This window comes from Neoarius graeffei, chromosome 11 (genome assembly GCF_027579695.1).
Source record: "Neoarius graeffei isolate fNeoGra1 chromosome 11, fNeoGra1.pri, whole genome shotgun sequence".
Taxonomy (NCBI): Eukaryota; Metazoa; Chordata; class Actinopteri; order Siluriformes; family Ariidae; genus Neoarius; species Neoarius graeffei.
This window is the reverse complement of record NC_083579.1, coordinates 34,087,034-34,159,122: the sequence shown is the minus strand read 5'-3', so window position 1 is coordinate 34,159,122 and position 72,089 is coordinate 34,087,034. Positions and strand designations below refer to the sequence as shown.

Genomic DNA, 72,089 nt, shown 5'->3' with positions numbered 1-72,089 from the left:
CGACAAAAAAGACATGCGGTTAGGTTAACATGGGGCAGCCTTAGGCTGAGGTGCCCTTCCGCGAGGCACCTAATCCCCAACTGCTCCCCAGGCACTGTTAGCATGGCTGCCCACTGCTCTGGGTATGTGTGTGTGCTCATTGCTCACATGTGTGTGTATGTGTGTGTTCACTGCTTCAGATGGGTTAAATGCAGACAGGAATTTCACAAGAGTACGTGTGATGAATAAAGTTGTTAAAAAAAGGACAGCTATGAAAATTAATTATGCACACGCATGCTATATACATGTAATCGCAAATCTGTAAAGTATACAAAGTGAAGAGCAGCAAGGTGGTACAGCAGGAAACATTTTCTCCACACAGCTCCAGGTTTCGATTCTGAACTTGGATTAGGGTCACTGTCTGTCCTAATGTCCATGTTGGTTTCTTCCAGGTTCTCCAGGTTTCTCTTCCATCCCAAAACAGCCAATCGGTAAATTAGTGACTATAAACTGCCCCCGAGATGCCCAGAGTTCCTGGAATAGACCCCAGACATAATTATGCATTATGCATATCAGCTGTACTGTGTTCACTGAATAGACCTCATTTCCTCATGCTATGATCACACACTGTGAGAACGTCAAGTGAGAACCAAACCTGTGTTTGACACTTTTACAATTTGTAACTCATCACTCATCAAATGTTTTTTGGCAACTTTAGAACCAGGATCATGGCACCCATCTACATCGACCTGCCGACAGAAAGCCTCCCGACACTGGCGCTCCTCTCTCTGATCTTCCTCTTTGTCCTTGCCATCACATTCCTCGCTCTCTGTACGAGCTGTAAGAGGTGAGGGCTGTCGTGGAACATGTCTCAGCTATGTGTCTCATTGTCCTTCACGCTCAGGGGCTTTTTATTAATCTGCTCCTTCACTACGGCAACATTCCAGGACAACATGTTCAAGTTTGTCAGCTCGAAGCATCTGTCAGGAATTAGGTGTGACCCAATCATACCAGAGTCTGCAGACAAGAGGCGCATGCCACAGACATTGCACATGCAGTCACTAATACTGTGGTGACAACAAAAAAAAAGAAAATAAACACAAAAATATGAGCGGTACTAAATGAGAGTTATAAAATGGAGTGATACAGAGATGATTTTGAGCTTAAATTAAATTTTAAGCTTTACAACAGCTGAAATAAAAGAGCCAGACTGTGCCAGCGTTAACTTTCATTTAAAGAACAAAAGAAAGAAAAAAGAAAGAAACCTACACTGTTAGAAACAGGGGTACAGTAGGAGTTCATTTCTGTCCCCCATGATATAATCTACACTAATGTATCCCCTACGGTTCATTATTAGACCTCAAGGTACCTATGTGTACCTTTTTAAAGCCAAAATGTATCTTAAAAGTACCAAAAGTACCTTAGAGGTACTTTTCTGAGAGTGTACCAAATGGAAATTCAACTTTTATTATATAAAATATTCAGGTATTATACATTTTTTTCACACTTTTCTGAATTACTAGTAACTTTAAAATGAATCGTCTAAGCCAGGGGTTTCCAAAGTGTGGGAGAGTCAGCCCCCCCTCAGAGAGCAAATAAACAACAGCGCCCCCCTTACAATTTTTGTTGTTGCTATACTTAATGTTCCATTCGTATTTAAAAAAATGGTTGTTATACACATTTTTTTCTTTTACACATTTTAAACATCTGTGCTTTTTGAAAACATCTTTTTTACACATTTAAAACATCTGTGCTTTTTTAAAACATCTTTTTTTATACATTTTAAACATCTGTGCTTTTTAAAAAAACATCTTGTTTTACACATTTTAAACATCTGTGCTTTTTTAAAACATTTTTTACACATTTTAAACATCTGTGCTTTTTTAAAACTTTTTTTTTTTACACATTTTAAACATCTGTGCTTTTTTAAAACATTTTTTACACATTTTAAACATCTGTGCTTTTTAAAAAAAAAAAACATCTTGTTTTACACATTTTAAACATCTGTGCTTTTTTAAAACTTTTTTTTACACATTTTAAACATCTGTGCTTTTTTAAAACATTTTTTACACATTTTAAACATCTGTGCTTTTTTTTAAAAAAAAACATCTTGTTTTACACATTTTAAACATCTGTGCTTTTTTAAAACATTTTTTTTTTACAAATTTTAAACATCTGTGCTTTTTTAAAAACATCTTGTTTTACACATTTTAAACATCTGTGCTTTTTTAAAACATTTTTTGCACATTTTAAACATCTGTGCTTTTTTAAAACATTTTTTGCACATTTTAAACATCTGTGCTTTTTAAAACATTTTTTACACATTTTAAACATCTGTGCTTTTTTTAAAAACATCTTGTTTTACACATTTTAAACATCTGTGCTTTTTGAAAACATCTTTTACATCTGTGCTTTTTTAAAACACCTTTTTTACACATTTTAAACATCTGTGCTTTTTTAAAACATTTTTTTACACATTTTAAACATCTGTGCTTTTTTAAAACATTTTTACACATTTTAAACATCTGTGCTTTTTTAAAACATCTTTTTACACATTTTAAACATCTGTTCTTTTTTTAAAACATCTTGTTTTACACATTTTAAACATCTGTGCTTCTTTAAAATATTGTTTACACATTTTAAACATCTGTGCTTTTTTAAAAACATCTTGTTTTACACATTTTAAACATCCGTGCTTTTTTAAAACATTTTTTACACATTTTAAACATCTGCTTTTTAAAAAACATCTTGTTTTACACATTTTAAACATCTGTGCTTTTTAACACATCTTTTTTTTACACATTATAAACATCTGTGCTTTTTAAAACATCTTTTTTTCACACATTTTAAACATCTGTGCTTTTTTTTAAAACATCTTGTTTTACACATTTTAAACATCTCATAGCATCGTTAGCTAGCACCTCTTGGCAGACAACACACTGTGGCAGTGGAGCATCTTCAGATCCAGTCCATGAAAATCCAAACTTTAGATAATCGTGGTCATACTTCCTTCTTTTTTTGCTTGGCCCAGACTCTGTCTCCTCACTCACTGTAGCTTTAGGTACTAAAAATCGATCCATTTTGTCTCTGGTAAAGGCTAGCTGAAGTTTGCTAAATGTCCATAATAGTAACTTATTCTGGTTTATTTTTCCTCACGTTGCGCCCCCCTGAAGAACTCTGGCACCCCCTAGGGGAGGCGCGCCCCACACTTTGAAAAGCCCTGGACTAAGCAATAAATGAGCAGAATTATTGACACCCTTTAAGAGAATTATTGTCCAAAATAAACAGTACACACGACTTACATTTTCAACCATTTGCAGAAATACCTTTCCCTTACACATTCCTCATTTATAATAATAATAATAATAATAATAATAATAATAATAATAATAATAATAATAATAATTATTATTATTATTATTATTGGCACCATCAATAGACTACTGAAAAAAAATGTCTAAAAAAATTTCGAAAATTTTTTTTTTAATTGCTCTGAATATCCAGGAACTCTCCTGATCTCTTTCTCCTTTTTTTGTCTCCGTTGACCATTTCACATTTCCCTGGGGTATGTACGAAGTTGCACATGTGTAAGATAGTCATATGTCGCTTTGTAGAAAACCAAAGAGCTTTTTGACATAAAGGAGACACTTGATTGTTGAGATGCATGATTTAGTCATGTTTATTACTTTATTAATTAGGGGTGTGAAGAAAATAAATACTTTTTAAATCAGAATATTGGGCCAAAGGTCTGTGATACAGCTGCACTGATTTACAAGCAAGATCTCTCTCTCTCTCTCTCTCTCTCTCTGTGTGTGAGAGAGAGAGAGAGAGAGAGAGAGAGAGAGAGAGAGCAATAGGCAACCCTCAAAATTGTTTACAAGCGTTCAAGGTGGAGGGCCTTAAAGAATGACACATCATACTTTTTATCAGTTTATAGTTACATTTAATGTCATGGATTGTCCTTGAAACAAGTTAGTTCCTGTTCTCACTTAAGTTATAGCCGTTATAAACAGTAGCTTTCCTCACCAGCCTCTCTCTCTCTCTGAAAGTTAATAAGATTTTATTTTAAAAATGAGCATAGAAGCATAAACTCCTCAGTCCTGAAGATATCAGAAAACTTTAACTGAAAAGAAATTTAAATCCTGAATCGGGCCTGAATCAAAACAGATCAGATCAAGAGGGAATCGATATGTAGTGAATTGTTAGTAGTTCATTGTTTTTGTATTATATCATGCACTACATATTGAGATGTACAGTGTCTTGCAAAAGTATTCATCCCCCTTGGTGTTTGCCCTGTTTTGTCGCATTACAAGCTGGAATTAAAATGGATTTTTGGAGGGTTAGCACCATTTGATTTACACAACATACCTACGACTTTAAAGGTGATTTTTTTTCTTTTTTAATTGTGACACAAACAATAATTAAGATGAAAAAACAGAAATCTAGAGTGTGCATAAGTATTCTCCCCCTTTCGTATGAAACCCCTAAATAAGAGCTGTCCAACCAATTCACTTCATAAGTCACATAATTAGTTGATTAAAATCCACCTGTGTGCAATCAAAGTGTCACATGATGTCTGTATAAATCAACCTGTTCTGGAAGGACCCGGACTCTCCAACACTACTAAGCAAGCAACATGAAAACCAAGGAGCCTCCAAACAGGTCAGAGACAAAGTTGTGTAGAAGTATAGATCAGGGAGGGTTGGGTTATAAAAAATATCCCAAGCTTTGAATATCCCACGGAGCACCATTAAATCCATTATAGCAAAATGGAAAGAATATGGCACCGCTACAAACCTGACAAGAGAAGGCAGCCCACCAAAACTCACAGACCAGGCAAGGAGGGCATTAATCAGAGATGCAACAAAGACACCAACGATAATGCTAAAGGAGCTGCAAAGATCCACAGCGGAGATGGGAGTATCTGTCCATAGGACCACTTTAGGCTGTACAATCCGCAGAGTGAGGCTTTATGGAAGAGTGGCCAGAAAAAAGCCATTGCTTAAAGAAAAAAAAAACACGTTTGGAGTTTGCCCAACAGCATGTTTCAGACTCCCCAAACACATGGAAGATTCTCTGGTCAAATGAGACTAAAATTGAACTTTTTGGCCATCATGAGAAATGCCATGTGTAGTTCAAACCCAATACTTCCCAACACCCTGTGAACACCATTCCTACAGTGAAGCATGGTGGTGGCAGCATCATGCTGTGGGGATATTGTTCATCTGCAGGGACAGGAAAGCTGGTCAGGACTGAAGGAAAGATGGATGGCACTAAATACAGGGCAATTCTGGAGGAAAACCTGTTTGAGTCGGCCAGAGGTTTGAGATTGGGACGAAGGTTCACATTCCAGCAGGATAATGACCCTCAACATACTGCTAAAGCTACTGGAGTGGTTTAAAGGGAAACATTTAAATGTCTTGGAATGGCCTAATCAAAGCCCAGACCTCAATCCAATTGAGAATATGTGGCATAACTTGAAGCTTTCTGTACACCAACGCAACCCATCTAACTTGAAGGAGTTGGAGCAGTTTTGCCTTGAGGAATGGGCAAAAATCTCAGTGGCTAGATGTGCTAAGCTAACAGAGACATACCCCAAGAGACTTGCAGCTGTAATTGCAGCAAAAGGTGGCTCTACAAAGTATTGACTGTGGGGGATAAATACCTATGCACACTCCAGATTTCTGTTTTTTTTTATTTGTGTCACAATAAAAAAATAAAAAACAAATTGCACCTTTAAAGTTGTAGGCATGTTGTGTAAATCAAATGGTACCCACGCCCTAAAAATCCATTTTAATTCCAGCTTGTCATGCGACAAAACAGGACAAACACCAAGGGGGATGAATACTTTTGCAAGACACTGTATATCATATTTTCTGAAAAGGGGGGAGATTAGGTATAAGATTAGAATAAACCAAATATAAGATTATTAAATCTATTTCTGGACATTTTTATTCATTTTCAGCTTGAACTAGCATTGTTCTATTGGTAGATCATTTTGTTAGAATTAAGCACTTATGTCCAGAAAGAAGCAAACTTAGCTGCCAATAAAATAAAATAAAAATAATAATAATAATAACAATAATAATAATAATAATAATAATAATAATAATAATAATAATAATAATATAAAGCTTGATATGAGTAAAAAAAAAGTCTAGAAATGGGTTTAATAAGCTTAGAGTTAGGTTATTGTATTCCTGTAATAGGAAATGAGATAAATGTGACTATATTCAAAATATCTTGCTATCATTATTACAGGACCATAAAAGATTAACTGTAATTCAGAATTCCCACAGAGCTGCACTCACACATTTTCCTACGAAAGGTGCCAATAATTGTGGCGTTGACTGTAAATAAGGGGACTTTTAAAAAGGCTAAAGTTTGAGGTTTTGGTGTCAGTCTGCAGGGGAGCAGTAGAAGATCTCAGGATTTCAAAAAGTGTTTGGGTTTAAAATAAAAATGATCATTTTAGCCACTAGAGGGCAGCCAAAAATGTGGACACCAGTTTGAGAAAGGTGTCATACAGTGGCATGATGATGACAGCATATTGCCGTAAATGTTGTTAATGTATTTTTATTAAATTTATGCTAATAAATGCTTTTGTGGTGTTTAACAGGCACTCGTTTGATGTGGATAACAGCAGTACGGTGAACAAGAACGCCACCCTGGTTCGAGTTGTAAGCAAAGCCGTTATTTCATTTTATCCATTGTATCCAGATTTGCTTTGTCAGGTTTTAAAGTGTTTGTCAATGTGTGAACAGGTAAAGCCGGGAGATGTTGACGACACCGTTCCTAAAAGAAGTAAGCATCACAACAAGAGCGCTCTACATTCCTGTCTGTAACTTTCTCAGCATTCATATGACCAACTGACCAAATGTCCTTTACTCTTATCTCAGCAGCTATCACTGTGTTGCCCGAGGACTTACAGCTCGACCCAAATCAAAAGTTCAAACCGTGGAGGAGTCACACGCTAGGCACGCCTCTGTCCTTCTCTACACATTTGTACGATAAGAATAAGCAGCGTCATTGATGGCGCCCCTCTGATTGAACTTTACTGACAGACCTTGAACACATTATGTTCTGTTCCTACATGATAAAACGTGCGGTCCGCCAAAAGAAAAACACTATTTTGAGCCACATCTATCATATCTGTGTGAAAACCATACTGAAAAAATTGCTTTATGCTAAACTCACTCCTCAGTTATTGCACTCTGACAGAAAAGGTATGATAACAAGACAGTTGTTAGAGAACGACTTAGGAGAGCCAACACTGGAGTGATAAAGTAAAGCATAGTTCTGGATTTCATAAAGGTTTTGTCATTTACTTGCGCCCTCAAGAGGAAAATGAGGCCTGATGGTGCATTTACTTTGAGCTAACAGCATTGCTAGGCATGTTTACTTTCAGCTGGAAGTACAGTATTAGCTGCCTATTAGCTGTCTGCATTTACTCAGAGCTATCAAACTAAAGTTACCTGTTTGCTAGTTATGCTAGTAAAGCTAGCAAGGGTTAGCATCGCTCCATTCATAAATTTTTTTTTTTTTAAAAGCACAGGTGTAAGAAATGAGATGGTTCTTAGGAAAAAGTCTTCGGTCAGTCGGTCGGTCGGGTTCAATCCCCGAACTGATAACCTGCATCGTTAGTTTTTCTTTGGCTAATCAGACACAAGGTACACCACCACTCTTGCCAGAGCGGTTAGGTGCCTTACTCAAGGGCACTTAAGCCAGTCCTGCTAGTCCAGGGAATCGAACCAGCAACCTTTTGGTCCCAAAGCTGTTTCTCTAACCATTACACTATGGCTTCCCCTAAAAAGTCTTAAGTTTTATATAACACTGGAGTCATACATTAAAAAGTATTTGAGGTTACTTAAGATTTTCAGAAAGGCTTTGTGATGTTCTTAGCAGCGTTAGCCAGTTGCTAGTGGTGTTAACTTTGCTCTAGAAGCATTAGCCAATCTTGCTAACTTTATTTAGCTACTTTTGCTAGTGTTCTTAACTAAAGCTAGCTTCATTCAGAAGCAAATGCTATTCTTTAATAATAATAATAATAATAATAATAATAATAATAGCCCTGTGATGACCTGGCGACTTGTCCAGGGTGTACCCCGCCTTTCGCCCGTAGTCAGCTGGGATAGGCTCCAGCTTGCCTGCGACCCTGTAGAAGGATAAAGCGGCTAGAGATAATGAGATGAGATGAGATAATAATAATAATAATAATAATAATAATACAGACGTAAGAAATGAGACGGCTACTAGAGAAATCCTAACCAAAGCTGCTGTTCTCCAACATTGGAGTAATACACTAAATAGTATTTCAAATTGCGTACAGTTTTCATTCAGGTTTTGTGATGTTCTTAGCAGCGTTAGCCAGTTGCTAGTGTTGTTAACTTTGATCTAGAAGCGTTCGCTAATCTTGCTAACTTTATTTCACTACTTTTCCTAGTGTTGTTAACTCAAGCTAGCTTCATTCATAAGCAAAGCATATTCTTTAATAATAATAATAATAAAATAATAATAATAATAATAATAATAATAATACAGATGTAAGAAATGAGACGGCTACTAGAGAAATCCTAACCAAAGCTGCTGTTCTCCAACATTGGAGTAATACACTAAATAGTATTTCAAATTGCGTACAGTTTTCATTCAGGTTTTGTGATTTTCATACACCATCAGGCAGAAAATGGGGCCCTACTGTGTTTATTTGAACCTAGCAGTTGGTGTTCCCTCGCTGTTTGTGCTGCTAAGGTTACGGTATCAATGCTAGCCATTTGCTAGTGTGGCTAGTCTTGTTTGCTTTGAGCTAGCAGTGTAACAGTTGCTAGTGTCGCTAGTTCTGTTAATTTAGCAGTGCATCTTATTTGCATGCGGACATTTTTCAGAATAGAGTCCAAAGAGAAAATTAAAAGTGCTGCAAGATTTCAAATTCTGAGTACTCTAAGAAAGTACTCCCATCTCTGAAAGGATGACTTATACATATTTAGAACGTCGTTTACAAATCTCATCTCATTATCTCTAGCCGCTTTATCCTTCTACAGGGTCACAGGCAAGCTGGAGCCTATCCCAGCTGACTACGGGCGAAAGGCGGGGTACACCCTGGACAAGTCGCCAGGTCATCACAGGGCTGACACATAGACACAGACAACCATTCACACCTACGGTCAATTTAGAGTCACCAGTTAACCTAACCTGCATGTCTTTGGACTGTGGGGGAAACCGGAGCACCCGGAGGAAACCCACGCGGACACAGGGAGAACATGCAAACTTCACACAGAAAGGCCCTCGCCGGCCATGGGGCTCGAACCCAGGACTTTCTTGCTGTGAGGCGACAGCGCTAACCACTACACCACTGTGCCGCCCTCGTTTACAAATAGCCGACTAAAAAATTATGAAAAGCATCATACAAAAACGATGCTTGATAGAAATAATAATGTACACAATTCAACCTTCTCTGTTTAGCGTACGCATGACTGGAGTTTTCATAAGTAATGTCTTCTAAGGATGTCATGTCGTTCAAAAATTTTTTACATTTAAAAACAGATCATTATTATATGTTTGTAACACCATGATGTACTTTTGTCCTGCAGAACGCAACCCAGAGATGACGGTGAACGGTGACATGGTGAATCTGTAGGGTGTTTGATGATGAGTATGTATGATAAACGCTTGTTTCCTGTAGTTTACTCACGACGTAAACTAGCAATAAATAAAGCTTCTGTTTTTGATCCATCAGTGCTCTTATCTCCAACAGGAACGGCACCATTATGCACAGGATTTAACCACATCTGTCATGGAATTAAGTCTCAAACTGTGTCTACGCACACTGAAATTGCTTATCCTGAAAAACTGATAAAACCTCTCAAAAAAGCCACTGCCCACACCTTTCTGTTGCCATGCTATGGACTTAGCACATCTACGAAACTGCTGGAGGGAAGAAAATTCCTGAAGTCTTCATGAGTGGAGCTTGAAATGGATCCATATTTTACATCATGACCCACTGTGCAATGGGCCAAATCTTCTGGCTAGCACAGGAATCGAATGATTGATCTTGGTGGTACTGATATTAACATCACAAGCATGAGTAAGAATTTCCAGGGTTCTAGCACACCACAGAGGAATCTGCTCTACGTTTGCCAGAAAGAACTGAAACATTCAAGCTTACTCGAACCATCCCTCCATAAAGGGTCCTCAAGCATTCTAGCTTTCTAAAGGGGTTCGACATGAAACCTCTTTTGTCTGAAGGGGAAACCATATATTAAGGGTTCCTTGAATGAGACAAACCCTTTAGGATGCTCACTGAAAGGGTTTTAGACTGGGATAGGAACTTTCAGTATGAGATTTAGCTCCACAGTGAGTTTCATGCAAATGCACAGATCCACATCTATAGTTCATTTCTAAAACAATAATATGTTTAAAGTAATATCAAAATCAGCTATCTGTATGAGGTGTAGGTCACTTTATCTTGCTAACATATGAGGTGTTACATATTATAAAAATGTGTGTGTGGATTTCTAAGTTTACCGGTGTTGGGGAATCTGCAATTTCTGAAATGAAGTTGACATGAACTTCTGAGAATTTCAGCACACTAAAAGCACAGTATTTCTAAAGTTATCCCATATCTCATAATATTTTTAGTATAAATATGGAGGTGATTATAGAAAATTGCATATGCTGATTGGTCGAGAAATTCAGGCTATTTCTCGATAATCACCTCGAGCAACTTGGCAGAATGGCGGCCGATCACTTCGTCACCGTAAGTGAGGAAGAATTACAAATTATGAAAGAAAATGCTGTTCTTAAAAGCACTAAAGATGCTACAAAGTTTGGTCTGAAACTATTCAAAGGTAAGGTGGAATTGTGATTTATTTTACCTATTTCAAAAAGTATTTTATGTGAGTCGGCATAGATAAGTGACACAAGTCTGTGCTGTGCCGTTATTACATTTGCATGCCGCTTTTGAAGTTTGAAATGAATTATTTTTGAATACGATTTTTTTATTTATTTGAAATAATCACCTGTGTGTTTATACTAAAATAATTATCTGCCTCAGGCTCAGTGAATATTAGTGACTAACTGTTAAATGCTGTATTACTAACCTAAATATAAGCAATTAATAACCAACAATGATTAACCTAACAGGTAAAAATTAAATAGTAGTTTTGGTAAAGCTACTTGGTAAGTTATTTCCCGTTATCAAAAGAAACTAGGATCAGTTTAATAGTTTGTACGAAACCAAAACTGACCTATATAAAAGGTGAGCACATTCCAGCTCACACTACAGATTGTTTGTATAACCGGTTCACACTAGGCCTCATTCATCAATCATGTTGTGAGTAATTTTTTTCTTAGGCCAAACCGAACTAAAAATTCCCACCAGATGTACAAAAGTTTCCCTGATTTTCTTCATACTCACATGCACATGTTAATCAATGGCAAAAAGCTGTAAATTACCAAGTGCTGATTTATATTTAGCCACACACCAAACACCATAAAGGCAAAGCTCACAGAGAGCTGAAAACGACAAAATGGCAACTAAACGCCGAATATTCCAGTAATGCAGCTCAGCCACTGCAGCGCATCTCTCTCGACACATACTCATTATTCCTCCTTTTATAGGGTACCATTTTATTTTGTCCTAATTAAATGGCAAGTCTAATTTATGTTAATTTATGGATTCTTTTGCACCACTTTCAGTTCAGGTCATGACAATTACAATAACTCGTTAATTATACGATTTGAAGCTAACCAATCGAGGTTGAGATTTCTGAGTCTCCTTATTTACATAAACTCAGAAGCTAAACTAACTGGATTTTCATGAATGCTGTATTTCATGTGAATACTCTGTAAAAAAAATTGAGCGTAAGCTTGTTTGTATTCAACATGATAAATGAGGCCCATTGTGAGCCACCATCAGTTAATCAGTAATCACTTACAGTCATGCTTCATGGAATAGGGTGTGAGCCGCTGGATAACCAAGCACGTCGTGTGTATTCGTGTGACTGACGATATGCAAATAGTTAACTCTTTATAATCTAATTTCTTTTAAACTATTTTTCGATCTATGTGTATGCAACACACGATGTTGTGAAAATAAATGAGAGAAAACATTTATATCTGTCATGTTGCTCCTTTTCATTCTTTTCCTCACTCAGAGGAGGAACTCTGGTCTCTGTTGTGCCTCAAGCTAAAACTGTAAACTAGACGTCCAACACAATCAGGACAAGCAGGCTTCTCTACCTAGCTATCAATCATGTTTCCTGTTACTTCAGAAAACTCTCACTTACACTCGCCTTAAGGTGTTATAGGCTGACCATACCTTGTAATAACAGCTGTCTCTTAGGTAAATTATCCTTTAAGATGTTTTGCTTGACATGTTACAGAAGAAAATAAATTAAATCAAGCTTTTCTTTCACTAACAGCTGTTTTGAAATAAGCTGGACAGATCCATTGAGGTTTTTTTGACACAAAAAAGACATCCATCCATCTATCATCCATCCCTGACTTATCCATCAGGGTCGTGGGGGGACCTGGAGTCAGTCCCAGCTAACTTCAGATGAGATGTGGGGTACACCCTGGGCAGGTTGCCAGTCTATTGCAGGACTAAAAAAGACATATAAAACCATCCATCCATTATCTTTACCCGCTTAGCCTGTGCAAGGTCGCAGGCAAGCTGGAGCCTATCCCAGCTGACTACGGGTGAAAGGCGGGGTACACCCTGGACAAGTCACCAGGTCATCGCAGGGCTGACACATAGAAACACACAACCATTCACACTCACGGTCAATTTAGAGCCACCAGTTAGCCTAACCTGCATGTCTTTGGGCTGTAAGGGAAACCGGAGGAAACCCACGCGGACACGGGGAGAACATGCAAACTCCACACAGAAAGGTCCCCGCCAGCCACGGGGCTCGAACCCAGAACCTTCTTGTTGTGAGGCAACAGTGCTAACCACTACACCACCTTGCCGCCCCATATAAAACCAGTTTAATAATAATAATTATTATTAAATAAGCTGGTATTAGAATAACATAAATTTGAAACATTATAAGCATTTGGAGAGTATAAATAAATCTCAAGCTTTGAATCAGGAAAAGGAGATTATTATTATTATTATTATTATTATTATTATTATTGAATATGAACTTTTTCTGATCAACACACAGAGTTTATTATAAACAACTATCTAAAACCCAGTTAACTGAGTGTGTGCGTGGTCTTTTTTTTTGGAGCTGAATTGTCAGCTAGGTAATGCATACTGTCAGGTGCGCGAGAGAGGCAGATGTAAACGCAAAATTGTTTATTATAATACAGTGCGATCTATATACATAAAGTTCAGAAAACACACACAACAACAAACAATCTAAATCGGCAGGCAAGGTCATAAATGTGAAAACAGGCAAAGGGTCAATCGAAGCGCAAACAGGATATTTTGGAGGCAAAACGAGAACGAGAACTAGAATCGGGAACAAGAGTCGAGGAACCAGGAAGATCACAAAAACGGGAAACAAGGCTCTGCAATGCACACTGAACGCGGTGTAATACTTCGCATCGTCTTTGCCCAACACTTAGTTCACTGATTGAGGACAGGTGCGCCCTTGTTCATGGCGCGCAAGCTGGAGCTCGTTCGGCGCGCGTGCAGCCCGAGGCGTGCCTTCAGGTGCACACGCCAAGGCGCGCAGGACTGACATATACAGTAAGTAATATTTACAGTAAATGTACTAACAACTTACAGTACTGCAGTCTCATCTTTCCTTTTCTCAGGTGATAAGACCTCATTTATTTGTGATAATTTATTGCATTACTATGAATGTAATTCAGAATGAACAGATAATGTTTCTAATAGATAGATACAAATACAGATGTGAATAGGAGGTTCATTGCCATCGCGGGTTTTTTTTTGAAAGGTTGCCAGAAAGTTTCACATGGTCTCATTGAGGCTACAGTTGTGCATCAGGACAGAAAGGGATTCCATGGACTGCAACAAAAAAAGTCACATAAACTGGAGGATTTCATGAACTTTCTTGCAGTCATGAGCGAGCAGTCAAACATGAAGCTAACAAACAAAGGCCACATTCATGAACAAAAGCATGTGGTGTGTGCTGCATGATGCATTTACAGTATAACATCCTCAGTAGCTGTGGATAATATTAAACTGGATTATATTTTGGGAAATAGAACCAAGTAATATCACAGAATATGAAAACAGTCCTACTGAGAACTGGAGTGATGTAGCTGAGTTTGAGGAACTTTCAGAGCCAGAATTCACACACCATGCTGACATTGCTTACACTTCTATATTTTTTAATGCCCCAATATTTCCTGAAGTATGGTGGTAGGCTTCATATTTAATCATGAGCTGTTACATGGGCGATTTTACCGTGTATGTTCTGATTAAGTCTTGCTAGATACCTATATTCTTCCCAGTTTCTTTGCAATTTTGGTAACTTTTCTGACATTAGTTAATTGAACTAAAATTGCGTTATTTCCTCATTGCAACATCACTGATCTTTGTGGGCTTCTAAGTAATATGAAAGATGCAAAAACTGTTGTTCATGAACTTCTTTATTTGGGGAATCTTAAGCCTTTATTTGTCACGTGTACAGTGCACAAAGTTTTGCTCAAGGGCACTTCAGCCATGGATATAGAGCACGGGCGATTGCTCTAAGACAACGAGGGAGGCTCAGCCTCCTCTAAAAATGACGAACATCGTGTAGGATGAATTGTGCTAGGCTTATGTTATAGCTGACCTTATAACATTGCTATTTCACATCCAGAATCATAGAACTATATGTGCTCAACCCACTACAGTGCAAAATCATTCCGTTATAACTTTCCCCAGTTTGCCTAATGTGCGCGTGAGTTTTTCCCCCTCGTGACAGCGCGATGCAGCCCAGCCTCAGTGGATTGGGAGCTATGTGCTTGTCAATCTCAAAATGCAAGATGGTTATTGGACAAATACTGTGAAAATGCCCGCCCACGGAGTCTCACGGACTCCCAGCCTCAGTGGACTTCAACGGCATTTGGGAGCTCTGTGATTTTCAATCTCAAAATGCAAGACAGTTATTGGACAAATACTGCGAAAATGCCCGCCCACGGACTCCGAGCCTCACATGGGAGGGACATGGCAGTTTCCGCGAGGAGACTGGTGATTGGTGAAAGCGGCCGGATATTTTCGTTGATTGACAGCTCATTTCAACTATAGACAGGCAGCGGTACAGTGTTGCCAGATTGTGGGCGGTTTTAAGTGCATTTTGGCGGGTTTTGAACATATTTTGGCCTGGATAACATCAGCAGTATCTGGCAACATCAGTTCAGTCCCATGCTGATTCACAAGTGCTGTGGTGTATTGTAAGAGATCGGCTTACATTTCGATTTCATTCATTACATACGGTTTCTACCAGCTTTTTTAGTTTGTATATATTTTCATTGTAAATAAAGTGTAAATATAGTGTTGTCAAGTTTGCTATCTTAGTTCCAGAAATTTCGTTTATTTGAGTGACTGAACTTGAAGGCGGCACGGTGGTGTAGTGGTTAGCGCTGTCGCCTCACAGCAAGAAGGTCCTGGGTTCGAGCCCCAGGGCCGGCGAGGGCCTTTCTGTGTGGAGTTTGCATGTTCTCCCCGTGTCCGCGTGGGTTTCCTCCGGGTGCTCCGGTTTCCCCCACAGTCCAAAGACATGCAGGTTAGGTTAACTGGTGACTCTAAATTGACCGTGAGTGTGAATGGTTGTCTGTGTCTATGTGTCAGCCCTGTGATGACCTGGTGACTTGTCCAGGGTGTACCCCGCCTTTCGCCCGTAGTCAGCTGGGATAGGCTCCAGCTTGCCTGCGACCCTGTAGAAGGATAAAGCGGCTAGAGGAGATGAGATGAGACTGAACTTGAACTTGAGGGGGCTAGTCAGCTAGCAAGAAAGCTGCGCACGGATGCCAAGCATTGCTGATTTAATTTTGGCGAAGCCATTTGCCAGTCTTCCTTTCGAGGATAAAATTAAAGAGCAGGGTAGACCAACGCCTCAAATTGACTTGGTGAAAAAGGTAGGGAATAATACTCGTTCCTTTCAGCTCTCCTGGTACGAGAAAGTGAATTGGCTAACAGCAAGTGACCCACATCAACAACAGTAAATAGGCTACTTTAGTAATATGTCATGGATGGACCAAAAATCTCATCTCATCTCATCTCATCTCATCTCATCTCATCTCATCTCATCTCATTATCTCTAGCCGCTTTATCCTGTTCTACAGGGTCGCAGGCAAGCTGGAGCCTATCCCAGCTGACTACGGGCGAAAGGCGGGGTACACCCTGGACAAGTCGCCAGGTCATCACAGGACTGACACATAGACACAGACAACCATTCACACTCACATTCACACCTACGCTCAATTTAGAGTCACCAGTTAACCTAACCTGCATGTCTTTGGACTGTGGGGGAAACCGGAGCACCCGGAGGAAACCCACGCGGACACGGGGAGAACATGCAAACTCCACACAGAAAGGCCCTCGCCGGCCCCGGGGCTCGAACCCAGGACCTTCTTGGACCAAAAATATAGAATCTATTTAAAATGTTTATGCTGAGTATATTATATTGGGATATATGTTTTTCTGGATATGAATTAAACACAGCTACAATTTGGAAAACATTTTTAAACAAAAACACAGCCGAGGTCAATTTTTAAACAACATGCCACAATTTTAAAATATAAAATGTTAAAATATACCCCTCCCCCCCAACACCACCATCATGTATATTGGACAGTAGGCTAATGGGCCAAAAGAACCTGTTATTTCAGTTTGTGACGCTGCCAACAATCAGCCAGATCAGAGGCAAGAGTATGGGCAAAATTTATGTGTTTTTTCTTTTAAAATCTGGAAATATCGTAACCGACCAGCCTCCCCTGTTTGAAAGACTACCAGCCGCCACTGATATAGAGGGAGGGTAAAGTTCACTCCCCCCCCACACACACTTCTTCCTACTGGTCCAGGGAATCAAACCAGCAACCTGTGGGTCCCAAAACTGCTTCTCTAACCTTTAGTCCAGGGCTTTTCAAAGTGTGGGGTGCGCCTCCCCTAGGGGGCGCCAGAGTTCTTCAGGGGGGGCGCAATGTGAGGAAAAATAAACCAGAATAAGTTACTATTGCGGACATTTAGCGAACTTCAGCTAGTCTTTGCCAGAGACAAAATGGATCGATTTTTAGTACCTGAAGCTACAGTGAGTGAGGAGACAGAGTCTGGGCCAAGCAAAAAAAGAAGGAAGTATGACCACGATTATCTAAAGTTTGGATTTTCATGGACTGGATCTGAAGATGCTCCACTGCCACAGTGTGTTGTCTGCCAAGAGGTGCTAGCTAACGATGCTATGAGATGTTTAAAATGTGTAAAACAAGATGTTTAAAAAAAAAGTACAGATGTTTAAAATGTGTAAAAAAAAGATGTTTTAAAAAGCACAGATGTTTAAAATGTGTAAAAAAAAGATGTGTTAAAAAGCACAGATGTTTAAAATGTGTAAAACAAGATGTTTAAAATGTGTAAAACAAGATGTTTTAAAAAGCACAGATGTTTTAAATGTGTAAAAAAAAGATGTTTTAAAAAGCACAGATGTTTAAACTGTGTAAAACAAGATGTTTTTAAAAAAAAGCACAGATGTTTAAAATGTATAAAAAAAAGATGTTTTAAAAAAGCACAGATTTTTAAAATGTGTAAAAAAAAGATGTTTTAAAAAGCACAGATGTTTTAAATGTGTAAAAAAAGATGTTTTAAAAAGCACAGATGTTTAAAATGTGTAAAACAAGATGTTTTTAAAAAAGCACAGATGTTTAAAATGTATAAAAAAGATGTTTTAAAAAAGCACAGATGTTTAAAATGTGTAAAAAAAAGATGTTTTAAAAAGCACAGATGTTTAAAATGTGTAAAAAAGATGTTTTAAAAAGCACAGATGTTTAAAATGTGTAAAACAAGATGTTTTAAAAAAGCACAGATGTTTAAAATGTATAAAAAAAGATGTTTTAAAAAAGCACAGATGTTTAAAATGTGTAAAAAAGACGTTTTAAAAAGCACAGATGTTTAAAATGTGTAAAAAAAGACGTTTTAAAAAGCACAGATGTTTAAAATGTGTAAAAAAAAGATGTTTTAATAAAGCTCATATGTTTTAAATGTGTAAAAAAAAGATGTTTTCAAAAAGCACAGATGTTTAAAATGTGTAAAAGAAAAAAATAAAAATGTGTACAACAACCATTATTTAAAATACGAATGGAACATTAAGTATAGCAACAACAAAAATTGTAGGGGGGGGGGGGGGGGGGGGGGCGCTGTTGTTTATTTGCTCTCTTGGGGGGGGATGACTCTCCCACACTTTGAAAACCCCTGCTTTAGTCCATGGCTTCTCATTTGATTAGGCCATCCGTATTTGATTACTGATTATATGATTTTCTTTTACTTGGTCTCCCAGACGCAGCGCTCAGCAGACTGCATTTTATTCAAAACTTAACTGCATGATGTCTCACACACACAAAATAAATAACACAATCACATTTAGACTTCTGATTTTTTCCTGTAAACCAATACCAGGCTCTGATGAACACTTTCACAGTCACATTTCTACATTTGGAAGACCTTCAGCTCAGATGTCAGACTCTCTTCAGTGTCACATGTACTCACACTTACAAATGTAATGTTAATTTCCGTTAAAGGGATACTCCAGAGTTTCTCAACCTCATCGTGATCTGCTGCATCTGTAGTATATATATATGATTACTATTCACAAGACATTTGAAAATGGACAGAAATCCAGTGTATTCCAAACTCATGTATAACGGAAGTGTAAAGGCAGCTGTTTTAAAATGATTCAACATTTACACTGTAATAGCAAAGATGATTGCATAAGATAGATGTGAGAGAAAGTCCAGAGGCTCAGGAAGTCATTCTGACACACATACAGGATATACGCAGTGATATCATGCTAAATGACGTCATCATATGTCAGTCTTTTTTTTTCCCCCCATGAAAATGGGGCGGCACAGTGGTGTAGTGGTTAGCACTGTCACCTCACAGCAAGAAGGTCCGGGTTCTTTCTGTGTGGAGTTTGCATGTTCTCCCCGTGTCCGCGTGGGTTTCCTCCGGGTGCTCCGGTTTCCCCCACAGTCCAAAGACATGCAGGTTAGGTTAACTGGTGACTCTAAATTGACCGTAGGTGTGAGTGTGAATGGTTGTCTGTGTCTATGTGACAGCCCTGTGATGACCTGGCGACTTGTCCAGGGTGTACCCCGCCTTTCGCCTGTAGTCAGCTGGGATAGGCTCCAGCTCGCCTGCGACCCTGTAGAACAGGATAAAGCGGCTAGAGATTATGAGATGAGATTTTTTTTAAAGGAGGACAGCAGGATGGTGTAGTGGTTAGCACTGTCGCCTCACAGCAAGAAGGTCCGGGTTCAAGCCCCATGGCCGGCGAGGGCCTTTCTGTGTGGAGTTTGCATGTTCTCCCCGTGTCTGTGTGGGTTTCCTCTGGGTGCTCCGGTTTCCCCCACAGTCCAAAAACATGCAGGTTAGGTTAACTGGTGACTCTAAATTGAGCGTAGGTGTGAATGTGAGTGTGAATGGTTGTCTGTGTCTATGTGTCAGCCCTGTGATGACCTGGCAACTTGTCCAGGGTGTACCCCGCCTTTCGCCCGTAGTCAGCTGGGATAGGCTCCAGCTTGCCTGCGACCCTGCACAGGATAAGTGGCTACAGATAATGGATGGCTGGATGGACTTTTTAAAGGATGCTAGAGTTATACTTCTTTTCTAAGAGTATAGAAATACAACAACAACAGCACCAACAACAGCAGGCACGGTGGTGCAGTGGTTATCATTGTTGTCTCATAGCAAGAAGGTTCTGGGTCTGAACCTCACAGCTGACAGGAGCTTTTCTATGTGGAGTTTGCATGTTCTGTGTGGGTTTCCTCCGGATACTCTGGTTTCCTCCCACAATTCAAAGACAGGCAGGTTAGGTACAATGGGGCCACTGCAATTGGCATAAGTTTTAGTGGTTTCCCAGCCATAATATATATATATATATATATATATATATATATATATATATATATATATATATATATATATATATATATATTGCTATGGCTAAATTATTATGCATATTACACTCTTTGAAATGAAAAGTTCATATCCGACCTTTTTAAGAGAGGAAACCTTCTGTTGTATATTTCCAGAAGGACAAATGGAATAAAAAAACAGCCCACAAAGGTGGTGGTGTATATAGAAGGTTGAGGGTGGTTTTGTTTGTTTTACCTGTAACTGCTTATCCCATGCGGGGTCACGCTGGAGCCTATCCCAGCTGACCATGGGCAAGAGGCAGGGTACACCCTGGACACATCACCAGCTCATCACAGGGCTGACACACACATAGAGACACAAACAACCATTCACACTCACAGTCAATTTAGAGCCACCAATATGCACTAACCTGCATATCTTTGGACTGTAGGAGGAAACCCACACAGACACTGGGAGAACATGCAAACTCCACACAGAAAGACCCTCGTCAGCCACTGGGTTCGAACCCAGAACCTTCTTGCTGTGAGGCAACAGTGCTAACCACAACACCACCATGGCGGTAAAAAAAAAAAAGTGCCATATGATTTTATCTGAGTTTGAGTGTTGTTTGGTATGGAGCTCTGTTTCTGTCATTCTTTTCATACAGGTTTGGTATAATCTATATTCTTTAAATGTATTTGTATCCAGCTATCTAACTCATACACATTTAGTGTCTCATAAACTAAATAAATGATTCAATTATATATACATTTCCTTCTCGTAAAACTTCATGAGAGTAAGACATCAGGTTCATTAATACAAGTACATGTATTATAAAACTTTGTGAGGACATCATGTCCCATCTGCTTTCCTTCAAAAGTGTGGCATGAACTGACTTTTATTCATCTGTATTGGTACGGGGTTGTGTTGTCTGTGACATTTGCTCCTGTTTAGTCTTTTCCTACTCTAACTCAATCATTTCACCTCAGGAAGAACTGTGAATTTGCTGACTGACTGAATTAGGAGTGTTTGGGGGCATGAAAAACACTCACATGAGGATTCTCCAGGACCAGAGTTGGGAACCTGTGAAATTGAATAATGAAAAAAAAGTTTTGTAATTATTTGACTCTAAACACTTATTATGCAAGAAAATCGAATACGTGTCTGACTTAAGTTCTGCTATTAAAGATTTGGTGTAGCTGTAGCTTTCTTTCTGTGTAGTAATGGGCAGTATGTGAAGAACTTCATTCTTTTAGAATGAATCTTTGAAGTGAACCGGATCTATAAGTGTGGCAAAAGTGGTGCTGATGAAAAGACGAGTCACAAGAAATTGGCAGGCATTTAAGTTCTGTAAAATCCACTCACCCAAATTAAAATAAATAAAAACAGAAAAATAAAAACAAACAAAAAAGACAACAACTTTGATTCAATGGGTGAAGGAATCGAATCACTCTGTTGTACTAAACTAAATGAATCAGTGAGTGAAGGAATCGAATCACTTTGGTGTACCGAACTAAATGAATCAGTGAGTGAAGGAATCGAATCACTCTGTTGCTAAACTAAACGAATCATTGAGTGAAGGAATCGAATCACTCTGTTGCACTAAACTAAATGAATCAGTGAGTGAAGGAATCGAATCACTTTGGTGTACCGAACTAAATGAATCAGTGAGTGAAGGAATCGAATCACTCTGTTGTACCGAACTAAATGAATCAGTGAGTGAAGGAATTGAATCACTCTGTTGTACTAAACTAAATGAATCAGTGAGTGAAGATATCAAATCACTTTGTTGTACCGAACTAAATGAATCAGTGAGTGAAGGAATCAAATCACTTTGTTGTACTAAACTAAATGAATCAGTGAGTGAAGGAATCGAATCACTCTGTTGTACTAAACTAAAGGAATCAGTGAGTGAAGGAATCGAATCACTTTGGTGTACCGAACTAAATGAATCAGTGAGTGAAGGAATCGAATCACTTTGTTGTACCGAACTAAATGAATCGAGTGAAGGAATTGAATCACTCTGTTGTACCAAACTAAATGAATCAGTGAGTGAAGAAATCAAATCACTTTGTTGTACCGAACTAAATAAATCAGTGAGTGAAGGAATTGAATCACTTTGTTGTACCGAACTAAATGAATCATTCAGTGCGTTTACATGCACATCCAAATCGTGCTACTGTCAGTAATTGAGCTAAGGGTCCCAGCAGGGGTGCCAGAGAAATCCAATCCTACATGCACACAAGGAAATCGAGCTATTGTGTGAGGTACATTGTGCACCCGAGCCACAGGTGGCGCTACACGCCCCATTGTGTTGGTACACTTCCGGTTGTCGTCATGAAGAAGAGTGATTTCCACTTTACATTCACACCACATGTCATTGCCACCTGTTGGCTACAAACTGTCCTGCGCAGACCACTGTTTTGTAAGACAACTTATTTTGCACAATTGTATATTTTTCTAAAGTCCATTTTTTGCTTACAATTTAACTTATGTCTTAATAAACACACAAAAAGTTCAATTGTTTTTGTTTTTTGTCTCCTTGTTCCTCCTGACCTCTTCTGCTGCTCGCTACTAACCTGGGCCCGCCCATCCTAAGCGTGACGCAACACGAGGGCCTGTTGCGAGCTTAGTCTGGCCAGGCAAGCTATCTCCAGCTCTTCCAAGCTCCTGAAAAATCGGGAGCCAATCAACTTTGAGCATCTCCAACGGCCCTGGGTAGAGGCGTGTTCAAGGCAGTGACGTAGTAGAACTGCGACCGGAAGCCATAGATTGTTTACAGAATCTATGCCGGAAGCGCTTCATTCACTAGAAACATCACGAACATGGAGCAAGTTCTCATTGAAAATGGAGCAAAGAGCAGCCCTGGAGGTATTTATTGAAAGGAAGGATGTTTTCGCCTTGCTCCCGACCGGCTTCGGTAAGAGTTTAATCTACCAGTTAGCCCCGTCGTGTCACATACGTCAGAGGAAAGAGTGATGTGATTGGTTTAAGCTTCGTCACAGCCTTTTCTGGCTTTGACCAGTAGCAAACTGAGGCATTTCAGGGAGGCGGGTCAACCACGCACTTTGGGAAACGGTTGGGCTTAATATCTTTGCCAGACCAAATGCTCGCAGAGTTTGAAGTCGTGTTAGCCAGACTAGCTCGCTACTACTACTGTTGTCATGCCGACCGAGGCTGTTGTGTTTCCCGCTTGTGGTCTCGTCACTCGTCACTTCCGGAAGGGAAGTAAGTAGCTTGACTACGTAGCTCGAAAGGGTTTACATGCACTAAGTAGCTCGGCTACAATCGCATAATCTAGGTCGCGTAGCTCGATTACGAGAAATCCAGTTCGTTTCGATTTCAGCCGAGCTAAGGTGTATCCATGGCATTTAGAACTTCGATTTCAGTCGAGCTACGGCAGAAATTCGATTTTGTCTATGTACATGTAAACGCACTGAGTGAGTGAAGGAATCGAATCACTTTGTTGTACCGAACTAAATAAATCAGTGAGTGAAGGAATCGAATCACTCTGTTGTACTAAATGAATCAGTGAGTGAAGGAATCGAATCACTCTGTTGTACTAAACTAAATGAATCAGTGAGTGAAGGAATCGAATCACTTTGTTGTACTAAACTAAATGAATCAGTGAGTGAAGGAATCGAATCACTTTGGTGTACTAAACTAAATGAATCAGTGAGTGAAGGAATCGAATCACTCTGTTGTACTAAACTAAATGAATCAGTGAGTGAAGGAATCGAATCACTTTGGTGTACTAACCTAAATGAATCAGTGAGTGAAGGAAACGAATCACTCTGTTGTACTAAACTAAATGAATCAGTGAGTGAAGGAATCGAATCACTTTGGTGTACCGAACTAAATGAATCAGTGAGTGAAGGAATCGCATCACTCTGTTGTACTAAACTAAATGAATCATTGAGTGAAGGAAACGAATCACTCTGTTGTACTAAACTAAATGAATCAGTGAGTGAAGGAATCGAATCACTTTGGTGTACCGAACTAAATGAATCAGTGAGTGAAGGAATCAAATCACTTTGGTGTACCGAACTAAATGAATCAGTGAGCGAAGGAATCGAATCACTCTGTTGTACTAAACTAAATGAATCAGTGAGTGAAGGAATCGAATCACTTTGGTGTACCGAACTAAATTAATCATTGAGTGAAGGAATCGAATCACTCTGTTGTACTAAACTAAAGGAATCAGTGAGTGAAGGAATCGAATCACTTTGGTGTACCGAACTAAATGAATCAGTGAGTGAAGGAATCGAATCACTTTGGTGTACCGAACTAAATGAATCAGTGAGTGAAGGAATCGAATCACTCTGTTGTACTAAACTAAATGAATCAGTGAGTGAAGGAATCGAATCACTTTGGTGTACCGAACTAAATGAATCAGTGAATGAAGGAATCGAATCACTTTGGTGTACCGAACTAAATGAATCAGTGAGTGAAGGAATCGAATCACTCTGTTGTACTAAACTAAATGAATCAGTGAGTGAAGGAATCGAATTACTTTGGTGTACCGAACTAAATGAATCAGTGAGTGAAGGAATCGAATCACTCTGTTGTACTAAACTAAATGAATCAGTGAGTGAAGGAATCGAATCACTTTGGTGTACCGAACTAAATGAATCAGTGAGTGAAGGAATCGAATCACTTTGGTGTACCGAACTAAATGAATCATTGAGTGAAGGAATCGAATCACTCTGTTGTACTAAACTAAATGAATCAGTGAGTGAAGGAATCGAATCACTTTGGTGTACCGAACTAAACGAATCGACTCACTAATAAGAAGCGATTTGTACACCGCTATGGTAATTTCATCATCTTACTGTAATTATATTCGAGTTGATATGACGTAGCACAGATTATTAGCAGGCTAATGCTGGGTGAACCGCGCGCGCGCGTGCATGCATGTAGTCGGGGGGAGGGGGCGTGCGACGTGCAGCGCGAGCTCGGGGATCCACGTGCTTTTCTGCACGTACACGGTGCTGCATCCGCAGCGACTCAGCAGCGCGCACGTAAAAGTCGTAAACGGTGTGTGTAAGCAAGGACATGCCGCCAGGGTTAACAAAAAACATGGTCCAAGGAAAATACATGTAAACACACACACACATTTTATATATATATATATATATATATATATATATATATATATATATGCGTACATAACTACAGGCTGCACTGCAGTACACAAACATATATCTATGTATTTTTAAGAGTTGCTTTTTATGCAGCTCAACACACAGTCTCTCTCTCTCTCTCTCTCTCAGAAAAAGAGTGCAAGGGTGGAGTTGCTGGATTTCTGTTTACAGATTAAAGATTTATGGTGTGTGTGTGTGTGTAATTAGAAACCGATCTGAGCTGTGTTATGGAGCAGTTATGTAATCACTTCCCTGTTCCCTCTGCACACACACACACACTGCACATCTCACTACAACTCCTCTAAACATCTGAATATCTAAACAAAGTGAAATTTTCATGCACTTGGATGATTTAAATGCAAACAGCATTGTGCTATTGGCATTACATTTTTTAAAAATATTATCAGTTTGTTGATTAAACTTGTGGCACTAATAAAGCTGTGAGTGAAAATGAAACTTATTCTGCCATTATGCTCAGGAGTTGAGTAGTTTTTAATTGAAATTTCCTCTTTATTATAATTCTTATTACAAACAAGCCATGCTGCAAAACCCCCTTCCTTGCCACTGTGGCTGATGCCTCCTGCAAGCAGGGTTGCCTGGTTGAATGGATTTGTTTTTCTGTGTTGAAATTGCGCCTAATGTACAACAAATCTCCTCCAAACTGCAGCTCTGATACATAAATGAAGAGTAATGAATAAAAAATAAATGCACAAAAACACTCGAAGCAAGTATAGCCATTACTGTTTCTTGATTTATTTATTTCAGGGCAAAATAGTAGGTTTAGTATGGAATAATCTGGCAACCCTGGCCACCAGTCTGGCGTAAACAAGTCGGGATTTTAGGGCGTGTAGCTTACGAATGGCCTTTCAGCCAATCACAGCTCACAGCCTGCCCACATGGCTGACTTGTTTACTACAAGAGCTGGAGAGAGGAGCAGATAAACCCAGGAACTGACTCAAACCGGCATCTCCACCATCATGGGTATAAAACTCACACACACCCTCTTCTGTACTACTGAGGGTCACATAACTATTCACACACAAGCCAAAAGTTTAAAATTTGCATGAGATTCTTCTTTAAATGCAAAACTTAACTTATTGTTTTTAAGTGATAAGTGAACCAGTGGTGTTCATGTTGTACTTTAACACACAATATGTAAACCATAAAACATATAAAATCATGCTGTTATAGGAAATGAATCAACAACAGTTCACGGTAATAAAGAAGAGTTACTGTTATCAAACAGAAATAACTATGAACTAAAGAATGATATTTCAAACTAATTATCCATCTGTAGTTACATTTAATGTTTATAGCAGCTATAAAGCATAAAAACAAATCCCTCATCAAGAAATTATTTAAATAAAAAAACATGACACATAAGGGGTTTCTTTTTCTCTGAATAAACTTATTTAAATTAAAGGTTTCATTTTTCTAACCCTTTTTACTAACATTTGAGGGGTGCCAATAATTCTGGAGATTTTTTGCCAAATTCGATAAATAAAAACTTTATGCAAAACGTCCCACGAAATGATTTCTGTTTAGTGGACACGTGAGAAATTGCACACGTGCACAGTAAAATATTCAAATTTGACAATATTTACATGAACTGTCGATCAATGAAAACACATTTTATTGGAAAATTAAGCTTTAAACTTTGTGAAAGAAGTGGAAAAAGTGTTCAAAGTTCATCAATCGATTAAGAAGCGTTGTAGATGTTATCATTACAGTTAAGGAAGTTGAAGATTGGTGCTTGTGACAGGAGCTTGTTCTGTTTTTCTCTACTCACAGTATATGAGTTGATAGCCTAGTAATAGAGTAGCCAATCAGAGCGTGCGATTGCTCATATCCAGTGAATGTGGATGGAATATTTAAATAATATTGGCGGGCTTTTTTTCGTGGTCTATCAGATATATTCCATTCAGCTAGCATAAGATTGAACGAGTCGAAGATGAGTTAGCTGAATGGAATATATCTGAAAGACCACGAAAAAAAAGCCAGCCAGCCAGTATTATTATTATTGCTATTATTATTATTATTATTATTATTATTATAATACATACACACTATCTTCATATTAGCATTCTCAAAGGCCAACACTAGCTTACACACGACTCGGTGCTGTTAGCGTGGCAGTCCAGTTACCTTCCAGCCGGTGTAGCAGTAGCATTAGCAATGCCAACAATAGCTTGCCCGTGACTCGGTGCTTTTAGCACGGCAGTCCCATTACCTTCCAGCTGGCGTAGCAGTAGTATTAGCGAAGGTCAACAATAGCTTACCCACAACTCTGTGCTGTGAGCGCGGCAGTCCAGTTACCTTCCAGCTGACATAGCAGTAGTGTTAGCGAAGGCCAGTGATAGCTTACCTGCGACTCAGTGCTGTTAGTGTGGCAGTCCAGTTACCTTCCTGCCGGTGTAGTGTTAGCGAAGGCCAATGCTAGTGCAGTCAAGCCGAATATTATTATTATTTTCTCTGTGTAATTTACTTAGTGGCGGCACGGTGGTGTAGTGGTTAGCGCTGTCGCCTCACAGCAAGAAGGTCCTGGGTTCGAGCCCTGGGGCCGGCGAGGGCCTTTCTGTGTGGAGTTTGCATGTTCTCCCCGTGTCCGCGTGGGTTTCCTCCGGGTGCTCCGGTTTCCCCCACAGTCCAAAGACATGCAGGTTAGGTTAACTGGTGACTCTAAATTGACTGTAGGTGTGAATGTGAGTGTGAATGGTTGTCTGTGTCTATGTGTCAGCCCTGTGATGACCTGGCGACTTGTCCAGGGTGTACCCCGCCTTTCGCCCGTAGTCAGCTGGGATAGGCTCCAGCTTGCCTGCGACCCTGTAGAAGGATAAAGCGGCTAGAGATAATGAATGAATGAATGAATGAATTTACTTAGTTACACAGAAAGGCCCTCGTTGGCCGCTGGACTCAAACCCAAGACTCTGTGCTGTTAGCACGGCAGTCCCATTACCTTCCAGCTGGCAGGTACTGTGAGGCAACACAACAGTGCTAACTACTACACCACCTTGCCGCCCCCAGTTCAGCTGTGATAAAGCAAATGATTGGCTTTTTAGGGCGGGGGAGGGAGGAGGTGGGGTGAGATAGAGATTTGTACACACAATAGATGTTTAATGAACTACATGTTACTGTTTGACTACATGCACAATGTTTACAGCTTATTGTTATTTTTTCAAAAGTGTACATTCATAATTTTGCGATGTACACACACACGGGACGGGATTCGACCTAGAAACGCAGCCATTAAAGCAGAAACGATGGATGGACAGCCGAACTGGGGAACATACTCAGCCAATCACATTCCTGCACTGAAGCAGGTGCACAGTTGATGTTCACAACAGTTCAAAGTCCTTCCCATGCCATGTGGTGCATTAGGGCGGTGCCGATCTCTGTTTCCGTAGCCCTCGGCCTTTCGCCTATTACATAGCTAGGGTTACAGTGCTAGTCCTCTGGTAACTGTGAGAGTTTGACTCCCCACTCACATCTGTATTGCAGCATGCCTTGCCAGACGGCAGTAGGTACCATTTTTATGATGGTATGACCTGACCGTGAGTAGAACTCGTGATCTCCCGATCGAGAAGCGGACACGCTAACCACTAGGCCAACTTGCGGTTCACGACAGTTCATCCATCCATCCATTATCTGTAGCTGCTTATCCTGTCCTACAGGGTCGCAGGCAAGCTGGAGCCTATCCCAGCTGACTATGGGCGAGAGGCGGGGTACATCCTGGACAAGTTGCCAGGTCATCGCAGGGCTGCACATAGACACATTCGTCTGCCTCTGAAAAAACTCGGCATTTGGATTTCCCGGCAAACATTGATTTTTGTGACGTCGCATGCGGGACACCTCCCTCTGAATCCTACGCCAGCGCTGGTTTGTTTATGAGAAAACGACCTGGTGGTTTTCTGCAAATTTCTTCAACGTTATCGCGTAATTATTAAAATGGTTAACAGATGTATCGTAGGAGGGTGTAGCAACACCAATCTTGATGGGATTAGTACTCATCGTTTCCCAAAAGACCGGACAATGAGAGAGAAATGGGAGCACTTCATGCGAGGCACCTGGAAAAATTGTCAACATGCAACAGACCACAGCATCATATGCGGGGCTCACTTCATAAAGCCTGACAACTTTGAGAACTATTTGCAGTGGGAAATGGGCTTCAAGAAGCAACTTGATCTGAAAAAAGATGCAGTTCCATCTGTTAGAATGCCCAAAACAACACCGTCTCCATTTGTGTCAGCGTCACCAAAGGAGCCAGCCGTGTTCGTCTCCCCTGACAGAAGGCGAAGTGCCGCATCCACTGAGGCCCTCGAAGCCGAGGACCAAGCAGAGCCGAGAAAAAGACCAAGAAAATCGGCAGTTCACAAGTTGACTGTTGCCAGGGTAAGAAATAAGAGAGACTATACTCTAAATTAGGTGTTCCTGTGTTTGTCTCTCAGCCTGCTGGCGGATCCGCATGTGGCGTCACAAATCTGGATCAATCTGGCTCCAGACTCCCTTGGGATTTTTCCAGACGTGTTTTGTTATTTTATTTTTTTCTGCTGTAGACAGATGGCCTTGTGTAAAACTACCCTTCTGGATGAGTGTATAAAGGGACATACTTTCATCTCATCTCATTATCTCTAGCCGCTTTATCCTGTTCTACAGGGTCGCAGGCAAGCTGGAGCCTATCCCAGCTGACTACGGGTGAAAGGCGGGGTACACCCTGGACAAGTCGCCAGGTCATCACAGGGCTGACACATAGACACAGACAACCATTCACACTCACATTCACACCTACGGTCAATTTAGAGTCACCAGTTAACCTAACCTGCATGTCTTTGGACTGTGGGGGAAACCGGAGCACCTGCAGGAAACCCACGCGGACACGAGGAGAACATGCAAACTCCGCACAAAAAGGCCCTCGCCGGCTACGGGGCTCGAACCCGGATGTTCTTGCTGTGAGGCGACAGCGCTAACCGCTACACCACCGTGCCGCCCTCAATGTAATTCTCCTATTTTATATTAAACTTTGGTCAAATATCTGTCACATTTTGCATTTTGCGCAATTTTTTTTTCCCTTGCGCAATACCAGAAGAATTCAGTTGAAATCAAGCCATTTGAGGCGAATTGGTCCGCCTCTGAAAAAACTCGGCGTTTAGATTTCCCGGCAAACATTGATTTTCGTGACATCATCTGCGGGACGCCTCCCTCTGAACCCTACGCCAGCGCTGTTTTGTTTATGAGAAAACGACCTGGCGGTTTTCTGCAAATTTCTTCGACGTTATCGCGTAATTATTAAAATGGTGAACAGATGTATCGTAGGAGGGTGTAGCAACACCAATCTTGATGGGATTAGTACTCATCGTTTCCCAAAAGACCGGACAATGAGGGAGAAATGGGAGCGCTTGGTCTACACAGGCTGTGCACTGAAACCGTGCAAAGCTCGCGCAGCCTGCTGGCGCTTCCGCAGGTGACGTCACGAATCTGGCTTGGGATTTTTCCAGACGCGTTTTGTTATTTTATTTTTTTCTGCTGTAGACAGATGGCCTTGTGCAAAATTACCCTTCTGGATGAGTGTGTAAAGGGACATACTTTCATATTAAAAAAAAAAACAAAAAACGAAATTGGTCCAGAGTATGCACTTTGAGGCAGAAACGAATTAGTGCCACGCCCACTAGTACACTCCTGACAGACAGCACGCGCTCCTTCAGTAATCCGGTGCGGGTTTTGTCACGTGCTCAGAGCGAGTGCGCGTTTGGAAAGGCTTGCGAGTCGGAGCCGGTCAGAGCGAGTTCAGAGAGGAGAAGGGAAAGGGGAGTGTGAGCTGGAGGAGACGACAAACAGGTACACAATCTTCATTCAGATTATTCGGATATGGATCAGCATATATGTGAATGCATGCGCATGCGCGCATATAGTGGAGCGCGCGACGTTTTCGGGTTTGTTAGGAGCGCGTGCGTGTTTGTTTGTTTGTTTGTTTGTTTGTTTTTGTGTTCTGTGAATGAGTGAAAGTAGTGTGTGTGTGTGTGTGTGTGTGTGGGGTGGGTTCGGCTTCAGAGGCATGCTTTTAAGGAGAAGCAAACGCGTGCTTTGTGCATTTATATATCAATACTTTAAACAGATGTTCTGTAATTAAAAAAAAAAAAAAAAGGAGGAAAAAACACCACATCATCCCTGCGCGCATATAGAAGAACATGGTTTACTGCAGTAACCAGAGGCAGGAAAGAAGCACTGCATGTCAATAAGCTGGGCATAAGAAGCTCAATGAATCCCTCTATAACAGCTGCATTGGTGTGACGTCATCCATACATTGATGACGTCGGTGGGATCTGTGAAATGAGCTCGGAGTGATGGTGCTTTGTTTGCCTCGTTCTCATCTTTCAGGCTTTAGAACCTTTTATTAGAACCCGTGCAGTGCAGTCGAGGAGGCATTTCCTGTGGGTGATGGATGTAATACAGCTGGAAATGAAATGCTACACACACACACACACACACACACTGCTGATCTTCTTAACTGTTTGTGCAAAGTGTATGAACCTTGTGCATTCTTGTGACAAAGGCTCATGTGTTTTCGTCTTAACCCACCATGCTGTTACTGAAAACATGTGCAATGATTACACTGACTAAAATCAGACACTCAGAAGTTCATCGAGTAGTGAGAGGATTTGACCATGGTGCAACAGGAGGAATGCTGAAAGTACACTTGGAAAGCGCTGAAAGTTCTATGAAGATCACTTTCACTTGTGAGTAAGCCTTTACTGGAATCGTGGAAATTTAAAACCAGCTTCACATCACGCTTTCCCAGTGTCTTTCGTTCTAATGGCTTTTAGGGCCGAACATTCCCGCCATATTCCACCCATAATGGGCGTAAGTGCAAGCAGAACCACAGGAGGGAAGGTATACGGGTGTCATCCTGTTGCTGCAGCCCACTCTGATCCTCTCTCGTGCTACTTCTAATGATTCGAGAGACATCTCAAATCAGCGAACAACCTTTTCACACCATCCCTCGGTCTGACTGTAACTCATGGTGCTACGTGAGTAGGCTCATGTGAGTCCTGAACTGGCAATCATGAGATCATTGTCAGGTTTTGACTGGTTTCTGTTTGATGGATTGATGAGTCATAGTGTGAGACCCGGTCTTTCAGGATTTTGCATCATTTCATGTCATGGTGTTGGAATAACTTGGCCAGTAAGTGGCCACACGCCTGATTGCCAGGTTGCTGCGGCAGGCTGTAATCAGCGGGGGTTTGAGTGTACAGTTAGACTTTAATTATCACATTGTGTGCCGTTTTATATTGTAGTATTTTTAACACCCTTCTTACATAAGCACTTCTGGTCATCTGTCATAGCTCTTAGTAATGATGTTTGCTTACAGTGGTGTAAATGAAACTCAAGGGGTAGTGTGTAAGCACTTGGACTTTTTTCATTAGTATAACTTTTTTTTTTTACTAGCTTAAAACTATGATCAAGTAAAGTCCCGTTCAAGTAGAAAAGCATCTATCTTGAATAACGTTTGTTTATTAGTTGACCTGTTGTGTCATTTAAAAACTTTATATCTTCATTAGGGGGAAAAACAAGAAATGGGTTAAATTCTCTAAATACAGGCAAATACATGAAGAATAAAATGCACTGTGTCATGCCGTGATAGGAAAATAATCAATGACGAGATGGTGTGATGAAAAAAATAATTAGTTGAAATTGATTATTTTTCCTCTAACAGCACATCTTGGAGTGTTTTCTTCCTCTTGTACCACAGCAAATTGTCAATGATTATAATGTATTTTTTATTAAAGAGTGACAAGTCATATATAGTTGCATTTAATGTTGTTAAATGGTCATTAACACCCACAACTTGTAACGTAGCACCAATAACCTGTTTGTCGTTATATTTGCACTACTTCACCACTACTACCTCTGCCATCTCTCATCGATGCAATTATGTGCAATAATATAGGCCTTAAACTATTTTTATGCATATAAATATAAATATTATTTATGTATATATGTGTGTGTGTGTTATATACATACACACACACACAGAGTCTACCTGTAATGTGCAATTTTTCCGAGCCTATCAATAAGGCAATTTTTTTTTCTATACTTTTTCACGGTAGATAATGCAAATAGCCCTCTTTATTTAATCCTTCGTTTGTCTAATTTTTATTTCAGTTTTATTTGTTATCTGTTTGACTTTTTCTTGCTACTGTAACACATGAATTTCCCCGATGTGGGATGAATAAAGTGAATCTAATCTAATTAAATTAGTCAGTTCCTGTTAGTGGGGCGGCACGGTGGTGTAGTGGTTAGCGCTGTCGCCTCACAGCAAGAAGGTCCGGGTTCGAGCCCCGTGGCCGGCGAGGGCCTTTCTGTGCGGAGTTTGCATGTTCTCCCCGTGTCCGCGTGGGTTTCCTCCGGGTGCTCCGGTTTCCCCCACAGTCCAAAGACATGCAGGTTAGGTTAACTGGTGACTCTAAATTGAGCGTAGGTGTGAATGTGAGTGTGAATGGTTGTCTGTGTCTATGTGTCAGCCCTGTGATGACCTGGCGACTTGTCCAGGGTGTACCCCGCCTTTCGCCCGTAGTCAGCTGGGATAGGCTCCAGCTTGCCTGCGACCCTGTAGGACAGGATAAAGCGGCTAGAGATAATGAGATGAGATGAGTTCCTGTTAGTGTTGTAGTCAAGACCAAATCATGACATGACATTAATGGCATTTAGCAGACGCTCTTATCCAGGGCGATGTACAATGTACCCAGAACAGCCTGGGGAACAGTTGGGGGTTAGGTGCTGTGCTCAAGGGAACTTCAGCCATTCCTGCTGGTCCAGGGAATCAAACTGGCAACCTTTTTGTCACAAAGCTGCTTCTCATCATGGCCAAGACCAAAGTGGATTGAGACCAAGACACTGAGGGGTTGAGATCAAGTCAAGACCGAGACCAAGGCGGGGCAAGACCAGAACCAGATCAGTGTGTGTGAAGTGGGGCGGGGAAAGGGAGGGGTGACAGCTGTTAACAGGAAGTAAATTTTCAAATTAGCAACAAGTCACATTATTAGACGTATTTGAAGCAGGAAATTTTACATCCAATCACAGGAACAATGTTAACAAATAAGTCAGACAATTCACAGGCAATTTAGTGAAATCCCTGCGGTTGTGGTCTTGACCGGTCTTGAAATAAAACTCTGAGACCGATACAAGACCGGGCAAAAATGCAGTCGATTCCGAGACGAGATTGAGACCTTCAAAAAGTGGTCTTGAGCCTGGTCTCGAGTACCACAACACTAATTCCTATCATCATGGAATGAACGTTAATCTAATCTCAAACCCAAACTTTTTATATTTGTTGCTTTTGATACAGATTGAGTTATGTGTGAGACCAACCACAGGAAGTGTTTCTCTTTTGTTTCCTCTTTTCAGCTTTTCTGTTGGTGCAGCTGATCTCCCGCAGGAGCAACGATGCTACCAAGGACCAGGTTAGGGAAGCGCTCTCCTCTAGGAGCCTTGCTGTGCAACTCGTCACCAGAGGGTCCTCTGGACATAGGAGGACACGGAGACGCTGATGGAGCTCCTGTGATATTCGGGATCGGAGCAGGAGCCCATAGTGTCCACAGGGTCAAACTGTACCCGGGACAGCGGGTAAGCAGGAGTGAGGAGTTATAAAGTCTGGGAGTATGACGTTTCATTGATTTTGCTTTCGGTTTGATCGCGGTCTGGTTTTGTGTGTCTCAGGTGTATGTGCATTGTGGTGGACAAGAGCATGCTGGTGTTGTGGAACAGCACAACCACGTGGACAATGAGGTGTCCATATTCCTACAGAAACTCAATCAGCACGTGCACCGGAAACTGGAGGACGTGTGGTTGAGCCCGTCAGGCAGCGTCGCTCACTCTGTGTCATCATCCATTGATGTGCCAAAAAGGTCTGTTATCATGAAGGATTTCTGTTTACTTGAATCTTCTCAGCTTGGTTCTGATCTTCTCTGATCTTCTGTTTAGGAGCGTAGAGAGTGCTGACATGGATGAAATCATGGCTGCTATGGTGCTAACCAGTCTGTCCTGCAGCCCGATGATCCAAAGCCCCATTCATGGAGAACCAACTCCAGGTTAGCTGACCTCCAGATTCTTGGTGTGACTTACTTCACTATGACAAAAAAAAATTTCTTTTTTTTTTTTTTAAATTCATGCTTAACTTGGTTCACAGCCTCAAAAGGGACAGATAGCACTGGCAGCGAAATGTCTGATGGTGGTTACTGGAGCTGTGACCATGGAAACAGCAGTCCTGCACCGTCTCCACCGGACACAGGGGCGGACCGCACCCCTCCTGTTGACGATGGCCTGGACATGGAGATGGATCAAATGTTGTTTGATGAACCTGCACCGAGGAAACGCAAGGTAAATGCTTCCTTCTTGTTTTGCAAGATTTAATATACAGCAGGGGAAAGCTTTTTTTTTGTGAAGCTAAATTGTATTCCTACCTGCTTTATATCATTTAGAACTCGGTGAAGGTGGCGTACAGGTGCCTGTGGCCAAACTGTGGCAAAATCCTCACCACTATTGTAGGCATGAAGCGCCACATTCGCACTCTTCACCTGGGGTAAGTAATAGAGTGAGACAATTTTGCAGATGTTTCCACAACAGGAACCTTTTTAGAAACCTTTCGGAACTCACAAGGAACCAGGACTCGTTTTTGTTCCTGGTCCATGGTTTCGGTTTAGTTCCTGCTCCAGTAGGTACTAGGAACCTGAGCTGATTGGTCAATGGCACACATTACAGTATGGCCAACACTGCAAGAAAACAATCCTTCAAGGGTGCCTTGGATTGTTAAGGGTTCTTAGCTTGGTAAAGAGGTTCTGCATGAAAGCTCATTCGTGTTTGTTGTGTTACTGTACTTTTCTGTTATGATCACATCCTGGAATTGTGGAATTCTTGTTCAAAAATGTCCCCTTTAGTTCCTGAGAAAGTTTGAGAATTTCAGTAGAACCATGTATTTCTTGACAGAATAGTTCAAGGGAGTCTTTTGTTTCTCAAGAAACCCTAGAAACACAGTAGAAACATGTCTTGAGTGACCAGACAACTCTGGGGAATTTTTGGTTCCTCAGAAACCTCAGTAGAACCTCAGTAGAAATATATTGTAAGTGATGGAATAGTTCTGGAAATCTTTGGTTCCTCAAGAAAGCCCAGAACCTGAGTAGAAACACATAAATGAGACAGTATTTCTGGAGGTCTACTTCCTCAGAATGCTCGAGAACTTGAGTAGAAACATGTCTTTGCCGACAAGTTAATTGTTCCAGAAACGTATTTAAACCTTAAAATGGTTTAAATAGAATGTAGCAGAGGGCGGCACGGTGGTGTAGTGGTTAGCGCTGTCGCCTCACAGCAAGAAGGTCCGGGTTCGAGGCCTGTGGCCGGCGAGGGCCTTTCTGTGCGGAGTTTGCATGTTCTCCCCGTGTCCGCGTGGGTTTCCTCCGGGTGCTCCGGTTTCCCCCACAGTCCAAAGACATGCAGGTTAGGTTAACTGGTGACTCTAAATTGACCGTAGGTGTGAATGTGAGTGTGAATGGTTGTCTGTGTCTATGTGTCAGCCCTGTGATGACCTGGCGACTTGTCCAGGGTGTACCCCGCCTTTCACCCGTAGTCAGCTGGGATAGGCTCCAGCTTGCCTGCGACCCTGTAGAACAGGATAAAGCGGCTAGAGATAATGAGATGAGATGAGAATGTAGCAGAACTTTGGCAAAATTGTTTTATTTAATAGGGTGGTTCCAAAACTGTAAAGTTTCTTCAGAAGTTTGTTAGAAATGCGTCATCTACTGAAGTCTCTTGTTCAGAGGCATTTGAAATTCGGAGCTTCCTCTCACGGTGCACTATACTTGTTTTCACTAGCAGACAGAGTGAACAGGAGCGCTGTCAAAGAGAAGAAGACTTCTACTACACGGAGATCTACCAGGATGTGGAGCAATCATCAGCTCCGGCTGGGTGCGGCTCACCTTCCAGTCCAAGCCATCGGAGATCTCCTCCCCTGACTCCAGAGCCTCTCCAGCCCAGTCCGCTCAGCCAGTCGGCCCCCAGTAGCTTCTGGCAGGTCCACTCCGAACACTCATACCAGGTAGATCATATGACACGAGCACCTCGTCCTGAGGGCTTTGTGATGGATTAGGGACAAACACGGGTGTGGCTCATATGTCTCCTAATCCAGTCCTAGGGTCTTTCTGTGACACATGATGCTAACTATGGTAAATGTGAACCATGATACTACCACGATATTGAGGTACTTATGTTTAATGTTACTGTGATACTGGTATCGTCGTGGTGGTTAAAACTTTTCACATAAAATCCATTCTGATTTTGTTCAAAGGATTTAAAAAAAAAAAGAAGAAGCCATTTAAAGGTTCTTCAAGGATTCTACCTGGAATCTTTCTTATAAAGAAACGCTCTGTTGTAATTTTATCAAACTGACTGTGGTTAAACCCGGGGTTTCGCAAGCTTTGGTTTGGCTTTTTGGTTTTGTTTCAGAAACCCAACTAATTTACGTAAGCAGTGTTTCAGCGGAAAGCTGTCAAAGCTCTAACCCTGAATTAGCAGCTGTCATATGACCTGGTGCTCTCGGGTAATGGGCAAGAATCGGCTATGATTAACCTGTAAGGAAGTTGTGTAAAAAAAAAAAAGTGTAAACCGCAGTATTATACAGTTACAGAATGAAATGACAGAATTACGTAAGGAACAGAACACTCAGTGTCATGCTGTTATAGGAAAATAATCGACCGCTCAACGATAACGGCATGTTCCAAGCTAAACCCTTTGTAACTTTATAGTTGTAATTACGTTTCGTTACATTACATTAACGGTATTTAGCAGACGCTCTTATCCAGAGCCACGTACAACATACCCAGAGCAGCCTGGGGAGCAGTTGGTGGTTAGGTGCCTTGCTCAAGGGCACTTCAGCCATTCCTGCTGGTCCAGGGAATCAAACTGGCAACCTTTTGATCCCAGAGCTTCTTCTCTAACCATTAGGCCATGGCTTACGTTTACATTTAATGTCTGTAAAATAATTAAGTTCCTGTTCTCCGTTACATTATAGGAGCTATAAATAGTCGTTCCCTCACCAGCCTTTATTTTTTTTCTCTGTCCTGAAGTTAAGACGAAACAAGTGCAAGCATCTCTGTCCTGAATGTCGGAAAGCTTAGGGACTGTTATTACTGGAGACTCCGTCCATAAACACATTACTGCTTACAGAAAATATCATCATATCGATGATTGATTGATTGCACGTGATTGTTCATACGTTTATGTGGCGCATGTGACATACAAGTCTCTATGTATAAGCTGTTGCTATAGAAACGATAACATATATTAATATAACTTCATATTAATTTCATAAGGATTCTTGGTGTGAGTCTTTTTGTAAGAATCGTAAGTCACAGAGCCTCTCTGGTGCGTGTGTGTTGCTCCAGGCTCTGCCTCCTGTTGGTTTGACTCTGTGTAAAGCCGTGTGTGTGCCTGCCCCGCCTCGCTGGACGCCTCCTGTGACAGCACACCAGAGTAAACAGGTCAGCCTCTTCTCCGCCAGGTTAACCTTTCAGTGAGATGTGTTGAGAAATTCTGCCAGGGGGGTAGAAGTACGTGCTCAGCTCAAGAACTGCGGTTTGCGGTTTTGCTATGTGTTATGACTCAGTATGACTCAGTATGACTTTTGCAGACTGCTGTGCTGACATGTGCCGGAGTGCACGCTGCTGTTTTAGGCAGTAAAGCAGGCCATAGTGTAAAATCTTAAGTCGAAGGAAAGGTTAAAACGGACTGTGTGTTTTTTCCTAAGTAAAATGTTTGTTTTTGCCTTTGGTCTGCTGCCACATTGTTATTGCTATGAAACACTGCCACCTAGTGGACAAATTATAAAATTGCAGCCATTGGATTGATTTTGATTATTTACAGTGGTGCTTGAAATTTGTGAACCCTTTAGAATTTTCTATATTTCTGCATAAATATGACCTAAAAACATCATCAGATTTTCACACAAGTCCTAAAAGTTGATAAAGAGAACCCGGTTAAACAAATGAGACAAAAATATTATACTTGGTCATTTATTTATTGAGGAAAATGATCCAATATTACATATCTGTGAGTGGCAAAAGTATGTGAACCTTTAGGATTAGCAGTTAATTTGAAGGTGAAATTAGAGTCAGGTGTTTTCAATCAATGGGATGACAATCAGGTGTGAGTGGGCACCCTGTTTTATTTAAAGAACAGGGATCTATCAAAGTCTGATCTTCACAACACGTTTGTGGAAGTGTATCATGGCCCGAGCAAATGAGATTTCTGAGGACCTCAGAAAAAGTGTTGTTGATGCTCATCAGGCTGGAAAAGGTTACAAAACCATCTCTAAAGAGTTTGGACTCCACCAATCCACAGTCAGACAGATTGTGTATAAATGGAGGAAATTCAAGACCATCGTTACCCTCCTCAGGAGTGGTTGACCAACAAAGATCGCTCCAAGAGCAAGGCGTGAAATAGTCGGCGAGGTCACAAAGGACTCCAGGGTAACTTCTAAGCAACTGATGGCCTCTCTCACATTGGCTAATGTTCATGAGTCCACCATCAGGAGAACACTGAACAACAATGGAGTGCATGGCAAGGTTGCAAGGAGAAAGCCACTGCTCTCCAAAAAGAACATTGCTGCTCATCTGCAGTTTGCTAAAGATCACGTGGACAAGCCAGAAGGCTATTGGAAAAATGTTTTGTGGATGGATGAGACCAAAATAGAACTTTTTGGTTTAAATGAGAAGCGTTATGTTTGGAGAAAGGAAAACACTGCATTCCAGCATAAGAACCTTATCCCATCTGTGAAACATGGTGGTGGTAGTATCATGGTTTGGGCCTGTTTTGCTGCATCTGGGCCAGGACGGCTTGCCATCATTGACGGAACAACGAATTCTGAATTATACCAGCGAATTCTAAAGGAAAATGTCAGGCCATCCTTAAAAAAAAAAATCCGTTTCCTGTCCACTGGGTGAGCAAAAAAATTTTCAGTCGGGTGGGAGGGATTTATTTATTTATTTATTTATTTTATTTTTTTTATATGGATGGATAAGAAATCACAATGCTGTGTTTGCTTTTTCTTTCAGTACTTTTTTATTACAAAAGCAGACACGTTTAATAAAATGACAGTTTAATCAACTGAAACTTGTACAAAAACTTTAAGCTAGCATTTTAAATGCTGACTGCAACATTTGCAAAACTTTTACAAAGGTACTTAAAAGTCCGTGTGTCGGACATTTTTGTAGTTCTAAATCGAGCGTTAGGCCTAGTTCGGATGAAATTACACTATTAAAATGATCACTGAATGATTTGTTTTTCTGAATCTTTACTATTTTGTTGTTCGCTAGAATACCATTTTGCGATTTCACACTTAAGCAAATGTTTGAAAACTCCGGATCTCCTTCCTTCATGGTGGCTGCCTTTTTTTTGTGCCGCACGGCGCATGCGCAGAGCTGATTCAGTTCAGAGTGCGTGCGCACTCGGCGGAGGCAGTAGTGTGTCGGAGGGAACAGAAGCAGAGATAACGCTTATTTTGTCTCCGGTAAACCAGTCTTCTCTCGTTCAATTACGTGCTGGCATCAAAAGACACCGTTGGTTGTAAATGAAGCCAAACTGAGTGGTTGGAGTGTATTTTCATACACAAATGGAGAAATGTTCGCTGAGTGTGTAATTGTGTAGCCCCACTGCAGACCGTTGTCGTTGTTAATTCATAGCATGCTCAGCTGCGTGAATGTGTCATGCACCGAAAATAAGAGATTTACAAGCCAGGAACGCCTCATGATGCAATACGCAAGAAAAGAAAGAAGATTTACTGCCATTTTATTTTGTATTTGAGTAAAGTGAATAAATGGTCTGTGGAAAATGCATTTAATCCTGGGAACTGCGTGCACAGAGTTTATTTTGTGCTCCTTATTTGTCATGGTTGGCTAGTATGAGCCTTAGTGGAAAGCCCTGGGAATGCATAAATGTCAAGTTCGATTTTAGATTTACGAACCCGAAAAAAAATGTAGAAAAACCGGCGTTAAAAAAAAAAAATTCAGCCGCACAAACGGCACTCACCCGGCCGGTGGACCGGAAACAGAACATTTTTTAATAATGGCCTCAGGACATTTGTCCATGAACTGAATCTCAAGAGAAGGTGGATCATGCAGCAAGACAACGACCCGAAGCACACAAGTCGTTCTACCAAAGAATGCTTAAAGAAGAATAAAGTTAACAACAGTTTCTGTAAAGTATTATGGCTTTCTTCTTTACCTTTCAAACATTGAGTGCCTCAAAGTAACAAGATTGAATGGGTCTGATTTTGTTAAATTATTTGTTTACCACCAAACCTCAAGTCATGAAAATGCTCAGAGTATCATAATATCTTTTTGGCCTGATATTTTTATATGGTGCATATAACTCTTGGTGTGAATACTGTACTGTAAAGCCGTGGTATAATGATGACGATATGTACTGAGTTTGTGTTTCTGTTCATCTCCAGGCCGCTCCGTTCCGTCGTCGGTCAGTCAGCGTAGGAGAACAGTGGCTCCAGAACCACAGCGCCCCCTCCAGGCCTCCACACCATGCCAGCGTTTCGCCTCCAAGAAGCCACTGCGCCACACGGTGCGTCTGGTTCATCCTCACCCTTTTGTTACCTCCGCCAAGGAGGTTATGTTTTCGGTAGCATTTGTTTGTTTGTTGGTTTGTCTGTTAGCAACATTACGGAAAAAGTAATGAACGGATTGCTCTGAAATTTTTTCCAGAGGTGTGACTGGGCACAAGTAACAATCCATTAAATTTTGGTGGTGATCCGGATCACCTTCTGGATCCCAGATTTTTTTAAAGGATTCTTGGCGGAGGTCTGCGCTCTCCGAGTGCTTTTCTCGTTTTTGTTTGATGTCAGCATCGAGTTGAGACCATTAGAATTAAATTGTTTTCAATACTGTATTGATATATTATTCGATTTATAGGCATTTCAGCAGAGTTTTATTCTGGTGTCATTTTAAAAACTTATCTCACACACTGGATAATAAGGCTCTAGATTTTGTGACGTTAGATATTCCGTAAAGCTCTAATCACATTTTATTATCATGATGCCCCTGGCGAAAAAAAATGTACTTTATTGTATTTAAAGTATATTCATATTTTCAATAGTATATCGAAAATGTACTTGCACAAATTGTACTTTTTGTAAATATATAAAAAGTATACTAACATCATGCTTTCATGCTAACAGTTTTAACACACTTTAAAATAATTATACTGTATTACACTTTATAGAAATATATTATACTAAAATATACTTTAAGTGAAAGTTATGTGTAATTTCTAAAGTGTACTAATTTTTAAGGTACTTAGAATTAGGGTTGCAAAATTCCAGGAATTTTCAAAGTTGGAAACTTTCCATGGGAATTAACAGGAATTATTGGGAATAAACTGGGAATTATCAAAAGTTGAAGGTTGGGAACATAAATATAGTTGGTAGAAAAAAATATTGTAGCATAATCTTGGCTAAAACTATCAGATTTGATGTGAGTACAGTTGAGTATAATTTGCTATTCCTCAATCACAGGGACATAGCACACTACTTCCTGTAGAGCTATTGAGGCCACACCCCCTACATGCATTGTGCATTCCTCCATCACATGCACAATGATTTCTAGAATTCTGAACTACTAAAGCAACTTTTTTGAGCCCACAACACAGATACAGACTATTGAAGCACTTGAGCCAAAGGACTACATACAGTCAAGTACGTTTTGATGATGATGATGATGATGATGATGATGATGATATGAGGTAGATGATATTTGATCTACGGTGTTAAAGTTTAACTATCAAAATCTATTGCTTACTGGTAAACCAGATATGCTAAATGTAAGCTAGCTAGCACCATTTAATTAAAGAAGTTAGCTTATCATGGTGCTAGCTACTGCAAAATGTGATGCTGTTTCTTCTGGCTCCTGCTAGACGGTTTTATGTAACGACACAAGATTTCATCAATTTTAAATGTTTTGAAGACCCTTCCATTAGTTCAGCTTGCTATCTACATATTTGCATTTTTTGTCATCTTATTTAACAGAAAAATGCCACATACGCCATCCAGTGTGTGGAAGCAAAATTCCCAAAATTCCCTAACTAAAGTTTCCATGGAAAGTTTCTGGAAATTTGCCGGAAATATACCGGAAATTTTCTGCCCCTTTGCAACCCTACTTATAATACAAAGTACTAATTAAGCATATATTAGTACATATAAAGTCATATACTTAAAGTATACAAAATATAATTTAAGTTGTTCCACTTTAGCACATAAAAGTACACTAAATACACTTCAAGTTGCACTTTTCTACAATTTAATTACAATTAAAATATATTTAGTACAAAATTAGTTGTTCCAAAATAGCATGCCTCAAGTTAACTAATCATAAACACACTTGAAGTATACTGATGATTAGTGTGGCTTCAAGTACACAAGTATGCTAAATTTTAGTACACTTAGCACATTTATTTTTCACCAGGGGCACTTAAGACATTTATAATAAGGAAGGAAGCAAGAAACTTAGAATGTCTGGAAAAGTTTAAAAGGCTTGTGAAAAGGTGGTGTTTTGTTTTAAATAGTTTTTATGTTTTATCACTGCAAACTTTGCTGCAAATTTGTTCTGAAATTAATTTGAAAGTAATAATAATAACAATGAGACTGGCATTGATGGCGTAGCTCACACCAGCCCCGTCTAGTCCAGAAGGGGCGATCTAAAGTGGGCCACCTTGCGCAGTTCTACTCTCGACCAGTCCAGCTTAAATATTTTAGAGTAGAACTGTGCAAGGTGGCCCACTTTGGATCGTTCCTTCTGGATTAGACGGGGCCGGAGTGGGTAGAAGTTATATGCACCCTAGGTCCCCCTACCTTCATGCCAGAAAGAATCAAAATCGGTGAAGAATTGCCGGAGAAGAAGCGATTTGTGTGGAAACTGCCCGTTAGGGCTTAATTACTCCATATCTCCGTTATTAATTGCAATTATGCAAATTTGGGAAGAAGCTATATGTACCCCAGGCAGACCTACCTTCCTGCCAAAAAGAATAAAAATCAGTGAAGAATTGAGAGAGAGAAGAAGCAGTTTTCCTGAAGTGTGGATGACGATGGACAACACATGATGGCATAAGCTCATCGCCTTTCGGCTGGATGAGCTAATAATAATGTATTAAGATAACGTAAAACTGTTATGTAAAAATTTATTAATAATAAATCGCAGGAAGATGAAATTAAATAAGCGTGAGATAAAATGACAAATGCCAAGACAAAGTGCTTTTAATTAAACGTAAAATGAGAAATTATTTCCTTTTTTTTTTTGCTTTGGAGACATTAATTCACCAATATTCACTAAGGCTGATTAATTTTTTGTATAAATACACAGATTATTATTTCAAAAAAGTTTAAAAATCGTATAAAAAAATGTATTTCCAACTTCAAAAGCGGCATGCAAATGTAATAATGGCACGGTGCAGACTTCTGTCACTTATCTGCGCCGAGTCACGTAAAATACTTTGTTTTGAAATGGATAAAATAAATCACAATTCCACCTTACCTTTGAATAGTTTCAGACCAAACTTCGTGGCATCCTTAGTGCTTTTAGTAATAGCATTTTCGTTCATAATTTGTAATTCTTCCTCACTTACGGTGATGAAGTGATTGGCTGTCATTTTGCCGAGTCGCTCGAGGTGATTATCAAGAAACAGCCTGAACTTTTTCGACCAATCAGCGCATGCGATTTCCTATAATCACCTGTGTATTTATACTAACGAGTTATCAGGTGCTTCACAAAGTAACGAGGTCTTGTAACAATATATGTAAGAACCAGGGCTGAATATAAATGTGAAAACCAAGATTAAGAAATACAATATCTGTAAGATACACAAAAAAAACTTGAGAACAGATGCAGTAATGCTGATACAAACACACATAATGATGAGAATAGTAATAATAATAATATTTGTAGTAATGCTTATAAGAACATCAACATAATCTCCATTGTCATTTGGTTTGAGTGTCAGCTTTTTGCATTGTCTGTAATGTTGTTGTATTACTGAGTCGTTAAAGTTCTCTTGTTCATTTTGACGACAGGAGGGTTCGAGGCGAGGCTAAAAAGTGCCGGAAGGTGTACGGTATCGAGCACCGGGATCAGTGGTGTACAGCCTGCCGCTGGAAAAAAGCCTGCCAGAGATTTTTGGACTGAAAGCTGGTGCTGAGCTGAACAACATACAAACCAGAGACTGAGGGGGAAAAGAACAGGTGGATCAGTTACGGTGGAGGGAAACCAGACAAACAAACCTTTTTTTTTTTTTTTTAAATTTCTGTTCATTTTGTCTGAGACGCTTGACTGTTTGGGGCATCGTCTCTCATCGGTGCTGATTTAACTCTGGGTTGACGTACACCACACCCAGTCTCTCTCCAGAAGTCTTCCTGAGCTCGTCGAGGTCGTTTCGGGCTCCACTCTGTGCCGATTTCTTTCTTCAATACACAACCGCCGTGTTTTTTGTGAAGGCGCTGATCTCTGATTAATCAAGGATCTTGGCACTCCATATGGTGCTGATTGTTTACCGTGAGATTCGCAGTCATTCCAGAAAACCCAATCCTCTTTCTGTTTTAATGTTTTTTATTTTTTATTTTTCTGCACTTCAAAAGACGCCTCATCTCTACAGAAAGACGCTGTTTTTTTTTTCTTTTTTCAGGGGAGGAAGTGAACGGCAGCTTGACGGTGAAAGTCATTTGTATGGACGTGCTTTAAAAGCATACACGCCTTTATGTTTATGTATGCCATGTATACCAGCTAACGTGCTGTTTTGTGTTTTATAACGACAAACAGATAGTGTTTTGTATTGAGAAGTGTAATAACTGTAACATCAGTTTCTACATCTCATGTCTTGCGTGCGAAAGACATTTTCGTTTCAGTTGCAGAAGATGAATTTGTCTAACATGAAACTGGCAGAGAAATTTGATCACAGATTTGATTTCAGAAAATGTGACCAGTCTTTGTATTGGGAATCGGTGATGATTATTTTTGGAACATTTAATTCTTATTGTACACTTAATATATATATATATTTTTTTGTTCCAAATGAAATCCTTTTCTGTTTTCCTGTTTTTAATTGTACTTCTGATCACGCCCTTATCATCACTCAGCTGCACTACTTATGACTTATTTTATATAAGAACTTATTATTAAAACCCAAACAAAAGGAAAACTCTTTCAAAATGAGGATTAATTTGTGTCGCACTTCTGCAGAACAAAAATAAACCCATGAACAAAAAAAAAAAAAAAAAAGAGTTTCGTGGAAACTTAATGTTTTTGGGTCCAAGCATTTATTATATTTTGAATTGCTGTTATGTTGGTGCAATTCAAAAAAAATTTTGCAATGTTAATGAGACCTTCAGATAACGAAACTGAAATTGGAAAAGTACATTCAAGGAGGTTCATCATCAGGAAAATTTGTCACTAAAGTGTGAACTAATCTTCATACGAATCCAACAGTTACAACATGTACAGTATTTTGCATGAAATGACTCTGGAGTTTTACATTTTGACATTTTCTGAAATTTGTTATTTTCATGTTTTAATACACTTTCTATGTAAGCCAGCGTGTCTTTTACTTCTTTTGTTCTCACACGCAGAAAAGCACGTGTATATACACACGTATAATAAATATAATATATTACGATGATGGATTCTTAAAAAAAAAAAAAAAGTCTAAGGTCTGTGATGTTGCTTGTAAACATGTACGAGAGCTCATTTCTTGGATGTGTCCTAATAACGTGGAACTTATTTCCTGTAGATACGTACGTCAAGTTTTTCTTTTTTTTTCTTCTTTCTTTTCCTTTTTTTTGTTTCTTTGTGCCCATCACTCAGACGGAACTCAAAAAGGTGTCAAATATAAATATTGAATAATTTGTACTTTGTAAATCCTAGAATTAAAGACCTGATTGTATTTCGAGGAGGTGGGGTTATTTAAAAAAAGCTGTATAACAAAATGATCACAAATTCACTCAAGGATATGAAGTTTAGCAGGGGAAAATGTGTGTACTTTTTTATTTTTTATTTTTTTAATTTTGTTTGATGATAAACATGCTCCGGTGAGATTTTGCACATTTGTGTTTTACCTTTAATGCTTTAAATATTTTGCAATAATCTCTCTTGATGTACATGACAAAAATAAGTAGAATACAGTTAGTATTTAAAAGATGTGTTGGGACCTGAGGAGAGCCTGGAGGAAAGGAGCCTGGGAAAGAAAAAGCAAGTTATGCATGGTTGCCATCAGAGACAAACCTGTAGCAGACCTGTGACACAAAAGGTTTTTCAGTCACATTGGCAGTGTAATTCACAGCATGTAGTCAGGGAAAAGATCTTAGTTTAAATGAAAGGCCGGTGTCTAAGGCCCTGTCCACACGGCAACGGATTCAGGTGAATCTGATAAAATTGTTTATCGTTTCGGCCTGGCATCCACACGGCACCGGCGTTTTGGGTGCCCCAAAACGAAATCTTTTGAGAACGGGTTCCAGAGTGAAAAAATCTGGCAACAGCGCCGTTGCGAAGTCGTCTGGATGAGTAGAACGGATTTGTTTACGATGACGTCACAACCACATGACTGTCAGTGCTTCACACCGGGTAGAAGTGTAACGAACTCGATGCGAGTTGTCAACAAATCCTATAACTTGGTTCATGAAACGCGCTTACAAAATATTTTCACTGTGAATATTTATTGTGTAATGGTGCAAAGTGAGAGAGAGAGAATAGCCCTTAGGGCAGAGTCTTTAGTCCAAACACTGCAGAAGCAGTACCAAACCGCGCACCGCCCGTGCGCTTTCCAAAAACAAAAACAATCCCGCCAGCAAAAATAGGAAAAAAAAAAAAGGAGCGATCTCACCTCTTCAGATGTTGGTTTAAGTCCGACAATACATTCCTCAAAAAGGGCGTAGAAGAACAAAGTAATCCATCAACGTGTAGCATTCAATTTATTCTGGACCATTAAAGAATTGTGGAGGATATCAGAATGTTGGCGTACCGGCTTCCATCTACCCCCATTCATTCCTCTTTCCGTGTCTTTCGTTTTACGCTACTGATTAATAATCAAAACTTTATGTGGCTAATGCTACAGAAGAAGGGGTTTATGCACATGCGTCTACTTCTATTGTTCTGGTGTCTCCGATGGGACCGTCTTACAGCGCACGTAGTGGTGTGGTATGTGTATTGCATCGTTTTCAGCAAGCGTTGCGTTGCCATATGAACCTGAAATTTTACTGATCCGTTGCCCATGTGGACACGATATTTAAAAAAAAATCTCGTTGCCGTTGTCGTGTGGATGTAGCCTAAGACCATCATCAACAAGAGGACCAAGCTCCAAGTCACTGATTCCACCCACACTTAGACAACTGTGTGTATTTAAGATGCAAGCTGTATCTTAAATACACACAGTTGTGTCCTGAATAGCTCTTTTATTCAGTCTTTTACCTTATTTACCTAATGTGGAAATCCCGCTCTGGTCATTGGTACGCGAGTCTCGCTCCTCCACAAAATCATGGCGTGCCGATCGCCATTGATGGAGAATTCGCGCTCTGCAAGGCTTACAGTTAGCTCGACGAACCCGGAACAACATAGGAATGGTGTAAATTTCGCATCAATTACAAGAAATACATGCTAATTCTCGCTAATTTCTGTGTTTTTAAAAAGAAAATCAAGACATTGGGTTTTATGCAGCCAAGTTTACGAGAAATAAAATGTAGCACGCATGCGCCAGCTCGCGTGCAGCCTGCGACGAATGCTCCTGATCCTTTTTCTCTATTTTTCCTACTTGTCTTATCTTTGTTTTGGTTTTTTTTGCTATTTTTCTCCGTTACCATAACACTGTAATCGAGCCACTATGAGGGTTGCAAGAGTTTTGGTATTTTTACTCACAGTCGCAAAACTTTTTTTCAGCGCAGCGATGCAACAACTCCACGCTGCCCGCATTGTTTACACCAGGGATCAGCTGATCGAACTGAAGCTGGCTGCTCTAGCTACAAGACCGGAAGAGATCCCTGCGGTAATTTGGCGGAAAAAACACAGACGATGCAGAGGAAATAAGAAGCTATGGAGAAAGAGGGTGGCTTTTAGACAACGGAAGCTTATTGAAAAATCTTATAAGCCGTGCCTCCCCTCTATCATCATGGGGAACGTGAGGTCCCTTGGGAATAAAGTGGACGAGCTGACGGCACTGGCCCAGAGTCAGACGGAGTATCGGGAGTGCAGTTTAATGTGCTTTGTGGAGACATGGCTGCACCGGGATGTTCCCGACGACAACGCTACAATCAAGGGCTTCCACACAGTGCCTGCAGACAGAGACTGCGCCAGGAGTGGTAAGCGCAAAGGTGGAGGGCTTGCCATTCTTGTGAACAACCGGTGGTGTAACCCAGCTCACATCACCGTGAAGGAGCGCATCTGCAGCCCGGATGTTGAACTGTGTGCTGTTGGACTTCGTCCATATTATCTGCCCAGGGAGTTTTCTAATGTTATCATGGTGGCTGTTTATGTTCCCCCCCCTGCAAACCGGAACACTGCTTGTGACACTATTCACTCTGCAATAGCCCAGCTACAGACTCAACACCCGAGTGCATTCATTGCTATCTCAGGTGACTTTAATCATGTTAATTTGGACAAAACACTTTCCACTTTCACCCAATTTGTGAACTGTCCTACCAGAGAGGGAAGAACAATAGACCTGCTGTATGCTAATGTTAAAGAGGCTTACAGCTCTTCCCCCCCTCCCCCCACTGGGCAGGTCAGACCACAACCTGATTTACCGCTCCCCCTGCTATGTGCCTCTGGTGAAGAGACTGCCCACCACATCAAAGATAGTGAGGAGATGGACAGACGAGGCCAACGAGACACTGCAGGGATGCTTCGAGGTGACAGACTGGCAGACGCTGTGTGAGCCCCATGGAGATGACATTGATGGGCTCACAGAGTACATCACGGGATACATCAACTTCTGTGTGGACAGCATTGTCTCAGCTAGGACCGTCAGCTGTTACCCCAACAACAAGCCGTGGGTAACGAAGGACATCAAAGCCCTCTTAAATGAGAAGAAGAGGGCTTTCAGAGCCGGCAACAAGGAGGAGGTGCGAGGAGTACAGCGTGAACTGAGAGCAACGATCAGGGAGGCCAAGGAAAAGTACAGGAGGAAGTTGGACTGGAAACTCCAACAGAACGACATGAGAGAGGTGTGGAGTGGAATGAAGACCATCACTGGTTACAAGCCAACCAACAGTGAAGGAGTGGATGGCAATGTGGAAAGGGCGAATGAGCTGAATCTTTACTTCAACAGATTCGATGGCATGATTCCAACCCACCACCACCACTCTTCTGTGGGATGGCTACAACCACACATTTCACATTCTCTCCCCTCCCCTTCCTCTTCTTGCCCAACCTCATCCCCATTTCAGGACCTCGCTCGCACCTCCTCAACAGACCCCCTGGCTGAGCAACCCCCCCCCCAAGAAGCACCTTCATCCCTCCCCCACCTGTCACCTCCACACCGATCATCAGCGAGGAGCAAGTGAGAAGGCAGCTGAAGAGACTCCATGCAGGAAAATCAGCAGGCCTGGATGGTGTTAGCCCCAGGGCCCTGAAGACCTGTGCCCTCCAGCTAAGTGTGCCCTCCAGCTAAGACTTCAGCATGTCTTCAACATGAGCCTGGGTCTTCAGAGGGTCCCTGTGCTGTGGAAGACGTCATGCCTCGTCCCTGTACCAAAGAAGCCATGTCCCAGTGGCCTCAAAGACTACAGGCCTGTGGCATTGATGGCACACATCATGAAGACCCTTGAGAAATTCATCCTGGAGCAGATCCGGCCTGTGGTCCAACCACTTCTTGACCCCCTTCAGTTCGCCTACCAGCCCCGTCTTGGAGTAGAGGACACAATCATCTACCTGCTCAACAAAGTCTATGGCCACCTGGACAAGCCAGCCAGCCAGCACTGTGACGATCATGTTTTTTTATTTCTCCAGTGCTTTTGACACCATCCAGCTGGCTCTGCTGGGTGAGAAGTCGACAGTGATGCAGGTGGATGCCCCACTGGTGTCCTGGATTGTGGATTATTTGACTGGCAGACCACAGTACGTGCACTTGCAGTGCTATGTGTCTTCAGAGGGTGATCAGCAACACCAGGGCTCCGCAAGGGACTGTCCTTTCTCCTTTCCTTTTCACTCTCTACACCACTGATTTCAACTACTGCACAGAGACCTGCCACCTCCAGAAATTTTCTGATGACTCTGCAGTGGTTGGACGTATTACTGGTGGTGATGAGATTGAGTACAGGACGGTGGTGGACAACTTTGTCACGTGGAGCAGGAAGAATCACCTACAGCTCAACGTGACGAAGACAAAAGAATTAGTGGTTGATCTGAAGAGAATCAGGGCTCCAGTGAACCCTGTTAACATCCAAGGGGTCAGTGTGGACGTGGTGGAGGAATACAAGTACCTGGGGGTGTACTTGGATAATAAACTGGACTGGTCCAAAAATGTGGACACGGTATACAAAAAGAGCCAGAGCCGTTTCTATTTTCTGAGACGGCTGAGGTCCTTCAACATCTGCCGAATGATGCTGCAGATGTTCTATGAGTCTGTGGTGGCCAGTGCCATCCTGTATGCTGTCATCTGCTGGGACAACGGCTTGAAGGTGAAGGACACTAACAGACTCGATAAGATCGTCAGGAAGGCCAGCCATGTTGTAGGCGTGGAACTGGACTCTCTGACAGTGGTGTTGGAGAAGAGGACACTGTCCAAAATAAAAACAATCTTAGACTGTCCTTCCCACCCTCTAGACGAGGAGCTGATCAGCCACAGGAGCACGCTCAGTAAACGGCTGATTCTTCCACACTGCACAACTGAGAGACACAGGAAATCATTCCTACCTGCTGCAGTCAGGCTGGACAATGCCACTGTATAACTGTGGTCCACTGTCTTACCGTGTATACTGTATCCTTAACTCAGGTGCAATATATGTATATAGGAGTCATTGTATATAAAATCACTTCATTTTGCGTTTACTTAAGTTATTGAACTTGTTTAAATTGATTTTATTTTATTTATTCTTTTTTCAGATGATTTTATCTTCTATTTTTAGACATAGGGCGGCACGGTGGTGTAGTGGTTAGCGCTGTCGCCTCACAGCAAGAAGGTCCGGGTTCGAGCCCCGTGGCCGGCGAGGGCCTTTCTGTGCGGAGTTTGCATGTTCTCCCCGTGTCCGCGTGGGTTTCCTCTGGGTGCTCCGGTTTCCCCCACAGTCCAAAGACATGCAGGTTAGGTTAACTGGTGACTCTAAATTGACTGTAGGTGTGAATGTGAGTGTGAATGGTTGTCTGTGTCTATGTGTCAGCCCTGTGATGACCTGGCGACTTGTCCAGGGTGTACCCCGCCTTTCGCCCGTAGTCAGCTGGGATAGGCTCCAGCTTGCCTGCGACCCTGTAGAACAGGATAAAGCGGCTACAGATAATGAGATGAGATGAGATGATATTTTTAGACATGTTTACTACTTCTCTGATTCAGGAGCTTGGTAGCAAATTTAAATTTAGTGTAGTGGTTAGCGCTGTCGCCTCACAGCAAGAAGATCTGGGTTCGAGCCCCGTGGCCAGCGAGGGCCTTTCTGTGCGGAGTTTGCATGTTCTCCCCGTGTCCGCGTGGGTTTCCTCTGGGTGCTCTGCTTTCCCCCACAGTCCAAAGACATGCAGGTTAGGTTAACTGGTGACTCTAAATTGACTGTGAGTGTGAATGGTTGTCTGTGTCTATGTGTCAGCCCTGTGATGACCTGGCGACTTGTCCAGGGTGTACCCCGCCTTTTGGATAGGCTCCAGCTTGCCTGCGACCCTCTAGGATAGGATAAAGTGGCTAGAGATGATTCTGAAGTTTATTTAATCAACATTTCGGTTTTTCACTTTTGGTAGCATATTTTGGGCGCTTAACCTTAATTTGGGCGCCTTTTTAATTTGGGCGCCTACAATGTTATCCGTCACAGGTTTCATGTAATTGAAAGGCCTGGAAGTGCCCTTGAACAAGGTGCCTAACCCCTAACTACTTCCCAGGCGCCGTAGCGTATCTGCCCACTGCTGTGGGCATGTGTGTGTGCTCATTGCTTAACTGTGTGTGCATGCGTGTGTTCACTGCTTCAGATGGGTTAAATGCAGAGGAGGAATTCAGCTTGAGTTCGAATGTGACCCAATAAAGGCTGCTTCTTCTTCTCGAAAGCACCTGCTTAGGGCCCCTGTGGCCACCAGAGGGCCTCCAAGAGCACTTGAAATGTCCCACAAGAGACCTCTTGTGGGTTTACTACCTTTTAAAGATTAAAAACCATGCCAGGCTGACATTAGTATGATATAATAAACACAGCTACAACTAATAAGGCTGATAATAGGTGTGTTAGATTTACAGTAGGTGTGTGAATGATCAAGCATTAACAATAGTAAGTACAGTAGTATTGGTAGTGCTGAGGCTCCTTAAAGGCTTGGGCCAAGACTGTGTTCCTTTATATGAAATGTGAATCTTTAAATTTGACTATCAATAAAAATCTGCAAATAGAATAAAATAGAAGGTACTGCTTTCTATGAAATTCTGCTCAGCCCCAAAATGATTACTGGAAATCTTATAGAAATGATTTGCACTATAAACAGTCTAGTATGTGCCCAGTTTAAAGCTTAAAGCTGAGTGTTTGATTAAGGATCATAAGGAAAATCCTGACGAATCCTAAAAGCAGTGTTGTAGTCGAGTTGCTAAACCTCGAGTCAGAGTCCAGTCTCGAGTCCCCAGTGTTCAAGTCCGAGTCAAGTCCAAGTCATTAAAGAAAATTTCAAGTCGAGTCCAACACAAATGACACAGCTCTCTCTTTCTCTCTCAAACACATTGATAGCTTTGAGTAGTGTGAAGATGTATGTCCCATACCATAGCCTACAATACATTCACAAAAAAGATGTCTTTGATCAGGAATATTTAAGAAAAGGCTGGTGGCACATAAGATATAAAGATCTTATGCCAAATTATTATGGCATGTTACAAAAAAATAAAGAAAAAAATCAGTCCTCGTCTCCAATTTACGAGTCTGAGTGCAGTTAATGCATGAGTCCGAGTCATCAGTGCTCAAGTCCAAGTCAAGTCACGAGTCCTTAAAATTAGGGCACGAGTCGGACTCGAGTCCAAGTCCTGGACTCGAGTACTAAAAGCCTGCCTAAAAGCCAATCATTAAAACCTGAATTATTCATTAATTTCAATCCTTTGTATGATGAGAAGTGGCACGGTGGTGTAGTGGTTAGCACTGTCGCCTCACTGCAAGAAGGTCCGGGTTTGAGCCCAGTGGCCAATGAGGGCCTTTCTGTGTGGAGTTTGCATGTTCTCCTCGTGCCTGCATGGGTTTCCTCCGGGTGCTCCGGTTTCCCCTACAGTCCAAAGACATGCAGGTTAGGATAATTGGCGGCTCTAAATTGACCGTAGGTGTGAATGCGAGTGTGAATGGTTGTTTATCTTTGTGTGTCAGCCCTGCGATGACCTGGCGACTTGTCCAGGGTGTACCCCGCCTCTCGCCCATAGTCAGCTGGGATAGGATCCAGCTTGCCTGAAACCCTGTAGAACCGGATAAGCGGCTACAGATAATGGATGGATGGATGAAGAAGTTGGGCTGCTAGAAACATAGAGAAAGAAAGAGCTGATAGTTAGCTACCTTTTTTTTTTCCAGAAGAAACGTAACCTATACATTTATTCACTGACCTTCCTGTGGTGGCTGTTAACCTCACATGCTAACATTAATGTTACAGAAGATTATTATTGGATGCTCAAGCTAACAGTTTAATTTACAATGCAGTGTTGTTTGACTTAAATATGTTATAGGCTACCTTTATTGCGACCGAAAATGAGACTAGTAATTAATAATTCTGGTCTGCAAAGAGCTCAGTGAATTTGTAGGTTCAATATACAGCTAGTGCACCAGCTCGGTTAAGATTCATGCTGTAACTAGATTGTTCACTCATGAGATCTGACCTCAACATGCACAGATGCAGGTTCAGGATTAGTAAACCCTTACTCAACCCCCCTCCCTGTTGAAACAGAAGGAGGTGAGCAGTATTTAGTTGATAATGTATTTACAGAGCAGTCTGTGACTAAAGGGCTTTGGGGTTGAGGCTCATGCAGGCCGAGTTTTAGTATTTATGCTGCATTAACCATGTGGGCAGCTAACTATAGCAAGCAAGTACAATTTTAGCTGATAATGTTCATGTAGACATTACAGTAATGAAATGGACAAAAACTGGCTAAAAAGATTGTTATGGCCCTTTTCCACTACCCTTTTTCAGCTCACTTCAGCTCGCTTCAGCTCACTTCAGCCCGACACGGCTCGCGTTTCGACTACCTCAGAACAGCACGACTCAGCTCGCTTCAGCCCTGCTTAGCACCCAAAACTTGCACCGTTTTGGAGTGGGGCTGAAGCGAGCCAAACCGAGCTGAGTGAGGCTGGGGGCGTGAGCAGACACTCCCCTGTGCACTGATTGGTGAGGAGGAGTGTCCTCACACGCCCACACACGCCCTGCGAACACGCTGGGATCTGTAAACACCGTAAACCCGGAAGAAGGAGAATTACGAGAATTCTGAAGCCTTATGCGCCTCGCCTCATCTATACGCTCTTGCCAGTATCTGTTGGCGTTGTCGGTGACAACAAGCCACAGCACCAAGACCAGCAACACTAACGACTCCATGTCCTCCATGTTTATTGTTTACTATCCGGGTCGTGAGACTACCGCTTAAAAGATCACTGATCTCACTGTTTGCGCCGCTTAACGACATCACGTGACGTCCACCCACTTTCGCTAACTCCACCCAATGTGTCCACCCACTTCCAGCCAGCGCGGTTCAGCGCGGTGGTAGTCGAAATGCAACTCCAACAGCCCCACTCAGCTCGACTCAGCCCAACTCAGCCGCGTTTGTAGTGGAAAAGCAGCATTAGATAGCTTGACTTAAGATGTAAAGGGAATAAGATCACCCTTTTAAGATAGTTGTTTCCCTTTATGATTAACTAATGTTACTCATCAAGCATACAGCTCACTGCATAAACGTGTTAGAAATACAAACACAGAGTTCTCACAACACACTGTGTTAGTATGATCATATGACAGACGCTGAATTATGCACAACAAAACTCATAAGTCATTTTAAAACTGTATATAGAGTATGTACAGTGGTCTAGCTCATTTGGGGCTGTTGAACATTGAGATACTAATTATTTGAGGTTGAGGGATTTAATCTCTGCCATTTGACCTCTTTGTATGTTTAGATGTTTTGCCATTGCTCACATTTTATATTTGTTGTTATTGTTCAAGTCTTTATTTAATAAGTTGATGAATATTGAGTTTTTCTCTGGATTGCTGATTACTGTTTTCTATTAAATTGGCACAGCCAAAAAAAAAAAAAACCAAAACACTCAGTGGATTTCTTGCAGTGTGCCATGTAATCATCTTGTATCAATTAAATAGTTATTCATCAACCTAGAAATTTAACTGCATATAATGAGTCAGTACATGAAGGAGACATAAGGATGAATTTGGAAGTCTCTTTGCGACACCATGGCCAGCTTACACTAACCCTGTGTCTGAAATCACTCACTTGTTCACTACTTCCTATATGGGGAATTACTATATAGAGGACTACAGTGGTGCTTGAAAGTTTGCAAACCCTTTAGAATTTTCTATATTTCTGCATAAATATGACCGAAAACATCATTAGATTTTCACACAAGTCCTAAATGTAGATAAAGAGAACCCGGTCAAACAAATGAGACAAAAATATTATACTTGGTCATTTATTTATTGAGGAAAATGATCCAATATTACATATCTGTGAGTGGCAAAAGCATGTGAACCTTTGCTTTCAGTATCTGGTGTGACCCCCTTGTGCAGCAATAACTGCAACTAAACGTTTCCAGTAACTGTTGATCAGTCCTGCACACCGGCTTGGAGGAATTTTAGCCCGTTCCTCCATACAGAACAGCTTCAACTCTGGGATGTTGGGGGGTTTCCTCACATGAACTGCTCGCTTCAGGTCCTTCCACAACATTTTGATTGGAATAAGGTCAGGACTTTGACTTGGCCATTCCAAAACATTAACTTTATTCTTCTTTAACCTTTCTTTGGTAGAACGACTTGTGTGCTTAGGGTCGTTGTCTTGCTGCATGATCCACCTTCTCTTGAGATTCAGTTCATGGACAGATGTCCTGACATTTTCCTTTAGAATTCGCTGGTATAATTCAGAATTCATTCTTCCGTCAATGATGGCAAGCCGTCCCGGCCCAGATGCAGCAAAACAGGCCCAAACCATGATACCACCACCACCATGTTTCACAGATGGGATAAAGTTCTTATGCTGGAATGCAGCATTTTCCTTTCTCCAAACATAACGCTTCTCATTTAAAGCAAAAAGTTGTATTTTGATCTCATCCTTCCACAAAACATTTTTCCAATAGCCTTCTGGCTTGTCCACGTGATCTTTAGCAAACTGCAGATGAGCAGCAATGTTCTTTTTGGAGAGCAGTGGCTTTCTCCTTGCAACCCTGCCATGCACACCATTGTTGTTCAGTGTTCTCCTGATGGTGGACTCATGAACATTAACATTAGCCAATGTGAGAGAGGCCTTCAGTTGCTTAGAAGTTACCCTGGGGTCTCTTGTGACCTGGCCGACTATTACACGCCTTGCTCTTGGAGTGATCTTTGTTGGTCGATCAGTCTTGGGGAGGGTAACAATGGTCTTGAATTTCCTCCATTTGTACACAATCTGTCTGACTGTGGATTGGTGGAGTCCAAACTCTTTAGAGATGGTTTTGTAACCTTTTCTAGCCTGATGAGCATCAACAATGCTTTTTCTGAGGTCCTCAGGAATCTCCTTTGTTCGTGCCATGATACACTTCCACAAACGTGTTCTGAAGATCAGACTTTGATAGATCCCTGTTCTTTAAATAAAACAGGGTGCCCACTTGCACCTGATTGTCATCCCATTGATTGAAAACACCTGACTCTAATTTCACCTTCGAATTAACTGCTAATCCTAGAGGTTCACATACTTTTGCCACTCACAGATATGCAATATTGGATCATTTTCCTCAATAGATAAATGACCAAGTATAATATTTTTGTCTCATTTGTTTAACTGGGTTCTCTTTATCTACTTTTAGGACTTGTGTGAAAATCTGATGATGTTTTAGGTCATATTTATGCGGAAATATAGAAAATTCTAAAGGGTTCACAAACTTTCAAGCACCACTGTATATAGTGAGCTCATTGATAAAATGGAGAAAAAAAACACTTTCAGAAACTAGTCCATCGCGCTGGTGTTCATGTCATTACTGTCGCACAATTAAAACGTGCCATATCAGTCAGCTGGTGGGTTTTCAAAATAATAAATACATGCATGTATTTTTGTGATAAATCCATATTATACTGAGCGTATTTCCCCACATTAATAAATACAAAATATCTGCATCTTTCAGTTCTTTTAAATCAAGGCTGAATACTTTCTTTCTTCTTTGCCGCTGCCTTTTATTAAATCAAATTTGAGGCTTTTGATTTGATTTTTCAGTGCAACCGCAATGCATGATGGGATATATTGCTTTGGTTAATGACCATCGTTGTTTGCTACTTTTTGTGACGCATTGTGGGATACTTTGAGTGCACTATATAGGGTGTAAGTAATCCTCACTATCGTTTCGGACAGCACTACAAAATGGCGTCCCCACTATATAGTGCCCTATGTAGTGAGTAGGGACACTAAGTTTATACTTATCTACTAGCTCCAGCCTGGGTAGGTCTCTAAGTAAATACTGACACCTAGTGGTAAAAAGTAATATCAGGGTATAAACAAGGTCAGTGTCTTCTGTGATCAATTCAGTCGAGGTGTTCAAATCCAGTGGGTCATTACTGGTGTTTGACAAACTCAGACTTTTGAATTCATGTGTGCTTTTTGTTAGAAAATTACACTAATAACAGGCGGCACGGTGGTGTAGTGGTTAGCGCTGTCGCCTCACAGCAAGAAGGTCCGGGTTCGAGCCCCGTGGCCGGTGAGGGCCTTTCTGTGCAGAGTTTGCATGTTCTCCCCGTGTCCTCGTGGGTTTCCTCCGGGTGCTCCGGTTTCCCCCACAGTCCAAAGACATGCAGGTTAGGTTAACTGGTGACTCTAAATTGACCGTAGGTGTGAATGTGAGTGTGAATGGTTGTCTGTGTCTACGTATGTGTCAGCCCTGTGATGACCTGGCGACTTGTCCAGGGTGTACCCCGTCTTTCGCCCGTAGTCAGCTGGGATAGGCTCCAGCTTGCCTGCGACCCTGTAGAACAGAATAAAGCGGCTATAGATAATGACATGAGATGAGATTACACTAATAATATTTCCTCTGGATAAACTAAGGGTGGTTTCTTTTTTATTTTTTGGGGGGGGCAGGCAAGCAATATTATATTATATTCTTTCAGACGGCCCAAAATTTCTAGCAGCGCCTCTGTGAACAAGCACTTTAGATAAACTCATCCTGCAAGTAACAGTAGCACAAAACAAACAACATCGAGACACAATCATTTGCTTCATGACAAGCCACAAAAGAAATAAACTATTTTATTAAGATAGTTTTTTCCCTTCATATACAATTAATAATATGATGAGCAATATAATGGTTTATTAGTAAAATAAAAAAAGAATCAAATAATCACTTACATAAATACATTTAGTTTTCCTTCTTTTTCTTTTTAAATTACAAGCATTTCTGATGCAAGGAAATGAAAACAGGGAGGAAATGAAAAGCTGATGCAGAGGATTTCAGAACTGTGTTGTCAGAGGAACTGCAGAATCTGATCGCAGTGGTCTTTGTGGGTTACAGCGAGGACGGATTGTTGTGTTTTAATGACCTCTAGATATCAGTGTGGTTTTACTCTACACGCTTAGGAAAACAAAAAAAACAGAAAGGTTCTTCAGCTTGTCCCTCCTCTATGTAGAACTAATTTAGGAACCATTAAAGAACCGCTCATAGTGTAGCAGTGTATGAAACCTTACCGTGCTCTCGTGGAAATTTCTAGAATTTTGCTACATTTGGACGTGTTAACAAACTACGGTCCCAAAATCCACCAAGAACTTCAGTTATTTCATCATTTTGCAAAAACTAACACTTTCTACGAAGGCCTTACATACTGTATGTACTGATACATGAATGATCTATATACAAACTCACCGGCCACTTTAATAGGAACTTGTTGTTGATTCTAAGATTCCTGTTCTTGGCTGCAGGACTGGAACCCAATGTGTTCTTCTGCTGTTGCATGCTGAGATGCTTTTCTGCTCACCGCGGTTGTAAAGAGTGATTATATGAGTTACTGTATCTATCCTTCCTGGCAGCTCGAACCAATCTGACCATTTTCCTCTGACCTCTCTGATCAACAAGGCGTTTGTTTCCACCCACAGAACTGTCGCTCACTCAGTGTTTTTTGTTTTCCGCACCATTCTATGTAAACTCTAGAGACTGTTGTGTATGAAGCCCCCAGGAGATCAGCAGTTTCTGAAAGACTCAAACCAGTCCATCTGGCTCAAACCAACACCCATGCCACAGTGAAAGAAAGTCACGCTTTGAGATCACAATTTTTCCCATTCTGATGCATGAAGTGAACATTAACTGAAGCTCTTGATTTGTATCTGCATGATTTGATATATCGTGCTGCTGCCAAGAGATCGGCTGATTAGAGAACTGCATCAAACAGCAGGTGGATGGGTGTTCCTAATAAAATGGCCGGTGAGTGTACATTCATAATATATTACACTTCATTATACATATTATATGGCGTTAAACATGCTGTTATTTTTTTTGTAGGGAAAGGTTAAAGCAGTGTTTATAATACAGTACATTATATCACCATATGTATATCACCACATCAATTCAGCTTCATGAACATTTAGTCATAGATTATTTATAAACTAAGTAACTTCACTGATATACAGTACATTGACTGCCATGTGATATTATAACCTAAATATAAGTTATAAGTTGTATCTATAAGTTGTGAGACATTACGTAAACAGTAAACAGAAACGTTTATTACATCAACCAACGTCTTATTTCTCTGAAATGTTTAGCTCCAAACTACGCTGCAGCCATATATAGATTTTAAACATTAAATTATTTTTTTTTAAGTTCTTTAAGCAGTTATAAAGTTTCTTAGTATGATTTCCTGATAAACTCTAATATAATTCATTTAAAGGGCTTATAATGTATTAATGTGATATTATGCCAACTATTCATAATACGTAACAAGGATGGTTATAAAGTGGATGGATTTTCATCAGTAATTATAACAATGTGTATAATGACATACACTATGAATGCATTATAAACATGAATATGACCTTCATAGGAAGTGTTAGAGGATGTATTGGCTACTGAGTTATTTACGTTTTTATTACTTTTTTTTATTAAAGCTAGATGGCCTTTCGATTTTATAAAATCGGTGAAATTTAGTTCCCTCTGAAACTTGGTCATTGTGATGTATGTTTATTCCTGTAATATCTCAAAAAATATCAGACCATTCTGTGGCTGGGAAGTTATTTAATTTGAGGGGATTCCCGAGCAAATAATGTGCACGAAATTGCTCGCTTTGCGCAGTCAAGCAGACAGAAGAAGTCCGTGTGCACATGCGCAGGTTTACCTTGACCGTGCACTGACAGTTACATCATTCTGTTGCAAAACGAACAGCTGATCACACCGAGGTGACCGCCGATATTTATTAGTTTGGTCCTGCGTTTCTTTTCCTTCACAACATAACGTCTTTTCTTCTCACTTTCTGTTACTGTAGTCGGTCTTTCACGTTTCATTCGCACGCTCGCATCCTCCATTTTTCTCTCCTGTTTCAAATTTGTATCCCACAATGCCTTGCGCAAACAGGGAAAGCCCACCACATGATGCATGATGTAGTATCTTGCATAGGGTTAGAATGAAGCAGGAAAAAATAGCAGAGAATTTAGGGCCATGTGGCCCTAAACTCATTAATTGTTCTATTAGAAAAAAAACCCTGAATAAAATTGGAAGTCTGTGATTCAAATTCAGTAGCTTTCGGTCCACGAAAGAAAAATAATTACGTGTCAGGGAAAATTCTTTTGATGACTTACACTTGAAAAATCTGAAAGGCAGTCTACCTTTAATATTATTGTTTGAAACAGACAAATCATCTGCATATTTAAAACTGAAAAACAGTCGTGATTGTACAGAGATCTATAGCTTTAGTTAGCACACCTTGTATCCGAAACATTCCCTATTTCCTACAAACTACACCATGTATTATTGGTGTCCTGCATCTCCTTGACTGTCTTTGCATGCTAACCTATTACAGTGCATTGTCAGATTTCAGGAGTACACTAGCAGGCGATGTTCACATTAGCAAGTGACAAAGCTAAAGTCGAATTCGTTCCTATCTATGTGAATGACGCTGAGACACCATTTCAGGTGATATTTGCCTTGAAATGTTCTCAATTCACAATCCAACGTTTCTTCATTTCCCTGCTCACAATTTTAGTTCCTGCCGGAAATTTGTTTAATGAACAAAAATGGGAAAAATAAACTCTTTATAACCATCTTATCCTGAGATATACATGACCTGTTATTAAATGTGTATAGAGACAGTACGAAGAAAAACAAAGCTTGGAAGGAAGTAGCAGAGATCGTCTGTGCCTCTGTTGAGTTTACATCGCTAGTAGAGTTAGCTTCCTTTCCTAATCGGACAAAGAAGCTAGTACGTAGCCTAAAGCTGCATTTACACAGGCAGCAGGAACAAGTTGTGCACACTTTCATGTTTACACGCTCGCTGTCTATCGGTGGCAAACTGGAGGTTAGACAGGTAAAAACAAAAGTGCACACGCGCAATCAGTGATCAGGAGCTTGTTTTAAACTTGCTTTATTGTCCTCTTGATTTCATTTCTGTTTAAACGCTCTGTGATTCAGCAGTAAATGGGATAATTGCGGCCCGATTTCCCCAAATCCAACTGGATATCTGCATCTCCCCACAAGTTCTTTAGTCCAGTTATCACTGCAGTCAGTTTGGGAATCGCTTGACTCCATCGTTTAAAGGTGGAGAAGTTTGACAAGGAACTGCACCCGAGAAGAATTTACTGCGAAGTGGTCTTGTCTGGATGATAAATGACCTGGATGAATGCTACTGTGCACGCGTAAGCCCTCCCACTTGCCACCGATTGTGTTTAGATGGTAAGCAGGAACAAGTTGCACCCAGAACAAGATGTTCCAGAACAAGTTGCACCACCTCGCAAAGTGGAGCAAGTTGCGCCCACTGGTGTCAAATTGTTCTGGAACAAATCATTTTTAGACAGGCGGTTGCACCGATGCAACTTCTTCCGGCACAAGTAATCGCGTAAAAGCAGCTTAAGATTTTAGATTTAGATCACACTGACTCATACGTTATTTGTTTTGTGTTTATCTAGTTCATTTCGTTTATCTAGTTCATAACTTTATATAGCTACTAGTGTTTCTTATTGGAGCTAAAAATAAACAAATTCTGGACAAGCCACGCCCACAAGAGACAAATTATAAATGATCTGAGAAACTTGCTAATGTGAACATAGGGTAACTAGTGCACTATGTACCGTACATATGGTTTCCGACATACACTATATTGCCAAAAGTATTCGCTCACCTGCCTTGACTCACATATGAGCTTAAGTGACATCCCATTCCTAATCCATAGGGTTCAATATGACATCGGTCCACCCTTTGCAGCTAGAACAGCTTCAACTCTTCTGGGAAGGCTGTCCACAAGGTGTAGGAGTGTGTTTATGGGAATTTTTGACCATTCTTCCAGAAGCGCATTTGTGAGGTCACACACTGATGTTGGACGAGAAGGCCTGGCTCTCAGTCTCCGCTCTAATTTGTCCCAAAGGTGTTCTGTCGGGTTGAGGTCAGGACTCTGTGCAGGCCATTCAAGTTCATCCACACCAGACTCTGTCATCCATGTCTTTATGGACTTTGCTTTGTGCACTGGTGCACAGTCATGTTGGAAGAGGAAGGGGCCAGCTCCAAACTGTAAAAACAGTCTGCATGCCTAGGTGCTTGATTTTATACACCTGTGGCCATGGAAGTGATTGGAACACCTGATTCCGATAATTTGGATGGGTGAGCAAATACTTTTGGCAATATAGTGTACATCTACTTAGCACACCAAATCCCAAGTTATGACATCCCCAATGTTATTTTTGCTTTCTTTCATGAGAGTAAAGTCTTTTAATTAAGCGTGTCAGACCCCAGTACTTATAGTTAACAACTGATATTAACCGGTGTGTTATTTTTGCTGATGTTTCTTACGTTTGCATTTTTATTTGCAGTGAAGCATGGTACTAGTATCATCTGGCAAAAGTAAGTTTCTGATAACTGGTCAAATAAAATTTCCTGATGAACATGAAATAAAACATTCTTGGCAGAGGACTCAGACATTTACTACTATGTTTGTAGAGGTTATTTTTTTCATGAAGGTGAATTAAGAAGTGTGTTAACAGATGAAGGTTTTGCTGAGGAAGTGTAGTGCTACCGATGATGCTCACACCTCCTCCTGCTGGGTGGTGTCAGTGGCCATGCTGTTGAACTCGCTAGCTCGAGTGGTCATGCCCAAGTACTGCTTTAGAAACTCGCTGAAGCGTTTCTGGTTGTTCCACTTGCGGGCTGACTTGCGGACACCTATGAAGCCGCCGTATCTCTTCTGAAAAGACCGGCCAGGGTCCATAAACTTCCTGTAGCCATACTTGCTTTTGAGGAACCCTCCAAAACGCTTGGTGAGGTTCACTGGTTCACTCTCTTGGTCACTATTTAGCTCCCAGTCTGCAGCGTCTTGGTTGAGTTCATTTCGACCCAATGCTCGTGCCACATGGTCAAACCTTTGCAGAGTTCCAGAATACGGCAGACCTCCATCAGATCGACCCATCGGCAGGACAGTTTCCACTTCCTCCTCGGCTCTTTTCAACATCAAGTTCTCGATGGACAGTGAACCCTGGGTTTCTTCCTCCAAGGCGACTTGACACCTCTCCCATGTGAGGCCCAGAGAAACCCTGCTGCGACATTCCACCATACAGACCTGAGATCGTACAAGGATGAGTAAAACATGAGGAAATATCTCTATTTAACTCTGGTTCTACATTTTAGCACAAATGCCTCGTATTAAAAAAAACAAACAAAAAAAAAACCAAGGGGACCAATTCATGCTTCTATAAAGCAAATCAAGATGGCTTTTTAAAGGAGTTTTAAGTCATGATGCATCAAATGGTGCGTTAAGAAAGTGGAGAAGGGAAAGCCCTTCATTCTTGTTTCACCCAGAGGAATTAATGAGCTGGCATAAATTAAAAGGCATCGTGAAGAGAAAGCAAGATTTGGGAAAGAGCAGAAAAAAGGAAATGCCCCAAGTCTGTTCATTCATGCTACAAAGTTCTAAAGAACTGCCAAAGGAGGTTCCCCCAAACACCAAACCGGGACAGCTTGACTCCATCAGTTTCCGCCACCAGCTGCACCAGATGATGATGTTGTGTTTTCCATTTAATTATGTGCAGAGTCAATTAAATCACCACAGCTGCTTTAGAGTCAAAAGACAAATTAGTGATTCCACTCCCCCAAACGCTTCCGATCATCAAGGAAACATCGAGATGTAGAGATTCAGGAGGAAAAAGCATTCGAATTAAGGAACATGATACGTGGGTGTTGTAGTCTAATTAAATATCTACATGATGATGAGTAATGTGTAATGCATGCACCTTTGGTTGAGTTGAGTGCAAAAGTTTGTACACCCTTACTGATAGCATTATCATAAACAACACAAATGGTTCTAAAGCATAGTTCTGAATGTCATACAAGTGTGGATATTTTTTCACTTTTAGGAATCTTTTCAATTTTTTTTTTACTAAATATTTTTATTCCATTTTTGTTTCTTTGTGGCTGTTTCTTAATGTTGGTTTTCCTAAATACTTTGCTATCTTTTGAAGCCCATTCTCCAGTTCTGTGATAGGTGAAATATTTGTGAAATTTTTTATTTTTTATTGGTTTAGCTCTCATTAGAGCTGTTTCTCAGTGACTCGACTGCTCATGCCAAATTAAACATTACTGACTGGTATGTTCACCTTAATGTGACACCTCATCTCATCTCATCTCATCTCATTATCTGTAGCCGCTTTATCCTGTTCTACAGGGTCGCAGGCAAGCTGGAGCCTATCCCAGCTGACTACGGGCGAAAGGCGGGGTACACCCTGGACAAGTCGCCAGGTCATCACAGGGCTGACACATAGACAGACACAGACAACCATTCACACTCACATTCACACCTACGGTCAATTTAGAGTCACCAGTTAACCTAACCTGCATGTCTTTGGACTGTGGGGGAAACCGGAGCACCCGGAGGAAACCCACGCGGACACGGGGAGAACATGCAAACTCCGCACAGAAAGGCCCTCGCCGGCCACAGGCCTCGAACCCGGACCTTCTTGCTGTGAGGCGACAGCGCTAACCACTACACCACCGTGCCGCCTAATGTGACACGTTCGTGTAAATTAACTTCAGAATACATAATGCTAATAAGGAGAACTCCTGAATGAGTCTCAGTGCTGCTGAAATATTTAGACAGACATGGAATTCTGTTTTTGTAGATATAAAGTATAAAATAATTTTGATAACTTTTGGACTCAAATGTCTATAAATCCAATCCACATTCTTGCAAGGGTGCATAGTGTAAAATGCTAACGACATATTAAAGGAGCCACTTGTACTTCCAGTAAGGTACAAGACTGAGAGGTTTTGTCTGGGAGCAGGGCTTATTTCTAGGCTGTAAAAAATGCAAAAAAACAAAAAACAAAAAACCCTTGCAGTAAAGAAATTAGCAACTTCTATTACACAGCTATTTTGAAAATCGCAGTTTTACCAAGGTACCTTTCAAATTATATGATTATCACAGGTCTGGTAACACTGTTAAACATTATATTACACTTTAAATGGACATTAATTTAAGACTGATATTTTTCACCCTCATATGTCTCACCAGTGTGTCAAAGCCGTGGTCTTTGGGGAGGACTTGGCTGCAGGAGAGACAGTCTCTCTGACAGTCACTGCGTCCGGAAACAAACAGCCCCATCAGCAGGAGAGTCCATAACAGCGTCTTCATTATACACTGATTGTAGTGATAGCTGAAATTTTGGAGAGAGAGGGGTGGGGTGGGGGGTAGAATGATGATTTCTTCCATTGTTCTAATTAATATGACTGAATTAATAAGAAAGGCAAACGAACACAGCACACCAGAGAACGATTAGAGCAACATTTGACACCTGCAGACTAATTAGCACCATTGTGGAATAAATTTGAGTGAAAAAACAAGCTAGTGAATGTCTGAGGCAAATTAAAACCATTGACCTTAGATTACGATCAGAGACAAATGCTAGTGTGTGCTTATGCGTATGACAAACTCTGCATCTGGTGAGTAATTCATTAGCAAAACTCATCATCGTCTGTAAGTGAAGCTTGAATTTAGCTTGCAGTGTAATGAGACTCGAATGAAAAAGAGAAGGGGAGTAGTGGCTTGGATTCACTACTGTAGCACGGTACAAAGTCACTACGGGGGAAAAAAGACAAACGCAAGAACATCTAAAAGATAAAAGAAAAAGAAATAGGACTGATAATAGATCAACATGTTGACAGGTTTTCCATTTGCTTCAGAAAACAGAGCTTTCGCGAGGACTTTGAGGTCAGCCTGATGATAAGACAGCACTGAGAATTTCAGTAAAAAAAAAAAAAAGATACCAGAAAACAGAAATGTTGTCTCGATGTGTGAATTGATTCCGCTAGGGAAATGTTTATTTAGAGAAGGCAGGGTGAGAAATTACAGGGTGGAGAAAGTAAATTATATCTAGAAATGTGAAAAAGGAACTGCACGCACTGAATATTGATTTTCCAAGAGTTACAGGTCTCATACATATCATGGACTATATGATTATCTATCTGTTCACACTGGTGTAGATGCGCTGCCTCGAAGTCTTTAGAGATGAAATTGCAACCCAGAGCAAAGCTAACAGTCGAAACAGCCTGGAAATAAAAATAGTTTATCCATCTCGTATTTTAGAATTCCTCCCATTCATTATAATCAATGGAGCAGAAATGCTGGAACACCAAGAAGATAACATTCTGCTCTTGGAAATGAGCTTAAACACTCAGTGTCCTGCTGTTAAAGTGAAGTAATCAACAGCAGTGCAGTGTGATGAAGTAGAGGTACCATCACCATCCTGAAGTTGATTATTTTTCTACAACTGCACACCTTCCCTGAATTCTTTTTCCCCCCACTTACACCACAGAAATTTGTCAACAGTTACAATTTTTATTTATTAAAAAACAATATTGGCGGCACGGTGGTGTAGTGGTTAGCGTTGTCGCCTCACAGCAAGAAGGTCCGGATTCGAGCCCCGTGGCCGGCGAGGGCCTTTCTGTGCGAAGTTTGCATGTTCTCCCCGTGTCCGCGTGGGTTTCCTCCGGGTGCTCCGGTTTCCCCCACAGTCCAAAGACATGCAGGTTAGGTTAACTGGTGACTCTAAATTGACCGTAGGTGTGAATGTGAGTGTGAATGGTTGTCTGTGTCTATGTGTCAGCCCTGTGATGACCTGGCGACTTGTCCAGGGTGTACCCCGCCTTTCACCCGTAGTCAGCTGGGATAGGCTCCAGCTTGCCTGCGACCCTGTAGAAGGATAAAGCGGCTAGAGATAATGAGATGAGAAAAAACAATATCATACTTGAGAATGTCATCTGTTTATAGCTACATTATATTTCTGTGGAACGTCCATGAAACAAGTTCCTGCTCTGACTTATGTTCGTCATTCCCTCACCATCCTCTGTTTTTTCTCACTCTTGAAGTAAATACAGTAACAACAACAACAACAACAACAGAAGCGTAGCTTGTCATGACATCGACAAATCGCAATCTGTCCTGAAAACATTCTTGTGACTGTTACAAAGTACTGACAAATTTTTTTCTTGATTAAATAACATTGATACCTCTGCCAACTTTGTTGCAGGAGGTTATGTTTTCACCTCTGTTTGTTTGCCTGTTCCCAACGTAACTCAAAATGTAGTGAACGGATTTTGATGAAATTTGGAGGAAAGATGGGCCATGGGCCAAGGAACAGTTGATTAGCTCTTGATGCAGATCTGAATATGTGGCTTGGCAGAGATATACACTCAACCGAGTGCCCTTTTAGTTTAATACACTACCGTTCAAAAGTTTGGGGTCACTTTGAAATGTCCTTATTTTTGAAAGAAAAGCACTGTTCTTTTCAATGAAGATCACTTTAAACTAATCAGAAATACACTCTATACATTGCTAACGTGGTAAATGACTATTCTAGCTGCAAATGTCTGGTTTTTGGTGCAATATCTCCATAGGTGTATAGAGGCCCATTTCCATCAACTCTCACTCCAGTGTTCTAATGGTACAATGTGTTTGCTCATTGCCTCAGAAGGCTAATGGATGATTAGAAAACCCTTGTACAATCATGTTAGCACAGCTGAAAACAGTTGAGCTCTTTAGAGAAGCTATAAAACTGACCTTCCTTTGGGCAGATTGACTTTCTGGAGCATCACATTTGTGGGGTCGACTAAATGCTCAAAATGGCCAGAAAAATGTCTTGACTATATTTTCAATTCATTTTACAACTTATGGTGGGAAATAAAAGTGTGACTTTTCATGGAAAACACAAAATTGTTCCAGGCTAGCCAGTTAGTTGTGTAAAATAACAGGCATATTAATGCACATTTATGTATTTGTGTATAATCTAAGATCTTTTAATGATGCTAAAAGTATAGATATGCTCCTAGGCAATGTTAGCAATTTTTAATTATGTATTCAATGTACATAGGTTATTTTTAAGAGTTGAAAGTCCATGATGAGATGAAGAGGGAGGCCATTGTGAGAAAGAAGCATGTTATAAATGGCGTACAATGTGAAACTTCTGTCTCTCCAGCTCAAGCACGACTGCACAAATGATTATAACAAAAGTAAATAAGTAATCAGTGGAGGTTATTGTCCAGCATGTTGCAGGACTCCGTTCTTTTACCACTTGATTTAAGATAACCATTAGAGTCGGTTGTAAACATGCTGAAAGCATGCAATCGATGAAGCAACCAAAATTACTGTAGGTCATTCTGAAGCATAATGAGGTTTACATGCTCTGATAGACACGACCCGAAGGATCGTTCAGGGAGCCACTAAGGAAAGCCCAGTATCAGGAGGTCTGATTTACTGGGTGGAATCAGCCTCATCATCCTCCTCCTCACCATCATCACCACCTCATTGTGTGGTCCAAGGTCACACATAGCACACGTAACACATACACATGTATGAATGAATGAATAAATAAATAAATAAACAGGCAAGGTTGCAAACAAAGGAGGAACAGAATAAACAAACAGATAAATAAACAAACAAGCAAACTGGAAAAACAAGGGGCAGAATAGACAAACAAACAAATAAACAATCGTATTAACAAGCAAAAAAGAGGCAGAATAAACAACAAAATAAATAAACAAGCAATGTAGTAAAAAAGAGGGGAGGAATAAATAAATAAATAAATAAATAAATAAATAAATAAACAAGTAAATGAAAGAGGGACAAGAATGAAAGAAAGAAAAGTTTGCATCCCACATGAATTAAGAATGAAGTAGGGAAATTGGATAATTATCCCAAAGGGAAAATCTGGAATGTTGGATAATTCACCTACAAAAAAAAAAAAAAATCTAGTTAATAATTCCAAGATGTAAAATGTGGGTGCAACAAGACAACAATCCAAAAGTGGAGCAAATGTAAAGCTGACAGGATTCAAGCACGGCTCACTGGAGTCACTTGATATTCCCTTTGTCCATGGGGTGTACAAACTTTTGCACTCAACTGAAGCAATAGACATGCAATCGGTTATGGAAACTAAATGAAAATGAATCATTCTTATATCATGAAATGCAAAATGTATAAAGTAAAATGTCTTAATTTTTTATACAAACACTATATAAAATAAGTACTGTATTAAATACTATACAAAATAATTACTCTGAACAATGCAAAAGTTCAGGACAAACAAACAAAAAACTAAAAAGGACAAATTTCAGATTTTTTGCATTTAATTATTAATTAATTGCCATGAGCGAGCATTTTCTTTGTATATATTTTCAGAAGGCTTATAATATTTTCAAACAAAATGAGCAATACACCATCAATTAATATGTTATAAGGTTTAATGCACATTTTATAGATTTTTATCTTAGTAAGCAGCTGACCGTATGGAACAGACCTCATTTATTTCAGATATTTATTAATATTACACACACACACACACACACACACACACACACACACACACACACACACACACACCTTACAGCACCATACTGTACATCACAAATGTAATGAAGTACAAATGACACTAAATGCAATGCATGATGTGTAATGTGATGTGCCAGTGTTTTATATCTACCAGCCTATCCACAGATAATCTTCACATCTCTCCATAGCTGTGCTTTCTGGACAGAATAAACACCAACCTGCCTGATTGAAGGTGATGAAGATCATGACTAAACCTTCATTTTTTAATCTCATCTCATTATCTCTAGCTGCTTTATCCTGTTCTACAGGGTCGCAGGCAAGCTGGAGCCTATCCCAGCTGACTACGGGCGAAAGGCGGGGTACACCCTGGACAAGTCGCCAGGTCATCACAGGGCTGACACATAGACACAGACAACCATTCACACTCACATTCACACCTATGCTCAATTTAGAGTCACCAGTTAACCTAACCTGCATGTCTTTGGACTGTGGGGGAAACCGGAGCACCCGGAGGAAACCCACGCGGACACGGGGAGAACATGCAAACTCCGC

The 72,089-nt window shown here is 40.8% G+C and overlaps 3 protein-coding genes across 8 annotated transcripts in view; 2 read left to right on the top strand and 1 right to left on the bottom strand.

Annotated features, from left to right (window-relative positions):
- The window catches only part of si:ch73-204p21.2 (uncharacterized), a 16,774-nt gene extending 4,684 nt beyond the window's left edge, over positions 1–12,090 (top strand). Inside the window, exons 2-7 of one of the 4 annotated variants that reach the window (XM_060933748.1) lie at positions 698–826; positions 6,599–6,659; positions 6,744–6,783; positions 6,882–6,984; positions 9,567–9,628; positions 9,731–12,090. In XM_060933748.1, coding sequence (XP_060789731.1) covers positions 708–826; positions 6,599–6,659; positions 6,744–6,783; positions 6,882–6,984; positions 9,567–9,597 — 354 coding nt within the window. In that variant the 5' untranslated portion in view covers positions 698–707 and the 3' untranslated portion in view covers positions 9,598–9,628; positions 9,731–12,090. Of the gene's footprint in view, positions 1–697; positions 827–6,598; positions 6,660–6,743; positions 6,784–6,878; positions 6,985–9,566; positions 9,629–9,730 lie in introns of all 4 variants that reach the window. The other 3 variants (XM_060933747.1, XM_060933751.1, XM_060933750.1) reach the window with 3 other exon arrangements.
- Positions 12,091–30,866: 18,776 nt separating this feature from the next.
- On the top strand, positions 30,867–46,760 carry znf395a (zinc finger protein 395a). Of its 3 annotated transcripts, none has more exons than XM_060933746.1 (10): positions 30,867–30,972; positions 34,540–34,758; positions 34,852–35,039; positions 35,116–35,222; positions 35,321–35,511; positions 35,613–35,713; positions 37,003–37,222; positions 38,568–38,663; positions 41,633–41,754; positions 45,251–46,760. In XM_060933746.1, the coding sequence occupies exons 2-10, from the start codon at positions 34,579–34,581 to the stop codon at positions 45,360–45,362; spliced, it is 1,317 nt and encodes a 438-aa protein (XP_060789729.1). In that variant the 5' UTR covers positions 30,867–30,972; positions 34,540–34,578; the 3' UTR covers positions 45,363–46,760. The 3 variants fall into 3 exon arrangements, with proteins under 3 accessions (XP_060789729.1, XP_060789727.1, XP_060789728.1); XM_060933744.1 differs by having other exon boundaries at positions 37,000–37,222; XM_060933745.1 differs by lacking the exon at positions 30,867–30,972 and adding an exon at positions 30,996–31,871 and having other exon boundaries at positions 37,000–37,222.
- A 17,988-nt stretch (positions 46,761–64,748) lies between these two features.
- pnoca (prepronociceptin a) overlaps positions 64,749–72,089 on the bottom strand; it is an 8,265-nt gene continuing 924 nt past the window's right edge. The window contains exons 2-3 of the mRNA XM_060932948.1: positions 67,224–67,368; positions 64,749–65,279 (exon numbers count right to left, since the gene is read on the bottom strand). Coding sequence (XP_060788931.1) covers positions 64,749–65,279; positions 67,224–67,346 — 654 coding nt within the window. The 5' untranslated portion in view covers positions 67,347–67,368. The remainder of the gene's footprint in view (positions 65,280–67,223; positions 67,369–72,089) is intronic.

Excerpts from the sequence above, each read along its gene's own strand:
- znf395a (XM_060933744.1), top strand. The coding sequence starts at position 34,579 with ATGCTACCAAGGACCAGGTTAGGGAAGCGCTCTCCTCTAGGAGCCTTG. Across the intron at positions 35,512-35,612 it reads CTGCACCGAGGAAACGCAAG|AACTCGGTGAAGGTGGCGTA; the intron begins GTAAATGCTTCC and ends TATATCATTTAG. Across the intron at positions 37,223-38,567 it reads ACTCCGAACACTCATACCAG|GCTCTGCCTCCTGTTGGTTT; the intron begins GTAGATCATATG and ends GTGTTGCTCCAG.